At 35.6% G+C, this 72,089-nt stretch overlaps 1 protein-coding gene across 1 annotated transcript; it reads right to left on the bottom strand.

Annotated features, from left to right (window-relative positions):
• Window positions 1-48,496: 48,496 nt before the first annotated feature.
• On the bottom strand, window positions 48,497-49,396 carry LOC131041836 (receptor-like protein EIX2). Its single transcript, XM_057975056.2, has one exon. It carries the CDS (start codon window positions 49,394-49,396, stop codon window positions 48,497-48,499), a length of 900 nt encoding a protein of 299 aa, XP_057831039.2.
• Window positions 49,397-72,089: the final 22,693 nt, after the last annotated feature.

Genomic DNA, 72,089 nt, shown 5'->3' with positions numbered 1-72,089 from the left:
GTAGACCCCAAGCAGTTTGAAGATCTCAAGTGATACGAAGGACCAAAGCAGCAGAACACATATTTACCAGTCTTCATTTTGTCAAACCGGCAATCGGCATTTTGCTTGAACTGGTATTCTATATGAACCGATAATACTCTGTGATGAGTTACCAACTAACATTTTGTGATGAGTTACCATCCACTGATTGTTTGACGATGCTGACACTTTAATGGTGCTTCTTATATTGTGTTACTAGATACATCTAGATGCATTGAACCTAGGAAATTATATTGTAATCCTATTGCACCAACATGAAATCAGATTCCTTTATAAGGGCATCATGTCTAGGGTTTTAGGTTGTTCGTATTGTTGATATTGTTGCTAGAGTTTAAGGTTGTTGAGAAGTTAGAGAGAGTATGAATGTGTAGAAAACTAAAGTAATGCTAGAATGCATTAGGAACGAGCTATCAAGGATCTAACTAAGCAATCTATGTTATTTGCTAGATCACTCACTTGTTGATTACTCACATCTTCGACAAGTCTGTAGCCCTTAATCGGGTAGGCCCAAAAGCCTTTTGTAAATCCTCTAACAAGGTGGTTCACATCTGTGGATCTAAAATCCTCTAGCAAGGTAGTCTTTAACCGGACTTATCTCCTAACAGAGATTGAGATTCCTAAGAGGATCTATTTTGGTAAAGAGCATTGTAAGACCTTAACCGATCTGGTTCCTATTCTACAGATAGTTACTTGTGAGTTCCATCTCATCGTGGGTTTTCCCATTTGGGTTTCCATGTCAAAATATCTTGTGTTATGGTGTTTGTTCTTCTGTGGGTGAATGCATTATTTGTTATTTGGTTTGCATGTGTGTTAACCGGTTTGTCTGCTAAACTGCTTTACCGGTTTACTGTTAGTCTTGCAAAGTGTTTAAGTGCAAAGATTTTTGGCATACTAATGCAGCCCCCCCTCTTAGTATTCATCAGTTATAAGGGGTCACATGGTGTCCTAAGGGGTGATATGGTGTCCTATAACCCCTTAGGAAACCATATGACCCCTTAGGACACAAGATGGGGTTGTTAAGGGTCAGTGTTGTGAGGGGTTATATTGGGTCCTATGACCTCTTAGAGCACCATATGACCCCTTAGAACACAATTTGGTGTTGTTATGGGTCGTATTGTGTCGTAATGGGTCATATGGTGTCCTATGAACCCTTAGGACACCATATGACCCCTTAGGTGTCGTTAGGGATCATATTTTGTCTTAACGGGTCATATGGTGTGTTATGACCCCTTAAGATGCAATATGAGCCCTTAAGACACCTTATATTGTCATTATGAGTCATATGGTATCCTAAGGGGTCATATGCTCTCTTATGGGATCCTAAGACACCTAATGACAACTTAGGATACCATACAACCCATAATGACACCATATGGTGTCCTAAGGGGTCATAGGACACCATATGACCCGTTAAAACACAATGTGAACCCTAATGACATGTAAGTGGTTATATAATATCCTACGGTGTCATAGGACACTATATGATCCCTTAGGACACTATATGACCCATACTGACACCACATGGTGTTCTAAGGAGTCACATGGTCTCCTAAGGGGTCCTCTGGTGTCCTATGACCCCTTAGGACATAATATGGTGTTGTTATGGGTTGTATGGTGTCCTAAGGGGTCATATGGTGTCCCATGACCCCTTAGGACACCATATGACCCCTTATGACATAATATGGTGTCGTTATGGGTCGTATGGTGTCCTAAGGGGTCATATGGTGTCCTATGGGGTCATAGGACACCATATGACCCCTTAGGTGTTGTTATGGATCATATTGTGTCTTAATGGGTCATATGGTGTGTTATGACCCCTTAAGACACCATATGATCCCTTAGGACACCTTATGTTATCATTATGGGTTGTATGATGTCCTGAGGGGTCATATGGTGTCCTAAGGGATCATCGGACACCATAGGACTATACTAACACTATATGGTGTGCTATGGGGTCATAGGACACCATACAAACCATACTGACACAATATGGTGTACTAAGGGGTCATGTGGTGTCCTAAGGGGTCATAGGACACCATATGACCCCTTAGGACACAATATGACCCCTAACGACACCTAAGGGGTCATATGGTGTCGTTATGGGTTGTATGGTGTCCTATGACCACTTAGGACAACATATGCTATAATTATGGGTCCTATGGTAACCTAAGATGTCATATGGTCTCCTATGACCCCTTAGGACACCATATGACCCCTTAGGTGTCATTAGGGGTCATATTATGTCCTAAGGGGTCATAGTAGACCATATGACATCTTAGGTTACCATAGGACCCATAATTATAGCATATGGTGTCCTATGACCTATTAGGACCTAGAGAGAGGAGAGAGTGAGGAAGAAATTGAGGGAAAGAGGTGAGAGAGGGAATTAGATGGGTGTAAGGATGGAGAGGGAGATAGGTCGAGGGATAGGGGAATAAGGGAATTGTGAGAGGTAGAGAGGGGAGGGACAAAGAAGAGTATGTATCTATAAGAATGAAGAGCCCAAGAACAGGTAAGGGGAGAGAGAGAATATGAGATCTAATTCATAAAGAAAGATGGAACTACGAGGGAAGGGAGATAAATAAGGGAGAGGTGAGATGGGGGTTTCTATGTACACATTTGGCACTCTCCCTATTTGGCGTGTGCCAAATGTAGAATATTGATCACATTTGGTGTGCGCCAAATGGGAAAACCCATTCATCACATTTGGTGCACGCCAAATAGAGTGAGCGCCTTATTTGGTGAGCACCAAATGAACCTTTTTGGGAAACATCAAACCTATGGGTTGGATTTGCCTTGGGCATCCAATCCAAAGCTTTGGACAACCATTTTAGGCTAGAGACGTGTTTTTATTAGAACATTGAAAATTTTGACATATTTTTGGTCATGCTCTCTGTCAGGTTTGCACATGTTTCAATGAAGTTAAAAAAAAAATACCGTGGTAAACTTGAGCTCCCCCTTAGCTATCCAACAATGTAATTTATTTCAAATTTTGATTTCATTAAGTCTTTCATCTATAATTTTTTTTGTCAGTGTGTCCGTTTTTTGTCAAAAACCAACATGGACTATTTTGGGTATAGATTTTTACACGTTCATCAGATTTTGAAAAAAATCACATTTTTAGAAACTAGACTCCATTCTACACAATTTAAAAAAAAGAGGTTTGATTTTTTATTAGTTTTCAATGATTTTAGGGGGGGGGGGGGGGGGGCACGCTCAAATTTATGTTTTTCAGGATGTTTCAACTTCAAAAATTAGTAAAAAATCAAAATACTCATTAAAAAATTAGCTGACCAATTTGACATAAACTACAAGGTGTTAGCTAATTTCTCACTGAAGCGATTTAAAAAATTAAAAAAAAAAGTTAACATTTTAGGGGGGCCATAATAGACGCTATTTTATGTTTTTTGCATAAAAATAGGACCACTTTTTGTGGCCCCCCATTTTTGAAGCCCTTAATCTCCACCAATTTCAAAACAAATTAGTATTTTAGAAAGTAGACTCAAGCACTCCGACTCTTGTTCTTGCTGCATCTTCAAATTTGGAGTGTAATTAGGTTCAATTTGTCATCGAAGTTTAGACACTGATTTCAGAAAAAAAAAAAGAAAAAAAGTGGCATCTTAAGACCCCCTTTTGGTACCACAACTTGGTGCATATACCCAAAACTCAAAATATTTTCCAGCATCTAGCCAATGCCAAAGTATGAGAATTGGTTTCAGGTATGAACTTCCATCTGTTGGTATTTTGGATATGTTGATATGGTTTTGTCATTGATGCCAACACTTATCAACTTTGGCACTCGAAGAATTGGCAATGTTCATCGACAAGCAAGTGACTTTATGCACAGTCACTGATATCTAGTACACTGGCAGGATATATTGTTCACCGGCAATTGGAATGACATGGAAAATGCTTGGTTATGTCGAAGACATCATTTGGATACTTTGTCTTGGAGATTTGTTCACTGGTATATTCATGTTTGCATATTTGTTGTTATTGGCAAATAGGTCCACGATAAGCACCGACATGCTTATCTATTCCAGATCGGCATGACATGCTATGTAGATGATTTATTGTTGTTGTAAATGCATTAAGCCGACATGTTGAATCGGATATTGCATAGGTTATTGATTTACTTGTCAATTATTTTTATTGTTATATCTTTTGTAAAACCGACCTATACATTTTGGTCCTAGGCTTTGGTATATATGTAAGATCTTATTTGTAAAATCGATATGTGAATGTGAAGGAAGGAATATAATTCAGTATATGCAAGAATTAGCAGAGCTATACATGTAGACATCATTTGAAGGTTGAAGGAAGGTTTTTGTGAAGATAATCAGAACTACACTGGTACTGAATCCAACATATGAAGATGCTATTTTGAGCAGTACATCATTATTGGATTTAACCATCCAATTGTAGTCAATGTGACTCTTATTTGTGTTTGAGGAGTGAGCTCTAGGTGCTTGGCCTTTTTGCATGTGCAGACCCCCTATTGTATACACATACTATCTACAGTAGTATCATCTAATTGTGGGTAAGGATTCCCACCGTGGTTTTTCCCCTTACAGGGTTTCCACATACAAATATTGGTGTTATGTGTTGTGGATGTTATTGTCTTTCTATTTCATGCAGTAATCTTTACCAGTACTGCAATTAACTAATAAATACCGACATTAAAGTTTGGTTTATCGGTATTAAGCATTAATTTTCGTTAGGCTGATTTTGGTTTGAATTTATTTGACAACTGATTCACCCCCCCTCCCTCTCAGTTGTCTTTGGGATGTAACAATTGGTATCAGAGCTTATTCCTCTTTTTGCAGAAGTTTAACAACTTGAGGAGATCCAATGCCTTCTAACTATTTCAGGAAGGACAATCCTAAACTTGATGGAACCAACTATGGGATATGGAAGATCAGGCTGGAGATACATCTGAATTGCATTGGGAAGGATATCTGGGAAGTTACAAAGAATGGCTATACTGCTCCTACTTCCGGTCAACCCAATCCACCTACCTTAGGAAAATATGAAGAAAATGATTGCAAAGGAAGAGAAGCACTTTTGAGCGCATTATCAGATCAGCAAATCATGGGATTATTAGATAGATCTACTGCTAAAGCTATTTGGGACCATTTGGAAACATTGAATGAAGGAGATTCCACAGTCAAAATTGCAAAACTTGAAAGCTTCCGAGTCAAGTATGAAAATCTAAAAATGGAAGACAAGTCTTGTTATCTTGCTAATGAAGGAGTCACTGATAATTTTGATGAGGATCCGACAGACAATGGATGGGTCTTTGTTGCTATAACAGAAGATCATCCGGCACCTACTGTTCAACTGATAGAGCGGGCCCTAGCAGCTAAAATTGAAGTTAAGGATGAATGGATCATTGATTTAGGATGTTCACATTATATGACTGGTGATAAAAGTAAATTCGTGCCTTTTCAGGAATATAATGGAGGTCTAGTAAGATTTGGAGATGATAAAGCTTGTTTGATCAAAAGTAAAGGTACTATATCTCTTGATGGTAAGCACAATACTGACAATGTTTAATATGTTGAAGGTTTAAAGCATAATCTTTTGAGTTTTGGACAATTAGTTGAGAAAGGATTTCAGTTACAATTCTAGAATGGAAAATGCAAAATTATCAACAGAATTGGTTTGGAAATCGCAACTGGTAATCAAACTAGAGGTAACATCTTTCATTTGAATAACAATGAAAAGACATACTTGATTGCACATATTGATGAAAGTTGGCTATGGCATAAGAGACTCTGTCATGTAAATTTTGATTGCATTGTGAAAATCAGTACTACTAAGGCAGTTAGAGATTTACCTAAGATTGTTAAACCTCACAATCCGATATGTAAGGAATGCCAATTTGGAAAACAAGTTAGAGCATCTTTTAAAAGTATTCCAGAAAAATCCAATAATGCTATTGACTTAATTCATACAGATTTATGTGGTCCAGCTAGAACTAAAAGTTTACAAGGTGATAGATATTTCATGATAATCATTGATGACTATTCTAGAATGTGTTGGGTTACTTTGCTCAGAGAAAAATTAGAAGCACTTGGGAAATTCAAACTATTCAAGGTGATGGTAGAGAATGAAACCAATAAGAAAATCAAATGTCTGAGGTCAAATCAAGGAGGTAAATTCACATCTAAGGAATTTAATACATTCTGTGAAGTAAATGGAATTAGAAGACAATTATCAACACCCCGGACACCACAAAAGAATGGAGTTGTAAAAAGGAAAAATAGAACTATCTTGGATGTAGCTAGAAGCAAATCCACCACATGTATATTGGAGAGAGGCAGTAAGCACAACAGTCTACACATTCAACAAAGTTCACATCAAAGGTGAAACTGGTAAGACCCCTCATGAACTATGGTTTGGCTTTACTCCTACTCTTAAATATTTCATAATATTTGGACCTAAATGCTATATTAGGAGAGACGAGTATATTGACAAATTTGATCCTAGAAGTGATGAAGGAATATTTGTTGTTTATTCTTCTAAGAGAAAGGCATATGGATGTTTTAACAAGAGATTGCAGAAAAATGTTGAGAGTACAAATGTGAAAATTGATGAACAATTTAGAGGAACTTCAAGGTATATAGACTTTGAACCGGCAATAGAGATACTGACAAATGAACACACACTGGTACAGAATGAAGATCGAGTTACACTGGTATCATCTAAAAATTCCACTGTAACTAAAGAACAACAACAAACGAAGACACCTCGGTATGTAAGATTGAATCACTTTGAAGATCAGATAATTGGGAACAAGTATCAAGGAGTAATGACAAGAGGAAGACTGGCAAATGAAGAGGTATTTTGTATTTCGCAAATTGAACCATCATCAATTAATGAGGCATGTGAAGATAAACACTGGATTAAAGCTATGGAAGAAGAATTAGAATAAATTGAGAAGAATAACACATGGATATTAGTTCCCTGGCCTAAAGACAAAAATGTAATTGGAACAAAATGGGTACTTAGAAACAAACTCAATGAAGATGGTAAGGTAATCAGAAATAAAGCAAGACTAGTGTGTAAGGGATATTCACAGAAAGAAGGAATTTATTACAATGAAACCTTTGCACCGGTAGCTAGAATTGAGGCAGTCAAATTATTCTTGGCTTTTGCTGCACACAAGAACTACAAAGTATATCAAATGGATATTAAATGTGGATTTCTGAATGGAGATCTTGAAAAAGAAGTTTACATTGAGCAACCTGATGGATTTTCTTTGACAAATAACAAATATATGGTTTGCAGGTTAAGGAAAGCTTTGTATGGGTTGAAGCAAGCTCCAAGAGATTGGTATGCTAGATTGGATAAATGTCTTTTGAAGATTGTTTTTTCTAAAGGTAATGCTGACAACAACTTATACTATAAAGTGACTAATGATGACATTTTGGTTATAGAAGTTTTTGTTGATGATATAATCTTTGGAGGAGAAGATGGATTATGTAAAGACTTTTCTATTGAAATGCAGCAAGAATTTGAAATGTCTATGATTGGAGAGATAAAATTCTTTTTAGGATTACAGATTTCACAGACTGATAAAGGTATATTCTTTAGTCAATCTAGGTACTTGAAGGAGTTACTAAAGATATTTGGGATGGATAACTCTAAACTGGTAAGCACACCTATGACTACAAATGACAAATTATCACTAAGGGATGACTCTACACCTATTAATCTGACTAGGTACAAATCTATGATAGGAGGTTTACTGTATTTGACACAAACAAGACCTGATATTATGAATGCAGTATGTATTGTTTCAAGATTTCAGAGTAATCCTTAAGAAAATCATGAATTAGCAGTGAAAAGGATTTTTCGGTGCTTACAAGGCACTACAAATCTTGGCTTATGGTATCCTAGAGATGAAAACCTTGAATTATGTGCATACACAGATGCAAATTGGGCAGGAGATGTGGATGACAGAAAAAGCAACACTGGTGGAGCATTTTTTCTTGGAAGTAAATTAATTTCTTGGTTGAGTAAGAAACAAAGTTGCACATCTTTATCAATAGCTGAATCAGAATATGTTGCAGCAGTAACTAACTGTACACAGGTATTATGGCTTAAGCAAATGTTGAAGGACATAAAGGTAAAATGCAAGGAACCTATAACTATCTATTGTGATAATACAACAGCAATTGATATATCTAAGAATCTGGTTCTACATTCTAAAACTAAACATGTTTCTATCAAATTGAATTTTCTGAAAGAGAATGTGTTGAAGCAAAAGAAGTAAAACTGGTGTATATGAATACTAAAGAGCATATTGCATATATTTTAACTAAACCTTTGCCTAAGGAGACTTTTGAATATCTTAGAGATCAGCTTGGGGTCATACCCCCACTAGTAGAGACTTAGATAGTTGATGTTTGTCATCAACCGACAGAATTAATAGAGAAATCTTTTACTTTGGCTTTGATGTGGAGAGGTACTTCTTAGGGGAAGTAGTTGGTATACTAAATAAGTTGGTATTTTGTATTTGAACCTAGTTTTTGTATTGACTTTGGAAATTGATGTCAAAGGGGGAGAGATTGATATGGAAAAACACAAGAAAAACACATGTTACTCCTAGGGGGAGAGACTTTATCCTTTGGGGAGAGATTGTTATTTTGGGAGAGATTGATTACTCTCTGTATCTGAATTTTGATTTCTGGTTATAATCTCTTTTGGTAGATTGTTGGTTTTTGGTATTTGGCATTTTTGTTTTGGCACTTTGATGGTTTTTCCATCTTGTGTTGCCATCAATGCCAAAAGGGGAGATTGTTGGTATTTTGGATATGTTGATATTGTTTTGTCATTGATGTCAACACTTATCAACTCTGGCACTTGGAGAATTGGCAATGTTCATCGGCACACAAGTGACTTTATGCACAGTCATTGGTATCTAGTACACCGACAGGATATATTGTTCACCGGCAATTGGAATGACATGGAAAACACTTGGTTATGTCAAAGACATCATTTGGACACTTTGTCTTGGAGATTTGTTCACTGGTATATTTGTGTTTGCATATTTGTTGTTACCGGCAAATAGGTCTAGGATAAGCACCAGTAGACTTATCTATTCTAGATCAGCATGGCACACTATGGAGATGATTTATTGTTGTTGTAAGTGCATTAAGCCGACATGTTGAATCGGATATTGCATAGGTTATTGATTTACTTGTAAATTGTTTTTATTGTTATATCTTTTGTAAAGCCGACCTATACATTTTGGTCCTAAGCTTTGGTATATGTGTAAGATCTTATTTGTAAGATCGATATGCGAACGTGAAGGAAGGAATATAATTTGGTATATGCAAGAATAAGCAGAGCTATACACACAAACATCATTTGAAGGTTGAAGGAAAGTTTTTGTGAAGGCAATCAGAACTACATTGGTACTGAATCCAGCATATGAAATGCTATTTTGAGTAGTACATCATTATTGGATTTAACCATCCAGTTATAGTCAGTGTGACTCTTATTTGTGTTTGAGCAGTGAGTTCTAGGCGCTTGGCCTTTCTGCATGTGCTTACCCCCTATTGTATACACATACTATCTACAGTAGTATCATCTGATTGTGGGTAAGGTTTCTCACCGTGGTTTTTCCCCTTACAGGGTTTCCACGTACAAATATTGGTGTTATGTGTTGTGGATGTTATTGTCTTTTTGTTTCATGCATTAATCTTTACCGATACTGCAATTAACTGATAAACTGTCTACCGGCATTAAAGTTTGGTTTACCAGTATTAAGCATTAAGTTTGGTTAAGTTGTTTTTGGTTTGAATTTATTTGACAACTGATTCACCCCCCCCCCACCCCGCCTCTCAGTTGTCTCCGGAACCTAATACCATCAAAGCCATTTTTTTTACCGAATCCTCCACAGTTTTGAAATTGTTGTCAGTATCTATCGAAAAACAATAAAGGGCCGAAGTGATATTATTTGGATGCACTACATATAACATGGATGCAAAATATATAATACGTAGACATAATATGGGTGAACTCACAAAGCTGGTTCCCACTTTTGCCAACGAAGGAAATTGGTGAAAGTGGAAAATTTTGTTTACGGGGGGTTCGAGCGAAGTGGGGTGTTCGAACGGAATACCCTTTGGGGTTCGAGCGAAGACCCCACTTCGCTCGAACTCCATCTTTGGAGCGAAGCACGTTTAATGCCCGTTTATGTCATTTTTCAATTATAGTGTAGGGGTTCGATCGAACCCCCCTTCATTTGAACCCCCCTAAAAAGGGGGGGTTTGCTCGAACCCCCCTTCGTTCGAACCCCTTTTTTAACACTTCTCTGAAGATTTCTACTTTTTTTTGCAGATTTTTTGCCTTGAAACCTCTGGTTGAAGGCTCAAATGGAATGATCTTAACAACCCAAAATGTAATATTATAGTCCTCGAAGCAAGCTTTCTGATGAATATAATTTTATTACATATTGAGTTTATTATGAACTTGTTTTTTTAATTTTACCAAATATACGTTTTTCATCGAACATGAACTTCTTTGTTCAACACATTGGGAAAAATAGGAAACTAATTCAAAAAAATTCTGAAAAATATCTAAGCCTTGGGTATTGATGTCTTCTTTCTAACAAAAAAAATAAAATTCAGTTTTGATATATATAGAATAAGTTATGTGTTCAAACGTAAACCTATGTCTGAATTATGACTAGTCAGACTTCAAAACTTAATAAAATGAAAAATATTGAACATATCACTATCAAACCAACTGCAAGCCCTTGATATTGATGTTACAAACCAAAATTCGAAAGAATTGAGTTTTTATCATTTATAGAAAAAAAGTTATGCGTTTCAGGAGGCACGTCACTCTTAAAAAATGTAGTTTGTTGTAAAAAACTACTTTTCGAGGGAGATGGAAAAATTAAAAATTATCCTTCAAAAAAATTTGAAAAAAAAATATATAGAATCTGCAAACAAAATTCTACAAATCATTAATTTACATAATCTTCAAATTCTTAATAGTTTAAAAGTTATAGTTGTCGGAAGTTGAAGATTATTTTAAAATTATTCATCTGAGTGTCAAAAGTGGCAAAAAAGTGGGAACCATTATTGTGAGTTCACCCATATGTGAACTGTTTTACAAATATCAACATATGAAATGTATAGAAAATTGAACTATTGAAATGACTTTATAAATGTATAACCGATATGTAAAAAAATAAAACCCATCTCGCTGCCTATAATGATCTTTCAAATAGTACATAGACGTGACCCGTCAAAGAATAAGAGAGTTTTATCAGATCACAACTGCCTGCATCAACATACATGTAGATCATGGGATGTAGATTATATAGAAAAAAAAGATTGTTCAAATGTCTTGGAAATATTCTAATGATTGCAATCGGCTATTATAAAGCCAAGTTCAATAACATTTTTCCTATGCGCTACACGTTGAAAGCTATCATAAATAATCTATAAATCCATCAAGACAGTAATGAAAAATAATTTTGCAATTATATGCAAAAATGTGGGGAAACCGTAAACACATATACAAAGTATGGGAGCAGTTTCATCTAAAACACTCTGAACTAGAGTCGATATGTCATTTAGAAAGCGTGGTTTTCATGAAGTTTCTTTTCATAGCTTTTCACTGTGATTAACTATTTGGCATAGTTGGCAAAATTACCTTATGAGATCAAGATTGTGAACCATGAGAGACTGGATCATGGACAAGAGGCATTTAATATGGCTATTGTTTTCAAAAACTTCAAGGATGATTGAATTTCATGGATATCAAATATTATGAGAGCAGAATGAACTAGGATCGACCACCAAATTTTTGACCATTGAAGATAATCTAGACAAATTTGTTTGCAGATAGAAGTCTTGAATTTAGCAGCATATGCAGAGATCATATTTATTAAACAGAGACTCCCAAACAAATGCAGTTTACAGGTGCAAAACCTAATACAAATGAAAATTTATATGTGGATGCACATCAAATAAAATAAATCAAGCTGGAACCCTAAAGAAATTTCTCAATGGAAGAATTCCAATATAGATGCATTAATGTTCTCACTTTGGACTATTGTTCATAAGGCGAGCATTTATTAAAGATATGTTCTTTTATGGGAAATTCTTATCAGCATAACTTTGTACTATCGGGAATGAATTAAAAAGCCATTATGATAGTACATGTTACTCTGATGAACAAAGGATGGATGAATAAAATATTTTGCAACCAAGGCTTTGGGCCCACCACCACGCTTCAAAGCAGCAATATTGTGAGTGGAAGAAATACAAATCAGATTTTGACTGAAATGTGAAAATTATTTCACGAGGGAATGTCAAATCAAAGGAAGAATAAGGTGAAATTGGAAAATTCTCTTATAAAAGATAAATTTGCAGATTTTGTAGCCAAGGAACGAATCAATTTGGGTGAATAAAATATTAGACATTGAAATTATTTAACAGAAACAATAAAGATAATCTATTTTGAAACCATTAAAGTGTTACAAATACCCTTTTTTAATTAAAGACATCTCAGTGGAATGCAGAAAGAAGGGAAATTATTTTACAGAGTACATTATTATAAGGTATTTTCTCCAGGAAGGCAAAGATTTAAAATAAAGTAATTATCCAATGAAGAATCAATTTTTGGGGAACACATATTTACACAAGAAGGTGACAACAAAGAAATATTTTGGGAGGATTGTGTTTATGAAGCCTGAAGACTAAGGTGATTAAAATTAATCAATTGAAGACATTTGATTTAATGAAGAGACATGCCATTAAAGTAAAGGGATGTAACCTTAATAAGTAATACATATATGTAAAACATTAGAAATAAGAAAAGAGAGGAATTATCAATGGTAATATATATTAAAAGGGATGTAATATATCATCAGATATGAAGAAGTAAAATACAATCAATTCTCCTTCTTCTCTATTGTGTTGTAGTAAATTTCTCTTCAGATTAGTTCTCTATCATTACCATTTAAAGTAAGTGGTTGTTATCTGAAATCTTCGTGTGAAGATTTTATGTTATAGTTGCAAGTTAGAAAAATATAGAGTGCATCTGAGACAAAAGGGAGCTATTTGCATTTTATTTTGATTGGTCTTTCTCTGAGAGTTAAATTCAATCAAACTAACTATAATTGGAGATATCTAATTATAACATTGAGGGTTAGGCAATTGACATATCCATCCAAGGGAGGATTTAAAAATTGGCTTTCAAAGTTATACATAGGGTTTGCAAGTGAATGACTCTATTGCCAAAATAATTAAGGCACTGGTCTAGTGGCATATAAAACTCAATTCAAGATCAATCAAATCATTTTTTATTTTTATTTTTATGTTAGTAGGAAGCAAAAGTAGCTCGAATAGGAGTAAGAAGTAAAGATAGCAAAATCGGATCGAAGCAAGCATTAATCAAAATAGTAAGATAATTTATCCCAAAGATATATGCCACTTTGAGATAAACAACAAAGGTAGAAAGTGCAATATACATATCTTCTATAAAAAGCACTAAGTAAGAAGATCAGTTGGTGAGTAGGTACACCCGCCTAGGTTCTGCAGAGCCTGAAGTGAGGGAGTTAGTAACCTTGAAAGGTTCACTCTATTAGTTGGCCAAATCAATTGGAAGGTTTGAAGATAGGATCAGGCATAACCTTAGAACTTTTCCAGTCTATTGATTTTAGAACCAATAGAGTATTCTTCCTCCATTTCAGATGGTGATAGTGATGATGAGGATTCATATTCCTCTCATAGTCATCATTTAGAGGTTGATGATTCTCTCCTAGACTCTCCAACCTCAAAGCCTCTTTGGGTTTAACAAACATTTGAGTCAGTAGGAGATTGGATTAGTGATCCATTGGATACTAGAAGAATAAGGTGATAATTTTAGTAGGCTCTACATCTCTTCATTGCTTCAGCTTCTAATCCACAGACTTTTTGAGAAGCTTCACGTGTTCTCGAGTAGGATGCTGCAATGCAAGAAGAGTTTAATTTTTTGGAAAGGAATCACACATGGGATTTAGTTCCTCTTCCTAAGGGAAGGAAACCTGTTCGATGCAAGTGGATCTATTAAACAAAATTTGCAGCACATGGGTCAGTTGATAATTATAAGGCTCGCTTGGTAGAAAATGGATTTTCCCATGTTTTAGGGATTGATTACTCTCAGACTTCTCCAGTTGCTAGCATGAATTCCATTTGACTTGTCCTTGCTATAGCTACAACCAATCATTGGGAAGTTCATTAGATGGATGTGAAGAATGCATTTCTCCATGGTGACCTTCAGGAGGAAATCTAAATGGAGGAGTCACAAGGGTTTCTGTGTCACACTTTTATAAAGAAAATGGCGAATGTTGATTCAAGTTTTTAAATTGAATCAATAGAAAGTGAAATATATGTTTTGAATTTTGACATGATCTAAACTAATAAAATGTATAATTTTTGGTGTATTTTATGTTTGTAATTTTTTTAAAAATTAAAAAAATTATAATATACTTTCTTACGAAATAAACACTATAATTGAGTTGTTGATAAAATATTAAAATTGAAGTTACACTAGGCGCCACACTTTATATAGTAAATTTTACATTTTTTTCTTAATTATTTTTTGTCTATTGATAACTTGAAACTTTAGTGCAAATATATATTTTTAACATTTTTTTATGTATTTATATTTTTCAATAAATTTGAAAAGTTGTGTGTACTGAATTATAACTCTTTCCATTTGGCGTCACATTTTTTTTTTTAATTATTTATCCAAATTAGAAAAGAATTATATCATCTTGACATAGACTTTTTTCTCTAGAGCTTTTTTTTTTCAAAAATTTTCAATAAATTTGTACTTTTCCTTTAGATGATAATCAACCTTATTTTTTAGTGTTGATGACCTACTTTGAATAAAATAAAATAAAATATAAAATATAAAAAATAATTAAAATATTAAAAGATATATTCTGGAAAATTCACTTATAGATATATAAAAGGGTATTTTTTGCATTTCAAAAAATAAATTGTTTATAAGAGTTTGAGTTGTTGAAACATTGAGTTTTTCAAAAAATAAAATAAAATTGGTAATTAGACCCAAAGTGGTATAAAATATACATTTAGTAGACAATTCCAATGCAAAAGTTGTGGTCCATATATAAGATATAGCTATGATGAATCTCTATAGACCATATGTTTGACTAAAATTAATTTTTAGTTAGAAGTACTTAAATTCACTTGTGTTGATAAGTTGGCCTGGAATGTGACATAGTTTTGTGCCTTTACTTTAACTTGTGTGTCAACTTTATAAGCCTCTCTATGGCCTTAAATAAGCTCCATGATCTTGGTATGCCAAGATGGACTCATTCCTTCTGATAGTTGGTTTCACTTGATGCCATTCTGATCCAAACATATACATTCTATTGTAGGACTCACATTTCTAGTTATCTATGTTGATGACTTGTTGATCACAAGGAGTCACTCATCCACCATCAAGGCAGTAAAAACTTATTTACTTTATAGAATTCTGATGTTAGACTTTGGTCTTTTGCATCACTTCTTGGGGATTAAGATCACTTAGTCTTCTTCAAGTATCTTCCTTGGACAACCCATGTATGCACTTGATATGCTCTCAAGATTTTGCATGGTTGATTGTAAGCCTACACCTACTCCATTTTTATTAGGGGTCAAACTTGAAGCTAACTTTTTTTCACCCTTGGTTGATGGCACTTTATACTGACATCTTGTTGGGAGCCTTATCTACTTGACTCATACGAGACTCGACATTTCATATGTCTCGGCATGGTCTCTAGATTTATACAAGAGCCACATGAGTTGCATTGGAAAGCAACTAAGAGGATCCTCCACTACATTAAGGGTACTCACAATCATGGGATTCAGCATGTAGCAAGCATGGATATTGACTTGGTGGGATATATAGATTCAAATTGGGCAAGTGATTCTTATGATCACAAATCTACTTCAAGGTATTGCTTCTCACTTGTTTCCAGCCCAATTTGTTGATTAAGCAAGAAAAAGTCTGCAATTTCTCTTTCATCAACAAAGGCTGACTATTGAGGGGAAACCAATGCCACCACTAAGGCTATTTGGCTTTAGAATATTCTCATTGAGTTTGGTATTCCAATTAGAAAGCCTACCATCATCTTTTGTGATAATCAAAGTGCTATACAAATCTCAATAAATCCACTTTATCACCAGAGGATTAAACACATTGAGATACATATGCACTACATAAGAGAGTTGATTCAACAAGGCATCATTGTTCTTAAGTATTGTCCTACATTGGAGCATATTGTGGACATCTTCTCCTAACCCTTCACTGAAAGAAAGTTGTTTCATTTGCGATTTTTTCTTGGGATGTAGTAGGTGTCTACTTTAGGAGGGTTTCTTAGTCATTCATTCTTTCTCCCTCTATTTAAGCGACAATTATTCCTCTTATGGGGTGGCTTCTTCTTTTGGGGGGAATATCTATGTGCATGGGTACCTAACATGGCCTCATTTTTTGGGACCCATCTTTTCACCCACCTAAGCTACACTTAAGGGGGTGTTAGTGTAGGTTTTTTATTTTTCTTATGTTAGGGGGTATTTATTTTTCCTACACATATTATTTAAGCTTTCTTAGGTCATTAGGAGTAGTTAATATAAGGATATTTGGTAAAATACTTCATGTAGATGTGTAACTCTCCACCTCACATGGGTAGTTGAGTTACACACCCTCTTTTGGATTGTTGTGCCACCTCTCATAACCACTATTTTTGTCATTCCCTAAGTGGGTTATGGGTTAGTTGGGTTTCTCACCCTTTTTTGGCTTTATGTGCTACCTCTTATAACTCGTTTTTTGTTTTCATGTAATGAGGTTATGCCACATGTTTTGGCACTTACCAAGTAAGTAAAAACCTCCCATTTTTTATGGACATGGGAATTTATTGGATGTATATGCTACAATTTTTAGCACTATATTCTCACCTTCACTAGTTTAGTAATAGTTTGGTGAGAGCCTTCTCCAAATTATCTTTTGACTCTATTTTTTCCTCCCATATCAAATTGATCTTCTTTTAGCTATTTTGATCTTCAATCATCTGTTTCTTGGAGTTGCATGTGACCTATGACCTAGATCAGATCCTAGCTTGGTTCTTGCTTCTTACGGAATCTAACAAGACTAAGGCGCCACCAGCACCCTAGTCTTGTACTAGAGTGCCCAGTGCTCTAGTCCCCCTCTTTGGAGCCCATTTTTCAAGGAGGGGGTGAGACCCATCTCTCTAGCAAGAAATAAAGTTGATAGTTCAATATGACTATAGGAGGTTGGACTAATTAGTAAATTAACCTAGATTCTCATATATATAGGCATTTGATCAACTTGATTTCATAAATGAGCATTCTAAGTCTACACATTCAAGCAATCAAGCATTCAAGCATTAAAGTGTTCATCATCTAGCAATTTTAGAGTTCTTCAAGGTTGCCTATTCTTCATTCAACCATTGTGGAGAAAATTACAACATTCATATGCAAACATGTGTATGTAATTAGGGTTTTGTCATGTTCATGTGATTTCATACAACATAAGGGATTACATTAAAAAAGAAAACATCATTATCAGTCATTGCAAATTTATTGTATACCTTTACATTATTTATTTGAGTACTTGCAACATTTCATTCAGGGTTAATTCCTAAACTAGGGTTTTACTTAAACAAACCCCTATTTCCAACCTATTTCTCCTTTTTTGTGTGTGGAGGAAATAGGTACAGAGCTTTGATGTTTGAGATAAGCTTTATTTTCAGAGATGAATCGAACCCCTATCGGAGTGTGAAAATTTCAAAGGACCAGAACGACCGTCACACCAATCTTGACGAATCAGAAACTCCTTTTGAGAACAGGTCTGAATTCTCTTACAATCCTCACATCCAAGTTCGTGGCTCGATCTGACATTTGTAGCTCACTGTTTGCACATTTTTGCATCAATTTTAGTCCATTTAGCCTAATTTCAGCAAAGTCAACAAATCAATTCAATTCAAGGGAAAGAAGAGGCATTCAACACCCCTAGAATTAGATCAAAATTTAGACTTCATAGGTTTAGATCTATCTAATTCCTATCTTTTTCTAATTTAATGGTCTTCAAGACATAGAATTAGTGGTTTTCATACATCTAATGGTGGAAACCCTAATTTTTCACCATTATACTATGTTTATTATACATCAATGGAAATCTATTATAATGGATGGGAGTATATTAGGCAAGAATGCAATTTATTAGTCCTTGATTATGTATTCAATTAGATGAGCATGCAATATTGGAGTGAACTACATTTTTAGAGATCTGCTAATCCGCTTGCATACCCTTACTATGGTATTGTAGAGCAAACTAACAAAGTTTGGAAATTCGATTAAATGTCAAAAAATACATAGAATAATTACTGCATGATATCTATGACAGTAATGAAGTTATTGATTTGCTATGCTTTAAATTAAAAGAAATAAAATCTACATTAAATAAGAAATCACAAAGCATGTGTAATGATTCTATTTGATTTTAATATCAACACTATGTTCAACTATATAAAGGAAATAAGTTAGTGGGGAGATGTTAATATATCATATGTATTATGTATCTTCTACGTCTTGTCAATTTGAAATGATAAATCATGTTCGAGTGAACAATTTGATTTGTGATAGTTGTTTATGTTGTCCATGAGGTAATAGGAGATTTTAAACTCTATAGTCGATAGTAAGCTACTTTATAAATCAAGTTACCTTGAAGGTTGTTGATAATTGTTTTGTTATTTTTCTTGTAAATGTTGAACCAAAGGATTCTTTTGTTGGGTCAGATGAATTAGTGAGTCAATTGCACTGGAGAAACTATTTAATCCAAGTAAGGGTGATGAATATGGACAGTGCACATTATCAGGCTTGTTATAAGAAACCCTAGCCAAGGAGGCGTTGTAGTTGGCATGTGACCATCAATTCACATGAACCAAGCACACCACTAGTCAGATGGTCATACTAGTTAGGGCATACCTATAGTGTGTGATTGGCTAGTTCACGTATATTCAAAGAACCAGGCTTGAATAGCTAAATGGTAATTGATCTTTCCTTAGTCAGCTTTCCTCAAAAGGCATAGGAGACTTTTAAGTCTACGGTTGGGCAAAAAATCCCTTGATGATCTTCTCTCCCTCTCCTATATTATACCAAGGCATGTATCTACTATTAGTAGGATGCTTGTTGCATTGTAATCTCTAAACTCTCCTCTTTTTTAGTTGTAATGAATAACTAATTTTTAGTTGATAGTTTTCTCTTTCAAATGATAGTTAGTTAGTTTGCAGGTTAATGGTTTCTTTTTAGTTGAAATTAAATCTTAGTTGAAAAATCTTCTTAATGCCTTTATGTGTTATTGTTTTTCTTTGTTAAGTTTAGTGGTTGTTATATTTATATATATGACAAGGAGATGATTGCCATCATGCATGAACTAACAAAGTTCAAATAATATTTTAGCTTATAAAACATTTGTGATGAAAATATATCATAATAGTTTGCATTTCTTTTCTATTAGAAATATTTGAGTGATAAATGAGAAATGTAGTTAATTTATAAGCCCATAATTTTGATATTTAACATATTAAGGGGAAGAATGATGTTATGGCTAATGCATTACCTATGAATATTTATTTATGTTCCATGACTAATATATTTATTGATAGAAGAGCTTCTATAACAGATGAATATGACAAGAGAGCTTTTGTTATTGATATTTTAGATGAAAAGCTACAAGATAATCTAGGTATAGGGTGGTTGATGAGTTTATCCCCTTTACAGATCGAATGTGTCTTGTTTTAGAATCAAATATGATGGATAAAATCTTGAAGCCATGTCATGACACACCATTAGTTGGTTACCTAGTGTATTACAAGACATACAAGTAGCTAAGTGATCATTTTTCTTCGAAGGAACTTAAGGGTGATGTTCTAAAGCATGGTAAACAATATTTGTCTTGTCAACTAAAAAGGAAGAACATGTATTCTAGTTGGATTTTTGCACCCTTTACCTATTCCACATTATATATGGGAGAGCATATATATGAATATTATCATATGTATTCTAAGTGTATAAGGTAAGGATTTTATTTTAATTTTTTTAGATAGACTTACTCAGTATACTCATTTTTATACTATATCATGTAAGGATAAGGCTCCATAGGTGGCTAATTTATTTCTTGGAGATAAATATTAGGTACAACAAAGACTAGATATTTGAATACATTCAAAGAGAACTTATAGTAGTTTGAAAATAAAAGAAGGATGTGTGTCAACGACTATTATTTGGAGGGAACTTTTGACTTAGGAGACATGAATTTTTTGAAGTCACAACCATATAGGAAATCTTATCTAAAGAGGAGGTGTAGAAAATATTCAATCAGACTTTTATGGACCTTACAAGATCGTATAGAGGATATGTGGAATTGCATGACTTGAAACTACTAGCACACAATATAATTCAAAATGTTTTTTTATGTGTATGCTGCCACTTAATGAGAAACAAAATTGATCTTAGAGCTCAAGACTATCATTGACATAAGAGAGAGGTAGTTAAGAAACAATGTCATAGAAAAGTCATAAGAAGAAAAGTCATTTCAAAAATATTTTGTGAAATGAAATACTTTCATTTAAAGATTTTACATGAAAAGAGGTGAGATTCTTTTATTATCCAAATTTGAAATTGTTTTAAGACAAGCAGTTTAAGAAAGGGATCACCAATAATTATATTATTATTAATTACGTCGAAGGTGTATTACACTCACATATAGATGCAAAAACTTTCATCTTCAAAAACTACACGCATTTAATTTGACGTGTTTGTGACACTTAAAAACATGAAAAATAAAATAAAATTATTATTATTTTTTTAATTTAAATTTTTTTAAAAGTTAATAGTCTAAACACATCTCTCATGGTCACTCTCCACCTCGTGGTCGTCAACGGGGTCATAGCTATTTTGCCAAGCATTCTCAAACTCTCAATCCTAGGCTCCTCATCATCGTTTTGGTGGCTCTACTTGACATTGTTTTGCCTCTCCCCTACACAAAAGATTTGCCTCTGGGTGGGTCTCGGGATGGGCAGGGCCAGAAAATACTGGTGGGAGTGAATGGCCAGCTTCTAATGGTGGTAATGGCTGATTTGGTTCTTCCATTGGTTTTCCTCATTTGACCTTGGCGATTTCACCTGTTTGAGACTCTAAAGATAAAGGGGAAGAAGAAGTTGTTGTTGACAAGGGGCAATCAATTCCTAATTTCACTCTGGACTTCACTAATGTATGGGGCCAACAAGATGACGTTGACCCTCCTCTGCCATTGTCTAGGCTATCTCTCATCACTTAAGCAACTAATTTTATATGCTTTGTTGTTATATGTTTTTCTGGTATCTCGGCTATGCCCATAGACGTTTGATCTAGCCTTTTGGGTTTTGCCCATTTGAACTCTCGAGGGCAACCTTGTGTCCTTCTACCCATTTTTTTGTGGATATATGTACTATAATTTTTAATCAATTAATATAGACACATATATTGATTAAAAAAAATCTTTATTTTATTTATTTTCTCCTCTCGTTATTTCACATCTACATACCATTCACTCTGAGTTTAACCGATCAATCAATTCTATCTATTTCGATCATGCAATCAGTTATCTTCTTAATTATCTCAATCAAATACTATTAATTACAAGGGATTGAAAGTGTGCCTACACAAAATCTAGATTTTCCCCAAAGAACGGATATAAAATAAAAATATAGTGATAGTCAATATAATAAGAATGTAGTCTTTATAATATTTTGCTTTAATTAAGCGTTAAATAGAAATATAATAATATAATAATATAATAATTTTTTAAATGAAATAATAAACAAATATAATTTCTTTCCACATACATTATCTATATTTAAAAAAAAAAAATATGTAAGTTAAATATTAAAACTAATATTATATAATATAAGTTTGAAGTTTATATATACGACTGTGGGTAATAAATCAAGAGGTATAGTTACCAGCTCCAGGTTTTCAACAATTGTTGATTTTCAAATCTCAACAAGTCAGCAAGCAGCAACAGAAATCCCTTAACTAGCGCGCTTGAGGTTCGAATGGAAATCCACTCCTCAATCTCTTGGCAGTTCCACTCAGAACTCGCTGATGAACTAACCAGAGATTCTTATTTCAGGATTCAAATCCGGTGTAAATCAAGGCGAAGGCTCAGATTAGGTTGGGTGTGGAAGTATTAGAATCCTGAAGGATAGATCGCCCTTCTACATCAGAAGCGCATACACATCCAACGTATCTATCACTGCTTTAGAAGACATCAGAGAGCTGCCTATCATAAAACTGTGTCTTGAGGATGCAAATCACCATTAATACGCATTAAATTGAAAGATAAACAATAGCTGGGGTTCAGTTATCCAATAGCTGGATAACTGAAGTCTAATTCTGATCCTCACTTGTGACTGCGAATCTAATCGCTGAGCTGGATCAAGTCGTGCTTGTTGATAGGGTCGTATGTATTGATGGGAGGCGTCAATATTGTTGATAACTGATGTTGCTCTAGCATGCAGCTAGATTAATTTAGTTAATGGTTTTTTTGTTTATTCATGCAAATAAAGCATGTACTCCAACATGCATTAATCTTTAGGACTATTTTTAGTTTTGTTTTTTGCATTAGTTTGTTTTTAGTAAATAAAGCATGTTGTGCATGCACTTATTATATTCTTAATTTAGGGAATAGTTTGTTTTTCTTAGTTTGAGAGCCTTAGTAGCTTTCCATGCAATGCTAGGAATATATTTAGAACTGCAGTTATTATTAATTCTTTGAGGCTGCAAATTCTTTATATATACAGCCTCTATGTAATTTTTTAATTAAGCTTCAATAAAGAAATTGGTGTGTGCAATTCCAAAAAATAGGGCATTATGTTTTTTATTCTGAATTGTGATTTCTTTTTGCAATTTCTTTTTTTTTTGGTTATTGTTTGCTAGTTAGCTGGTTCAGAGAGGATAGGTCGGGTTCAAAATTCTACAAGTGGTATCAGAGCAGGTAAAATTGTTTTGGGTTAAAGTTTTATTGTTGGAATTTCGCCAAAGTTAATCATGTCAAATTCTACCAATATGCCTGTTCTAGAATTTGATGCGAATGATTATGATTATTGGTGCATTAAGATGTTGACCTTTTTTATTGGAAAAGATTAGTGGGAGATTATTGAATCAGGTTATGAAGAGCCAACTGATTGGAATGCCCTTACAGCCAATGACAGAATAGCAAGAAAGGAAGCAAGGAAAAATAATGCTCAAGCTTTGTTTCACATTCAGATAGCTCTTGATAAGAGCTTATTTCCAAGAATATCAGGAGCAACAACTGCCAAAGATGCCTGGAAGACTCTACAAGAAGCTTACCAGGGTAGTGATCAAGTTAAAGTGATCAAGCTTCAGACATTGAAGTGAGAATTCAAAAATTTGAAGATGCAAGAAGCTGAAAGTATAAGTGATTATTGTGTTAAATTCAAAGATGTGGTCAATAAAATGGCTACACTTAGGGAAATTGTAAGCAATGAAGTTTTGATTAAAAAGGTGTTGAGATCTTTGACACCCAGATGGAATCATGTAGCAACAATAATAGAAGAAAGCAAGGATTTGACAAAACTATAATTTGATCAACTGGTTGGATCCCTGATGTCTCATGAAGAAAGATTGAAAGATTCTTTTGAAGGTGTAGAGAAAGCGTTTTCCTCTAAATTGCTAATCACAAAAAAATGAAGATGCAAGCAGCAGTAGTGCCAAAATCAATCAAGGCCAAGGTAAAGGGCAAAACCAAAATTCTTCAAAAGGTAGAGGAAGAGGTGGCTCAAGAGGAAGTGGTGGTTTCAGAGGAAGAGGTAGAGGCAGATTTGATAAGAGAAATGTTCAATGTTACCATTGTAATAGGTATGGCCACTTTGAAAGAGAATGCAAATTGAAAGAAGGTAAAAGTGCTAACTATGATCAAGAAAGTAGTGAGAATCCTCCTGATCACTTATTTTTATCTTATGCCAAGGGTGAAAATACTAGTAAAGATGTTTGGTACCTAGATTCTGGATGCTCTAACCATATGATAGGGAATGAGAAGTTGTTCTCAACAAAGGATGGAAGTTTTAAATCCAAGATCCAGCTTGGTGATGATAAATCATTGGAGGTTGCTGCCAAAGGAGCTATGGAGGTCCAAACAAAAGAAGGTATAAAGAGTATTCATGATATTTATTATACTCCACAATTGAAGCACAATTTGCTAAGTTTTGGGCAACTATGTGAGAAAAATTATAAAGTAGTCTTTGAGAATAAGACTTGTACTATCTATGATAAGAATAAGGATAATAGGGTGATCATTGTTGTTCCTATGACAAGAAATAGAATGTTCCCCTTGAGGTTTGGTGAACATAAAAACAATTTGGCAAATATGGCTTATAAGGATTCAAGTTGGTTATGGCATCTCAGGTATGGGCATTTAAATTTTCATAGTTTGAAGTTTCTAACCTCGCATATATTAGTTTCTAGTTTGCCCAAGGTTGAGGAACACAAGGAGGTTTGTGAAGGTTGTGCTAAAGGAAAGCATGTAAGAGAAAAGTTTCCAAAGGGCAATGCATGGAGGGCTCATCACCCACTTTAGCTTGTTCATTCAGATATATGTGGTCCTATGCAAACTAAGAGTTTGGGTAAGTCGTCATATTTCATCACTTTTATTGATGATTACTCACGAAATTGTTGGGTATATTTTTTGAAGGCCAAAGATGAAGCCTTGGATACATTCAAGAAGTTTAAAACCCTTGTGGAAAATGAGAAAGGGTGCAAGATCAAATGTTTAAGGACTGATTGTGGAGGAGAGTTTTTCTCAAAGGCTTTTCAAAGTTATTGTGATTTTAATGGCATCAAGAGGCAACTTACTATTGCATACACACCTCAACAAAATGGGGTAGCTAAAAGAAAGAATTGTACTGTGGTCGAAATGACAAGGTGCATGTTACAAACCAAGGGATTGAGCAATTCTTATTGGGGAGATGCAGTTGCTATATCGGTATACATCCTCAACCGTAGGCCCACCAGTGAACTAGAAAAGATGACTCCTTATGAAGCTTGGTATGGAAAAAGACCTAATGTTAATCATTTCAAAGTTTTTGGTTGTTTAGCTTATGTGCATGTACCTGATCAAAATAGATAGAAGTTAGATGCAAAGAGTGAGTCATGTATTTTTATTAGGTATAGTGAAAAAAACAAGGCTTATAGATTGTATAATCCCCTCACTAACAAGCTTATTGTCTCAAGAGATGTGATTTTTGATGAAGGGGGAGTTTATGGTCATCAAAAAGGTCATGTTGAGAAGCCAAAATCTATTTTGAATGATGATATAATTGTCGATATTGATCATGAGCAACCAACTAATGTTTTTGTATCTAGTAGTTTAACTCCACCAAGCAATCCTTCATCAAGTTCTTTAGTACCAAGTTCAAGTCCAGCTTCTTCTCCAAGTTCTACAAGGAAGGTAGGAAGATTGAGCAATATCTACTAGAAGAATGGAAATCAAGTACATGAAGAAAACCCAATAGGTGAGATAGTGAATTTTGCTTTATTAGCCAAGGCTGATTTTGAACCATCATGTTTTGAAGATGAATGTACTAATGAGGTTTGGGTGAAAGCCATGGAAGAAGAGATGGATTCCATTCACAGTAATGACACTTGGGAGTTAACAGAACTTCCACATGACAAAAAAAGGATTGGCACCAAATGGGTCTACAAGACCAAGTTTAACAGTGATGGGAGTGTTGAAAGACACAAAGCAAGATTAGTTGCTAAAGGCTTCACACAAAAGTATGGAATTGATTATGAAGAGACATTTGCACCAGTAGCAAGACAAGAGACCATAAGAATGTTGATTTCATTAGCAACTCAGAAAAAGTTTAGCATACATCATATGGACGTGAAAAGGGCCTTCTTGAATGGGTACTTGGAAGAGGAAGTATATGTGGAGCAGCCATAAAGTTTTGAAGTGGAAGGAAAAGAGAATCTTGTTTATAGGTTGAAGAAGGCTTTGTATGGCCTCAAGCAAGCACCAAGAGCATGGTATGCTAGGATTGATGGATACTTTCAGGAGAATGACTTCCAGAGAAGTAAGAGTGATCCTACTCCTTACTACAAACAAGAAGGTATTGATATTCTCATCATAAGTTTGTATGTTGATGATCTTTTGTATATGGGTAGTAGTTCTAAGATGAAAGATGAACTCAAAGCTGCTATGATGAAAGAATTTGAGATGAAAGATCTTGGTCTGATGAAATATTTTCTAGGAATGGAGGTTTATCAAAGTAAGGATGACATTTTTAGTTGTCAAACAAAGTATGCAGAAGATATGCTGATTGTAACCCTACCTCCACTCTAAGTGCTCATGGAGTTTTGTTATGTCGAGATGATGGTGCTGATTTAGTTGATGAGACAACTTACAAAAGTATTGTGGGGAGCTTGATGTTTCTAATCCATACAAGGCCTGATATTGCCTATTTAGTTTCACTTGTTTCAAGGTATATGACAAATCCATTTGAAATACATATGAAGGTAGCCAAGAGGATTTTGAGGTATGTGAAAGGGAATTTAAGTTTTGGTACTCATTACTACTCTTCTGAAAAGTTCAATCTTGTAGGCTTTAGTGATTCAGATTGGGGAGGTAGTATGGATGACCATAAATCTACATTTGGAAATTATTTTTCTTTTGGTTCTAGTTTAATTACTTGGATCTCAAAAAAGCAAAGTATTGTTGCCCTCTCATCTATAGAAGAAGAGTATGTTGCAGTTACCTTAGCAGGTACACAAGCTCTTTGGCTTAGAAAAGTTTTGGAAGAAATTGAAGAAAAACTTTTCTGAGCCAAAGAGCTTGTGTACCTGCTGAGGTAACTGCAACATACTCCGCTTTTGTAGATGAGAGGGAAACAAAATACTTTTCTTTTTTGAGCTCCAAGTAATTAAACCAGAACCAAAAGAAAAAACAATTTCCAGATGTAGATTTACGGTCATCCATACTACCTCCCCAATCTGAATCACGAAAGCCTACAAATTCAGCCTACAGTAATTTATTGTGACAATGTGAGTGCCATCAAGTTAGCTAAGAATCCGATTCATCACAATAGAACAAAGCATTTTGATTTGAAATATCACTTCATACGATATTTGGTGCAGAAGAAGGATGTTGAATTGAAGCACATCAACACCCAAGATCAGCTAGCAGATATATTGACCAAAGCGGTTGCGAAAGCTCAGTTTATAGCACTACGACATAAGATTGTGAGCCCTCTTAGCATCAAGGGGGAGTATGTTGATAACTGATGCTGCTCTAGCATGCAACTAGATTAATTTAGTTAATAGTTTTTTTTTTTATTCATGCAAATAAAGCATGTACTCCAACATACATTAATCCTTAGGACTATTTTTAGTTTTGTTTTTTGCATGAGTTTGTTTTTATTAAATAAAGCATGTTGTGCATGCACTTATTGTATTCTTAATTTAGGGAGTAGTTTGTTTTTTTTAGTTTGAGAGCCTTAGTAGCTTTCCATGCAATGCTAGTAATATATTTAGAACTGCAATTATTATTAATTCTTCTAGGCTGCAAATTCTTTATATATACAGCCTCTATGTAATTTTTTAATTAAGATTCAATAAAGAAATTGGTGTGTGCAATTCCAAAAAATAGGGCACTATGTTTTTTATTCTGAATTATGATTTCCTTTTGCAATTTCTTCTTTTTGTTGTTATTGTTTGCTAATTAGCTGGTTCAGAGAGGATAGGTCGGGTTCAAAATTCTACAAATATCCTATCCACTTAGATAAATGGCCTTCATCCCTAGTGAGGTATCCTGAACATAATGGATCTGAAGTGAGACATTCACATCACATCATATTCCAGCATTTTGACTAGGGCTAATTTGAAGTTAAGCAATCACATCCTCTGTAATCACAGACCAATAGGAAGAACACATTCAAGGCTATACGTACAACTCAGTTATATCCAGTTGAGTTGAAATGCAGACGTCATTCATCTCTCTCTCTTAACTATGGAACAATGAGTTTCTTTGTTCCAGTTATGTTTGTATGAGACCTACATGTGTAACTTCCATTGTTTTTTATTGAAAAAAAAATAGAGTGTGAAGAGACCCCTATTTTTGTTTAAAAGGAACTAATTGACACAAAAGTCAGCCAATAGCAAAACTGGAGCCATGCTGCCACCCAACAAGAACAACCATGAAACAACACCTCACTCAAGGGCAAACAAAAGAACAGAGCCTAGTGCCCCAGGGGAACAATACCTTACACAACTGAAGGTTGTATATGTGTTACAACACAACAGGGAGAGCAAACACCAATAATAGAGTATATAATTAAAGAGGTCGCTACTGCAACAAAAAAATTTATTTATCTCAGTTAAAAGCATAAGTCTAGAGAAATCTTTAGATGTCTGTATTGTGAGATAAGATGAAAAACTACTTAGATGTTTATTTATAGGCAACAGCTTAGTGGAAGTGCATTTGCAATGATGTTTTATTCTGAAGTCGACAAACAGAGCAGTTTAAAAAGTTGCAATACACGGCAAGTTAAGGTAAACATAAATCAGATTATCTGCAGAGGCGGTCTTCACTAGTGATGGAGAGATCAGTCTTCAGCAAATGGTGGGAGAAATTATTGTTATTCCAACAGTGCCCCTTAATTTTGACTTTCGACTATATATGCTTTAGTAAAACAACAGTTACATCATACAAACCCCTATATTTTCTTTGTGAGTTTCAAACAGCTTCTTTGTCAAGGGTTTCTGTAAACACATCTAGAAATTGATCTACTGATCTGCAGAGCTTGACACACATTTTCAATATTGTTTATTAGTTCTTGAATGAAATCATATATATTATAAATATGTTTACTTTTCTTACATGAAACATGATTCCTTGATAATGCAATGGCAGATTTGTTGTAACAAAAAAATTGAGTTGGTTGTTCCTGTTCATGCAACAACTCGGGAAAAATTCTTCTCATCCACATAGTCTAACTGTTGTTGCAACATACTCTGCCTCAACAGATGGTAAAGTCACAATGACCTACTTCTTTGATGCCCATACTACTTCACCTGGTCCAAAATTGAACACATACCTTGATGTGCTCTTTCTATCATGGGTACTGCTTGCAAAATCACTACCACTATCAGTAAATCCAGTCAGTTTAAAATAAGACAAGCATTGCATTTCTAGTAGTAGTGATTTTAAGGTGACTATTTATACTGATAATGATAGTAATTTTGCAAGCAATGTCCATGGTAGAAGGAGCACATCAGGGTATGTGTTTTTTGGTATTCAGATTTTAAGCTGATTGGATATCACACTCTTAGCTGGTCTCTTGTTCAGGATATAAACTGAACAAATAACTTCTTTGTTAAGTTCTGATTCTAAATATAAAGAACTGATGCCAATAGCTAACAATATGAGAGTGGGGGTGAATCATACAAACTTAATCTTCCATAAAATCAACAGATTCAACCTCGATAACTTATACTTCAGTAATATAACCAAAAACTGCTAAACATATAAACTCATAAACACATAATCATCATAACACATATAACACCAGATTGAACGTGGAAACCCAAATAGGGAAAAACCACTATGGCATTTCGGACCCACTAAGAAATATACTCTTCTAGAGTATGCTCGGTTAAAAGCAAATCCTATTAAAGATTACAAAGACATTGCTAGATGTGACCCGGCTAAGGGATTTCCCTCAGATCTGTTAGGATCTTCACTTTGTTAGAAGTGACCTTGACAAAGGATTTCAAACACTCATTTATAATGTTACCTTGCTAGAGGGTTTACAAATAAGACTATTAAGTCCACTCGATTAAGAGATTTTTTGTCACTTACAAAATAAAAGTAATAAAAATATATCTGCAACTTCACATCTAAAATGCTAAAGCAGATTCTTATTTTCTCAAAACAATCTTGTCATAGGAATTATCTTGTCCCTCTACTAGGCTCTCTACTCTATTATTCAAAATAGGTCTTTAAGCTTCCATGCTCAGTAATCACTATGTAGCATCCCTGTGCTTACACTTGCTCGCAGACATTGTTTATCAACAATTCCTTATTTATAAACAATTTGCTAACCACTAAATCTCCTTGATCATATTTCCCATGATCAATCTTAGCCATCAGATCATCAATATTGACTAGGTTCAATGTATCCTTCGATCTGAAAATGTTTTACCTCACCTTGGGACTTGCATTCCTTTCTTGGAACTTGCACAAGGTTATTGCGGTTCAATCTGCGCTGTAGATCTTCCTCCTAATTTTCCATTGCCATAGATCCTTAACAAACTTCATGCACGACATACAAATCATTTATACATCTCCAGCTCATCATTGTCCTTCATTAAATAATGCTTTTATCCATCCAATGTGATCTGTCATCACTCGGTTGCAACTCGGTAAATACTAAACTTTACTCGGTAGACATTCCACCTTCATTAACCGATATCTATAACCTTAGGGTTTACCGACTAGGTTCCTTGCTCAGTGACATAGTATAGTATTAACCTTACAATCAACAACATATGTAGGATATCAAAACAATCTAAACATCATGATCTCATCATTGTCTAACTCGGTAATAGTTGTGCATTGAATATCTTATTCCTCCTCTTTCTTATCACATTCTTTCTATGTCTTTTACCAACATCTTAATTCTCTTCAAATCAATCTTCTCAAGATATGGCAACATCATACTGAATCAGAAAATCAATTTCTTGACATCAATGACAAAATAATATTATACAGATAGTTATCATCCTTCTTCAGTTATATCAATAATCTCCAACAACCTTCTCAATATCCTTAATGAATATCAATAATCTCCTTCTATTGAAATGCCAACAATCTCCCCCTTTGGCATTGATGGCAAAACCAATCAATTAAATGGTAATACCAACGATATTCAAATTGATTTAGATTCAGATTGTTGTTAGAATTCTCCTATTATCCTTGAGCTATTTAAAATCTTCTGAAGTCTTGTCCCCTTTTTCAGTAATCTTCTGAGCTGTTGTCTTGCATTTAGTCTTCTCCCTTTTGCAGTAATCTTCTCCCCTTGTCATTAGTCTTCTGTTATCTTCTTCATTTAGGGCTTTACCATTCAGTCAATCATTTATTCTTCTCCCCCTTTGACAACAATGCCAAAAAGTAAAAGAACTAAATTATGAACTCTTCTACTATGAAGTGCTTGCTTTGCTATGTATCATCTCAGCCTCGGTTAGAACAACTTGTCTCTATTCACTATTTCCTGCACACCTTTAGAAAACCTTCTAAAGTGCATAAATCAACATCAATCCACACATAATATTCTATAGATTCATCGAATTGATGCTTTCACTGAACTCTGTCAATGAGTAGAAGATAGGGGTAGGACCCCTAACTTTCTTCTGAGATACTCAAAAGTGTCCCTTGGCAGTGGCTTTGTGAAGATGTCTGCTAATTGCTCCTTTGAACTGATATATTCAAGCACAACTTTCTTCTCTTGAACTTCTTCTCTGAGATAATAATACTTGATAGAAATATGCTTTCTCTTAGAGTGCATTACCAGATTCTTTGAAATGTTAATGGCACTCGTATTATCACAGAATATAGTTACTGGCCCGGTAACTTTCTCATTTATACCTTCCAACAGTTGCTTGATCCATGCTATATTGGTACAATTCAATGCTACAACAACATATTCAGCTTCTGATGTTGACTATGAAATACATCCTTGTTTCTTGCTAAGCCAACTTACTAGTCTTTCTCCCAAAAAGAAAACTCCACCACTTGTACTTTTCTTGTCATCTATGTTGCCTGCCCAATCAGCATCAATATAAACTTTCAAATCAAAATCATTTATCTTTTCATATACTAACCCATAATCTTCAGTGCCTCTCAGGTATCTGAAAATTCTCTTGATTGTTGTCATATGGGTTTCCCTGGGATCTGCAGAGAATCTTGCAACAATACCTACTGCATGTGCTATATCCGGTCTATTGTGCACAACATATTGCAACTTCCCGATCATAGATCAGCAAAGTGTCTCATCAACAGATGTAGATTCATCATTCTTTGATAGTTTACAGTTAGTAGTCATAGGAGTACTTACAGGTTTAGAATCCTCCATTCCAAATTTCTTCAAGATTTCCTTTATGTACTTGGATTGAGTAATGAAAATCTCATCAAAAATTTGCAGTATTTGTAAACCTATAAAATACTTTATCTCACCGACTAATGACATTTCAAATTCTTTGCTCATTTCATTTCTAAAGTTTTTGCATAAGGAGTCATTACTACAAAAAATAATATCATCAACAAATATGGCTGAGATCAGTATTCCAGTGTCCTCATCATTCTTCATGTACATATTGTTGTTTTCACTTGTCCTTATAAAACCAATTTTGATTAAGTAAGAGTGTAGTCTCTCATACCATGCTCTAGATGCTTGTTTTAGACTATATAAAGCTTTGTTTAATTTACATACCTGATCTTTACTCCTATCTTCAACAAATCCTTTAGGTTGTTCAATGTAAACTTCTTCTTCTAGTACACCATTCAAAAATGCAGATTTAACATCCATTTGATATACCTTGAAATTTTTGAAAGCAGCATATGCCAACAATGTTCTTACTCCCTCAAGTCTAGCCACAGGTGGAAAAATCTCACCATAATCTATTCCTTCTTCTTGAGCATAACCTTTGCAAACTAGTCTTGGTTTGTTCTGAATGACTTCATCTTTTTCATTTAGCTTGTTTATGAAAATCCACTTTGTACCGATTACATTTTTGTCCTTCAGTCTTGGGATCAGTGTCCTTGTGTCATTCTTCTTGATTTGATCAATCTCTTTTGTCATAGCATTTACCCAATCTTCACTGTTAAATGCCTCTTTTATTATTCTCGGTTCAAATTCAAATATCAGACATGTGTTCTGTCTCAGTTTGTTCCTTGTCATCATTGGATCATCCTTATCTCCTATAATCTGACTTGATGCATGATGTCTTCTAACATATTTGGCTAATATAGGCTCGGTAGGTTCTGTAGGATCTTCTTCATCACTCGGTAACTAGACATTATCTTCATTTTCTTTAGCAGCTTTCTCTGTAGGACTTCTCAGTTGAACATAAACAAATTCTTCATAATCTTCTGGTTCTTTGAAATTTCCTTCATCATTTCTTTCTACAAATTCATCAATTTTCACATTTGCATTTTCTACTATTTTGTTAGATGATTTGATCAGGCATTTAAATGCTTTACTTCTAGAAGAATAACCAAGAAATGTTCCTTCTTCACTTTTCTGATCAAACTTTTCATTTTTGTTATCTTTGTGAACATAACATCTACTTCCAAAGATTTTAAAATAACTTACATTAGGTTTCTTGTCATACTAGATTTCATATGGTGTCTTCATAGTTCCTTTCTTCAGTTGAACTCGGTTCAGGGTGTAAAATACAGTGCTGATTGCTTCTCTCCAAAATGTTTGAGGTACCCTCTTTTCTATCATCAAGGTTCTAGCACAATCTACAATTGATCTGTTTCTTCTCTCGGCTATCCCATTTTGCTGAGTCTCGGTGCAGACACTTGCCTTTTTATACCATGATCATTGCAGAATAAGTTAAATTCATTAGAAGTGAATTCTCCTCCTCTATCAGATCTAAGACATTTCAGTTGTCTTCCTGTTTCATTTTCAACTCTTGCCTTGTACCATTTAAACATTTGAAAAGCTTCTAATTTTTCTTTTAAAAACATAACTGACATCATCCTTCAGTAATCATCCACAAATAATATGAAATACTTATCACCATAATAACTTTGAACTTTCATAGGACCACAAAGATCAGTGTGTACTATATCTAAAATTCCTTTAGAAGTGTAGGACTTACTTGTAAAGCTTGATCTTGTCATCTTACCCATCTGGCATCCTCGGCACATAGCATTCTCAGGTTTTTCCAGACTTGGTAGACCTCTTACTTGGTGCTTCTTGCTTATTTTGATCAGATTATCAAAATTTACATGACAAAACCCTTTATGCCATAACCAGATATCTTCTATCTTTGCATAAAGACACTTGTTCCAAGTTGAGTCAAGATGAAATGTATTACCTTTTGTTTGTGTCCCGGTAGTAGCTAACTTTCCAAGCTTGTCATGAACTTTGACACATCCTTTTTGAAATTATATTCGGTATCCTGTATTGTTTAGCTGTGCTACACTTAACAAATTGTATTTCAAACCTTCAACCCAGTATACATCATCACATTTAGTATTGTCAAGAAGTGTTATAGATCCTTTACCTTTCACCGGACATGGTGCATCATTACCAAATCTTACATAGCCTCCATCATAGTCTTCTAATTTAACAAACTTGTGTTTATCACCTCTCATGTGATGTGAGCATCCACTATCTATGATCCAAGAATCATTATTATTTATGTGAGATATTAGGGATTTTTCTTCATACCTTTCTTCATCAGATCCATCTTTAATAGCCACATAAACAACTTCCTCAGTATCAGTTTCACCATATTTATCATCGTTGGATTCCTCATCAGCTACTAGGCATGTCTTTCTGTCTTTCCTTCTGAAGTCTTAGTGTCCTCTATATTGGTTGTCTTTTTGCCTGTTATCTCGGTATTCTCTCTTTTTACTAGATTCTTTGTCAAGGCAATTAGAAGCCATATGTCCTATTTTATCACAATTGAAACATTTTAAAGGTAGCTTTCCTTTATACTTACCTTTGCCTCTTGGTAACCTTCTAGCTAATAATGCTTCAAACTCTTCTTGCTTCTTGATTTCCTCATACAGTTTGTGCACTTTTTCCATGTTCTTACGAAATATTTCACTTGCTCCACTGTGATTCCCTTCAGAGTACTTACTCATTCTATCATTGTAATCATCAGATTCACTAATATCGACTTTATTTACCGAAGACGCACTATTATCAAAATTACTTAACTCAAATGCATGTATTTTACCAATAGTAGCATCCAAAGAAATTGGCATATTAGGTACAGACCTCAATTCATTAATTGCAGAGACTCAAATGGCATAAGCAGGTAGAAGGGTTCTCAACAACTTACTTGTTACATCCTTTTCTTCAATAGTTCCTCCTGCTCCTTTAATTTGATTGACAGTCTCCTTTAATCTTGTACTGTACTGGGTTATGTTCTCACCTTCATTCATTCTCATGGATTCAACTTGTCCTCTTAGACTATCTACTTTTTCTCTTTGGATATGTTCATCGCCGCCATACATAGATATAAGGTTGGTCCACATTGCTTTTGCATCATTACAACCTTCTAGATCATTAAACTCAGAGTCAGTCAATGTTGATGTTATTTCAATCATAGCTTGAATATGTTCTTGCTTTGCCTTTATCTCTTCCAAGGTCATCGGGTTGGTGCTTGGTGGTATGTAATCATTCTCCAAATAATATGTTGCATATTCTCTAATTCCTGATAAATGCAGCTTCATCCTTTTCTGCCATATGGAGAAACTTGACTTGTTCAGCTTTGGTGCATCCCTTTTATACATCTTCGGATCTTTGCCTCAAATACCTTTCAACTTTTCTTCCAAAGTCCAAAGCTCTAATACCAATTGTTAAGTTCTGATACTAAATGTAAAGAACTGATGCCAATAGCTAACAAGATGAGAGGGGGGGGGTGAATCATACAAACTTAATCTTCCATAAAATCAACAGATTCAACCTCGGTAACTTATACTTCAGCAATATAACAAAAAAATACTAAACATGTAAACTCATAAACACATAATCATCATAACACATATAACACCAGATTTAACATGGAAACCTAAATAGGGAAAAACCACTGTGGCATTTCGGACCCACTAAGAAATATACTCTTCTAGAGTATGCTCGGTTAAAAGCAAATCCTGTTAAAGATTACAAACACATTGCTAGATGTGACCCGGTTAAGGGATTTCCCTCAGATCTGTTAGGATCTTCACTTTGTAAAAAGTGACCTTGTCAAAGGATTTCAAACACTCATTTAGAATGTTACCTTGCTAGAGGGTTTACAAATAAGACTGTTAACTCCACTCGATTAAGATATTTTATGTCACTTACAAAATAACAGTAATAAAAATATATCTGCAACTTCACATCTAAAATGCTAAAGCAGATTCTTATTTTCTCAAAACAATATTGTCATAGGACTTTTCTTGTCCCTCTGCTGGGCTCCCTACTCTATTATTCAAAATAGGTCTTCAAGCTTCTGTGCTCGGTAATCACTATGTAGCATCCATGTGCTTACACTTGCCCGCATACATTGTTTATTAACAATTCCTTATTTATAAACAATTTGCTAACCACTTAATCTCCTTGATCACATTTCCCATGATCAATCTTAGCCATCAGATCATCAATATTGACTAGGTTCAATGTATCCTTCGATCTGAAAACGTTTTACCTCGCCTTGGGACTTGCATTCCTTTCTTGAAACTTGCACAAGGTTATTGCAGTTTAATCTGCATTATAGATCTTCCTCCTGATTTTCCATTGCCATAGATCCTTAGTAAACTTCATGCGTGGCATACCAATCATTTATACATCTCCAGCTCATCATTGTCCTTCATTAAATAATGTTTTTATCCATCCAATGTGATCTGTCATAACTCGGTTGCAACTCTGTAAATACTAAACTTTACTCGGTAGACATTCTTCCTTCATTAATCGATATCAATAACCTTAGGGTTTACTGACTAGGTTCCTTGCTCGGTGACATAGTATAGTATTAACCTTACAATCAACAACATATGTAGGATATCAAAACAATCTAAACATCATGATCTCATCATTGTCTAACTCGGTAATAGTTGCCCATTGAATATCTTATTCCTCCTCTTTCTTATCACATTCTTTCTGTGTCTTTTACCGACATCTTAATTCTCTTCAAATCAATCTTCTGAAGATATGGCAAGATCATACTGAATGAGAAAGTCAATTTCTTGACATCAATGACAAAATAATGTTATACAGATAGTTATTATCCTTCTTCAGTTATATTAATAATCTCCAACAACCTTCTCAATATCCTTAATGAATATCAACAATCTCCTTCTATTGAAATACCAAAATGCTTCTCCTTAATATTCATTTGGTAGATGCCTCTCCTTCAGAATACTCTGAGCCACGTACATATGGTTTGATTTTTCCTTTCGGCCACTCCATTATGTTGTAGAGTAGAATGAGAAGTAAACGGTCTTTTAAACTCCATGAAATCATTTTTCATATAGTCACCTCATCTATCTGATTTAGAAGTTTAATATATTTTCCACTCTCCTTTACAACCATGGCCTTTAAACCTTTTGAATACAACAAATCTTGAGACTTTTGCTTTAGAAAATAAACCGAAGTATTCCAAATGTAATCATCAGTAAGAATTGAAAAATAAACATTACCAGTCAATGAATGTGATTGCATCGGTCCACAGTCACACTAATATGTGTGTACAATCTCCAATGGAGCTTTCACCCTATACGAAATAAAAACAAATTTCTCTATGTATGCACCTTTCACATGCGCTTGTTGGTTGATGAATATTGGACAACCCATTCACCCTTTTCTTCTGCCATAACCAGGATTCATCTAAACTCTTAGCTTTATAAGCATTCAGAGTCAAACAATTAGACAGTTCATTTCTTATTATAACTGGAAACATCTTATTCTTCTCTCGTCTGCTATTACCTACTTGATTGCTTATCAATGATTGTACGTAGCTTATTTTTAAAGAACACTCTACACATTTCCTCCATCAGTTGTCCAATGCTCAATAGATTGAATTTTTTACAATTACATAATGCATGCCATCTATTGTTCTTTCACCATATTTTGGTATACACAGCAATCACTGCTTTACTATTAACACTCACCTTATTATCATTACATAGCTTTACCTCAGATTGAACACTGGTGTCTACACTAGCAAACAACTCTTTGTTTCTAGTCATGGGATTGCTGCATCCATTGTCCAAAAACCAAACATCATTTGAACTTTCTTGGGTCACATTACAGGTCAGAAACACAAGTTTTTTATTATCTATAGACTCCTCTACGATGTGTACAAACTACAAACTGCTTGCCAACATCTAGCACTTGTTAGAAAAATGACCATACTTTTTTGCAATAATAGCACTGTACCACTACACCTTAGACTGATCATACATCTGGCTTCCTTGCTGCCACATTCTACTATCACTCTACCTTAAATTAGGAAAGTAATGCTGAGATTTCTCCTCAGATTACGAATCAATTCTGCCATCTCTTTGATTAACAATTATGCCTCCTCTTCCATTACTACTAGACCCTCTGCCTCTACCTCTAGTAATTTGCAGCTGAGTTTTGAAGGCATTCTCCAATGGATCATCATATCTGGTCATCCTGGAGTCATGTGCAAGCAGATAACCAATCAACTCATCAATTTACATTTGACTAATGTCTTTAAACTCTTGTTGGGTATAACTACAAATTTCTTTGGCAAGCTTCTAAGGACTTTCTCAATATCTCTCTTATCTGAGAGGTCATCTGCATATTGCCTCAACTAATTAACAGCATTCATGACCTGAGTCATAAAACTATCCTTCATTTTCAGATTCTCAAAGTCTCTTCTTAAGTTCTCTTCACCTCGGATAGCCCTCTTTGAAGACACCGTGCTTGACACCTTCAAAAGTGTCATTTAAGCCTTGCTGAATAAGGCCAATAAATTTGTTATTCTTCTTTCTGTTCTCCTTCACCATATTTCGCTTAGCATTCATTAGAGCCATATCTACTGCTTGTTTAGCAGGCTCTGGATATGCATCAATGACAAATCCCAAAGATTATGAGAACATAAAAAACCAAGAATCATAATTTTTTTAATCAAAATAGGAGCCTGCGACTAAGCTAGATTGCCATTTGATGTCATCTCAATTCAAATTTCAAATAGCTGTAATCTTTAGATGGAAGACAAGTGTGCTTTGTATCTCTTTAAACAACAATCTTGAAACTCTTCCATAATGAACATGTCTCTTCCTGAATCTCTCGGCTGTAATATTAATTTGAAGGTTGCAGGAGAGTTACAACGCAACAAAAAGAGAAAACAACAATAACATAGTATATAATAAAACAGGGTGCTACTGTGCAACAATAAACTTTATTGATCTCAGTACAAATACGTAACTGTAGAGAAAATTTTAGATGTTTATTGACAGGAAACAACTTACGGGTGGTGCCTTACAAAGATGGTTTATTCTTAAGCAGACAAATAGAAAAGTGTACAAACTTGCAATAGATGGCAAGTTAAGATAAATATAAATCGGATTATCACAGAGGCGACCTTCATTGGCAGTCGAGAGATCGGTCTTCGGCAAAGAGTGGGAGAAGTTATTGCTTATTCCAACAACACCAGTCACCCCACTTGGTCATGTGTCCACTAAAAGTACGTTTACCTGGAACATTTTGAAGATCTCTCTTCCTCTTTTGGACAAGACACTCCATTATCGAAAACCTTATATTGTGGAGACAGTAGAGCAGAAACCTAAATTGAAGCCATGGCCTGCTCCCCAAAACATGGAGAAGACTCTAGATGCGCAACGTCCACATATGTACAAGGAAACACCAATGTCCCTATTAGGAGACCTTAGATCAGAAGCAGACTTACCTGGGCTAGGAGAAGGCACCCTCCAAGTGGGGGTAGAAGGAAAGCATTAGAGCCAGAAGGTACCTACGCCGAAACTGCCCCCATGGGAGCTAGAGAAGCCATCGGGAAATCACAATCCTCTGAGTCATAAAAATCACCAACAATCAAGTGTTTAGAATGAGCATTCTGCCACTAAGTAGTTGAAGATCTATGTTGATAGCGGGGACAATGTGAAGGAAGATGACCTGTGGAGAAATGCCTTCTCCATTGAAAGAGAATACCCTTATAATCCAAAAGTTAAGTCCAAGGTCTACCCTCCACAATAAGAGCAATATCCCCCAGAAGAGCTTTGATACAAGAAATTAGTGACATTCGTGAAGGTATTTTTGCGCAATCATTATGATCTGTGTTATTTAATTATATAACTATATTGTAGAATTTTGAACCTGACCTATCCTCTCTGAACCAACTGATTAGCAAACAATAACAGCAAAAAGAAGAAAAACACCAATATCTTTATTGAAGCTTAATTAAAAAATTACATAGAGGCTGTATATATAAAGAATTTGCAGTCTAGAAGAATAAATAATAACTGCAGTTCTAAATATATTCCTCGCTTTGCATGGAAAGCTACTAAGGCTCTCAAACTAAAAAAAGCAAACTACTCCCTAAATTAAGAATACAATAAGTGCATGCACAACATGCTTTATTTACTAAAAACAAACTCATGCAAAAAGCAAAACTAAATAGTCCTAAGGATTCATGCATGCTAGAGTACATGCTTTATTTGCATGAATAAACAAAAAAAAACTATTAACTAAAAATAGCTTATGCATGGTGATGAATGGATAGCTTCATGTCCAAACTGGAGTTGCATGGAGCTGCATGCTAGAGCAGCATCACTTATCAACATACTTCCCCTTGATGCTGAGAGGGCTGACAATCTTATCTTGTAGTGCTATAAACTGAGCTTTCGCAACCGCTTTGGTGAATATATCTGCTAGCTGATCTTGGGTGTTGATGTGCTTCAATTCGACATCCTTCTTTTGCACCAGATCTCGTATGAAGTGATATTTCAAATCAAAATGCTTAGTTCTACTATGATGAACCGGATTCTTAGCTAACTTGATGGCACTCACATTGTCACAATAAATTACTGTAGGCTGAATTTGTTTTTCTCCAATTTCTTCCAAAAATTTTCTGAGCCAAAGAGCTTGTGTACTTGCTGAGGTAATTGCAACATATTCCGCTTCTGTAGATGAGAGGGCAAGAATACTTTATTTTTATGAGCTCCAGGTAATTAAACCAGAACCAAAAGAAAAAAAATTTCCAGATGTAGATTTACGGTCATCTATACTACCTCCCCAATCTGAATCACTAAAGCCTACAAGATTGAACTTTTCAGAAGAGTAGTAATGAATACCAAAACTTAAATTCCCTTTCACATACCTCAAAATCCTCTTGGCTGCCTTCATATGTATTTCAAATGGATTTGTCATATACCTTGAAACAAGTGAAACTGAATAAGCAATATCTGGCCTCGTGTGGGTTAGAAACATCAAGCTCCCCACAATACTTCTGTAAGTTGTCTCATCAACTAAATCAGCACCATCATCTCTACATAACAAATCTCCATGAGCACTTGGAGTGGAGGCAGGGTTACAATCAGTCATATTAAATTTCTTCAGCATATCCTGTGCATACTTTGTTTGACAAATGAAAATCTCATCCTTACTTTGATAAACCTCCATTCCTAGAAAATATTTCATTAGACCAAGATCTTTCATCTCAAATTCTTTCATCATAGCAGCTTTGAATTTATCTTTCATCTTAGAACTACTACCAATATACAAAAGATCATCAACATACAAACTTATGATGAGAATATCAGTACCTTCTTGTTTGTAGTATAGGGTAGGATCATTGTTACTTCTCTGGAAGCCATTCTCCTGAAAGTATCCATCAATCCTGGCATACCACGCTCTTGGTGCTTGCTTGAGACCATACAAAGCCTTCTTCAACTTGTAGACATAATTATCTTTTCCTTCCACTTCAAAACCTTGTGGCTGCTCCACATATACTTCCTCTTCTAAGTACCCATTCAAGAAGGCACTTTTCACGTCCATATGATGTATGCTTCACTTCTTCTGAGCTGCTAATGAAATCAGCATTAGTATGGTCTCTTGTCTTGCTACTGGTGCAAATGTCTCTTCATAGTCAATTCCATATTTCTGTGTGAAGCCTTTAGCAACTAATCTTGCCTTGTGTCTTTCAACACTCCCATCACTGTTAAATTTGGTCTTGTAGACCCATTTGGTGCCAATCCTTTTTTTGTCATGTGGAAGTTCTGTTAACTCCCAAGTGTCATTCCTGTGAATGGAATCCATCTCTTCTTCCATGGCTTTCACCCAAACTTCATTAGTACATGCATCTTCAAAACATGATGGTTCAAAATCAGCCTTGGCTAATAAAGCAAAATTCACTGTCTCACCTATTGGGTTTTCTTCATGTACTTGATTTCCACTCTTTTGGTAGATATCACTCAATCTCCTTACTTTCCTTGTAGAACTTGGAGAAGAAGCTGGACTTGAACTTGATACTAAAGTACTTGATGAAGGATTGCTTGGTGGAGTTAAACCACTGGATATAGAAACATTAGATGGCTGCTCATGATCAATATCAGCAATTATATCATCATTCAAAATAGATTTTGGCTTCTCAACATGGCCTTTTTTATGACCATAAACTCCCTCTTCATCAAAAATCACATCTCTTGAGACAATAAGCTTGTTAGTGAGGGGATTATACAATCTATAAGCCTTGTTTTTCTCACTATACCCAATAAAAATACATGACTCACTCTTTGCATCTAACTTCTGTCTATTCTGATCCGGTACATGCACATAAGCCAAACAACCAAAAACTTTGAAATGATTAACATTAGGCCTTTTACCATACCAAGCTTCATAAGGAGTCATCTTTTTTAGTGTACTGGTGGGGCTACGGTTGAGGATGTACACCGTTGTAGCAACTCCATCTCCCCAATAACAATTGCTCAATCCCTTGGTTTGTAACATGCACCTTGCCATTTCAACCATAGTACGATTCTTCCTTTCAGCTACTCCATTTTGTTGAGGTGTGTATGCAGTAGTAAGTTGCCTCTTGATGCCATTAAAATCACAATAATTTTGGAAAGCCTTTGAGCAAAATTCTCCTCCATGATCAGTCCTTAAACATTTGATCTTGCACCCTTTCTCATTTTCCACAAGGGCTTTAAACTTCTTGAATGTATCCAAGGCTTCATCTTTGGCCTTCAAAAAATATACCCAACAATTTCGTGAGTAATCATCAATAAAAGTGATGAAATATGATGACTTACCCAAACTCTTAGTCTGCATAGGACCACATATATCTGAATGAACAAGCTGAAGTGGGTGATGAGCCCTCCATGCATTGCCCTTTGGAAACTTTTCTCTTGCATGCTTTCCTTTAGCACAACCTTCGCAAACCTCCTTGTGTTCCTCAACCTTGGGCAAACCAAAAACTAATGCATGTGAGGCTAGAAACTTCAAACTATGAAAATTTAAATGCCCATACCTGAGATGCCATAACCAACTTGAATCCTCATAAGCCATATTTGCCAAACTATTGTTATGTTCACCAAACCTCAAGGGGAACATCCTATTTCTTGTCATAGGAACAACAATGATCACCCTATTATCCTTATTCTTATCATAGATAGTACAAGTCTTATTTTCAAAGACTACTTTATAATTTTTCTCACATAGCTGCCCAACACTTAACAAATTGTGCTTCAATTGTGGAGTATAATAAATATCATGAATACTCTTTATACCTTCTTTTGTTTGGACCTCTATAGCTCCTTTGGCAGCAACCTCCAATGATTTATCATCACCAAGCTGGATCTTGGATTTAAAACTTCCATCCTTTGTTGAGAACAACTTCTCATTCCCTGTCATATGGTTAGAGCATCCAGAATCTAGGTACCAAACATCTTTACTAGTATTTTCACCCTTGGCATAAGATAAAAATAAGTGATCAGGAGGATTGTCACTACTTTCTTGAGCATAGTTAGCACTTTTACCTTCTTTCAATCTGCATTCTCTTTCAAAGTGGCCATACCTATTAAAATGGTAACATTGAACATTTCTCTTATCAAATCTGCCTCTACCTCTTCCTCTGAAACCACCACTTCCTCTTGAGCCACCTCTTCCTCTACCTCTAGAAGAATTTTGGCTTTGCCCTTTACCTTGGCCTTGATTGATTTTGGCACTACTGCTGCTTGTATCTTCATCTTTTGTGATTAGCAATTTATAGGAAAACGCTTTCTCTACACCTTCAAAAGAATCTTTCAATCTTTCTTCATGAGACATCAGGGATCCAACCAGTTGATCAAACTGTAGTTTTGTCAAATCCTTGCTTTCTTCTATGATTATTGCTACATGATTCCATCTGGGTGTCAAAGATCTCAACACCTTTTTAATCAAAACTTCATTGCTTACAATTTCTCTAAGTGTATCCATTTTATTGACTACATCTTTGACTCTGACACAATAATCACTTATACTTTCAGCTTCTTGCATCTTCAAATTCTCAAACTCTCGCTTCAATGTCTAAAGCTTGACCACTTTAACTTGATCACTACCCTGGTAAGCTTCTTGTAGAGTCTTTCAGGCATCTTTGGTAGTTGTTGCTCCTAATATTCTTGGAAATAAGCTCTTATCAAGAGCTATCTGAATGTGAAACAAAGCTTGAGCATTCTTTTTCCTTGCTTCCTTTCTTGCTGTTCTTTCATTGGCTGTAAGGGCATTCCAATCAGTTGGCTCTTCATAACCTGATTCAATAATCTCCCACAAATATTTTCCAATCAAAAAGGTCAACATCTTAATGCACCAATAATCATAATCATTCCCATCAAATTCTGGAACGGGCATATGGTTAGAATTCGACATGATTAACTTTGGCGAAATTCCAACAATAAAACTTTAACCCAAAACAATTTTACCTGCTCTGATACCACTTGTAGAATTTTGAACCTGATTTATCCTCTCTGAACCAACTGATTAGCAAACAATAACAGCAAAAAGAAGAAAAACACCAATATCTTTATTGAAGCTTAATTAAAAAATTACATAGAGGCCGTATATATAAAGAATTTGCAGTCTAGAAGAATAAATAATAACTGCAGTTCTAAATATATTCCTAGCTTTGCATAGAAAGTTACTAAGGCTCTCAAACTAAAAAAAGCAATATACTCCCTAAATTAAGAATACAATAAGTGCATGCACAACATGCTTTATTTACTAAAAACAAACTCATGCAAAAAATAAAACTAAATAGTCCTAAGGATTCATGCATGCTGGAGTACATGCTTTATTTGCATGAATAAACAAAAAAAAACTATTAACTAAAAATAGCTTATACATGATGATGAATGGATAGCTTCATGTCCAAACTGGAGTTGCATGAAGCTGCATGCTAGAGCAGCATCACTTATCAACATGTATACTGGTACTCCTGTGTTCATTTTCTTGCACATCGAGAAACTTATGTTTGCGTTTTAATTACGAAAGTGGATATCTGTTTCTTTCCTGTGGACATTATTCTATACATATACATATTCTGTCATAGTTAGGCAGGGACACCAGTCTTATAACGTCCGGGTCACATGTGCTATTTTTACTTATGCAACAAATAAAGCAAGGAAATTGAACCTATAATCATTATCTATCTTTCAAAGGTTTGACCATCTGGTCTTGATTACACTATCTACCTTCCCAACAATTGTTGGTATATAAGCTGTCTTCCAGCTTTGCCATCTCCTCTTCAATAAAATGCATATGCTCATATGAAGTCCATTATCCCCTGTAAGTATATCCCCTTGGTTGTCAGTGATGTCACCATTCATAGTCCATACTTTGTTGCATGATGCACAAAGTCAGATGTTGCAATGGACAGAGATATGAAGTTTTTAGGTTTCAGTCATAAGAAATCTGTATCTTCTGAGCCAATACTAATACTTCCGGGTATCTCAACACAATGTGGTGATTGATAGATTTTGGAAGCTTTCAACATTAATAGAAAATATTGAAATGAACAGATTCGATTGAACTCATGTAATTTTTTTCATTTCTGATTTTTCAATTGTGTGAGATACTTTTCATCGTTACACACAGCTCAAAACCAAAAATAGAAAAATGAACAGATTCAATAAATTAGCAACTTCCTCATATGATTGTAGGGAGGAAAGTTAGTCCTGCTGCATCCTGGATGAGTCTTGGAAGGCCTGTTCAAGTGTCCAGGCGGTGGAAACCAATATCACTAGTTTTGTATCTACTGTTTTAGTTTTTCCTCCATCACTAGAGGTTTTGATGCTCACCGTCTATTTCTACTGAATTGATTCAGATTGTGTATCTTACTTGGTTAAAGAAAACAATTTTTTCACAGTTCATATTTTTGGATGCATCTATGTTTTTTTGTCATCAATGGTACATATATGTTAAAATTTATCTTAGTCACAAATGTCAGGGCCTGTACTTTTATCTTAGTTAGAAATGTCAGGGGGAGAGGATCTAGTAATTGAGTGCATTTCAATTGTTGTGATAGCACCTGTTGATTTAATGTCCAATTTTTTTGACAACATTGCACAAATAGTTAAGACTTTAATACCCAAAATTGAATAAAATGTACCCTTACATGTAAAAAGCAACCAATCATGTGATGCCACATCAGCTGCACAAGTATGGGGACCCCTTATGCATGACTATTGGTCTCACCTTTTTTTGGAGCTGTTTTGGACACCTTGGCAAAAGCATTCTGATGTGGCATCATACTCAATGATATGACCCTTTCTGTAAAAACTTGGGAGTGATTTGAAATTTTCAAATAAGATTTTAATAAGAGTGAAATTAGGACGCCCAACTACTAAATCCTCTCCCATATATTGTTATTAGATTTCAAATTGTAAATAAACTCGCATAAAAGATGACTAAGCAATAAACAATTATAATACCTAATGCTCATCTGTTAATGTTACTTTATATTGACTCTAGTTTCTACACAACTATCTTATATATTCTCTTACGGGTGTGACCACGTAGGTGAAAAGTTGCACCGCATGGATATTGCAGACTTCAAACATTTGTTAAATGTATGTGTAATTTTTTTTTCCCTCTCCAACGTCTTTGCCTTTCGCTAGAGACGTGAATATTCCAGGCTTGTTGACATAAGAATTTTCTTCTATCTTTACAGTAGAAAAGTGTTTTTGTTATATAACTTTTAAAAACTGAAAGTGCGCTCTATATGTACTTTAATCATGCATAAACTCACAATGCTAATCTTTCCATCACACCTCTTTTCCATTTGAAAGAATAATGCCAACTGTTTTTGAAAAAAGACAGTAGAAAGACATCACACCCCAACATCACTTGAAAACGCTAATCTAAAATAGATGGATGGATACACATCAACTAAGCATTAGAACATATAGCATTCCTTAAATGGGAGTCATTGCAATTTTGGTGTGAAGGTCCAAACCCGTCTTTATGCACAACTAGCACTTAACTTATGCACAGGCGCTTAATAAATAAACTGCCAAATTGATTTGCAATTAAGGTTGAATAAATGTTAGTTTTAGATGTATTGAACTTTTTCTGTATTTGAACCAAATGCTTTTAGAAGTTGTGTGTCATCCATGTATCATATCACTGAATTTCTGTAAAAGGAATACTCTAGGCTAGTTTGTAACAGTATTTAAAAGAGATCTAGAAACCACGAATTCTAATTTCTAGTTTGTAATTGCTTGATCAGGGGAGGCAAGTTGGTCTCAAAACAAACTGTCCAAACTAGCAGAGAAAGAAGATAATCACTGACTTCCCTAACTTATCCAACTACTCCAAATAATCATTCAGTGATTAGAAAATTACACACACATAAATATGGGTTGTAGAACATCATCAGTAGTTTGAATTGTTTAATCTAATTTTTTAATGTAGTTATGAAAAAGAGGAACTCAAGCCTTTCAGTAGGAGAGAGTCTAACATTATGCTGTTGAAATTTATTGTTTAGGCAACTGTATTCAATGTTGTGGGAGGGATTCAACATCTTGCATTCTTGGTTACCAGTTGAGTTATATATATGGGTTTTAGAACATCATCAGCAGTTTGAACGGTTTTATCTGATTTTTAAATTTAATTATGAAAAAGAGGAACTCAAGCCTTTCAGTAGGAGAGACTCTAACATTATGCTGTTGAAATTTACTGGTTAGGCAACTGTATTCAATATTGTGGGAGGGACTCAACATCTTGCATTCTTGGTTAGCGGTTGAGTTTCCCTGTCATATTTCTTGAGTCACTAAAGTTCTCTTCAATTATTGCATGAAGCACAACTAATATGTACACTTGTTCCTAGATTGACAAAGGTAATGTTGTTTTTGTAAAGGAAAAGATAATAAACGTCTACTTGATGTGATTTTCTTAAATTTAAATGCAACATTTTGATATGATATTATGTAAATTTTAAATTTCCATAAAATGGAAAGAATAAGCCTCACAGGTCATGGAAGAAATAGTATCTCTTTTATTTTTTATCAATTCCCAAAAAGTGAATTGAACACCACAAAAGACAGAAGGCCCTTCTTTGAAATGATTCCATATATGATAATGTTAAGCAAGACACACAACTGAGTTTGGTGAATAAAAACCCCTTCATAATCGCCTATTGTAGAAGAAAGGACACAAAAAGTTCACAGTCATGTCAACCCCCTTGAAAAACTTCTGTCTCCAACTCTTTCTCACCACAAGTAATAACAGTAAACCAGCAAAAACCACTCCATGTGAAAATCCCTGTCTAATCCCATACCATGGTATTTTCTTTCTCTTCTCTTTACTGTCATCTTCGTCATCAGTAATAGAAACAGGTGGAGCAAATTGTGGCCAAGAACAATTCTTCACAAGTGGACAGCCCCATAAATTTGGATTCCCTGAATGAGATGACTGGCCAAATGTCATCATCAATACTCCTTGCGGTATGCTTCCCGATAGGTGGTTGTTGGACAAATTTAAAGATCCCAAGTAGCATAGAGATTCAAGCTCCAAAGGGATATTTCCAGAAATGCCGTTTGAAGAAAGGTCCAGCACTGCTAGCTTACTTATTTCCCACAAAGTACTTGGAATAGTACCGTTGATATTGTTATTGGACAGATTAAGAAACTGCAAACCTTTAAGCTTGCCAAAATTAGAAGGAAGCTCTCCATTCAAATGATTTTTTGAGAGATCTATACCCTTGACATTCATATTAAATTTATCATATGTTAAGGTCATTGCTTTTAAATATAGAATGTTGTTCAGAATAAACCCTGATATCTGATTTGATGAAAGGTCGAGCATCTGAAGGTGTTTCAGGTTGCTAATTTCTGAAGGAATACTGCCTCTGAAATAATTACCCTTTACGACCAGCACCTGTAGGGCTGAAAGATTCTCAATTGTCTTTGGAATCGGACCTTTAAATGAGTTATGCCCAAAATCAATTATTTTTATAGATGTACAATCTGTTAATGAAGGAAAAAGACCACTTAGCTTATTGTTCTTAATTATGAAGGATTCCATGGGCAGCTTACCAAACTCATGGGGTATGCTTCCATCGAAACTATTATCCTTCAAATTTAGTACTGCAAGCCCCTCACAATGTTGGCAATATGAAGGAATTGATTATGTGTTGCATTGATGTTTTGTCATTGATGTCAACACTAGCTATTATGATTGGTTACCGGCAGACATATTTTGGTTACCTGTACAAGAACCAGTGTTACCGGCAGAAGGGACTATCAGTTGGATACTACCGACATGTTTGGATCAATGGAATATGTTTGGTTTGATGTGTTGCATGTTTCTGGAGTATATTTTGGTCAGTTGGTATTGACTTGTTGATCGGATGCCATCATACACTCTAATAAGCCTATACCGATAAGGTTTTAGGGTTTTATCGACAGAGCTTTTACTGAGAATCTTTGACAGGATGCCTAAGTGGTGTTGGTGCGGCATCTAGATGGAATTCGGGATGTAGAAGGTGATCTTTGTTCATGCCTCGACTGATTGGAGACATCGCTTTGGTGTGGTGGATCTATTTGCGTCCAGGTTATAGATCGGTATCATGTTACGTGTTCTCTACATGAAACTGGGATGATTTATGGATTGGTTAATGTTGTTTTGGTCTAAAACTGACATGTTATATCATTGAAATGTGGTTGAATGCAATGATCTTATTGTAATATCTTTTAGGTGGCCGACCTAATTGGTTTAGGCCTTAGGGTTTGTATAAATTGATGTAAGATCTCATTGTAGATTGTGGTGGTAATGGTCATAGAATGAAATATCATATGCGAAGGAGATTTGGTCGATCATAGGTGATCAAATTGGGTTTATGTAAGAGATCAAAGGCCTCCGGTATTGAGCTTAACCGAGACTATAATCAGACATGGTAGATGCTATCATTGGCAGTTCATTCTTTTGGATTGTTGTCCAATTATATTGAGGTGGTTATAGCCTCTTTATAGGCAGTGAGACTCCTTTGTAATGAGCAGTACGCTCTAGGCAGTGTGCCTTCCTACATGTGCAGGCCCCTTATTGTATCACATACTTTCCAAGCAGAAGTATTATCTGACTGTGGGTAGGCTTCCCACCGTGGTTTTTCCCTTTATCAGGTTTTCCACGTAAAAATCATGGTGTTATGTGGTATGGTTACTTTGTGTTGATTCTCTGTTTTACTCTTAAGTTTTATTCCTTACCGGTATCTGATTCTGCTATTCCGGTATTTAATGTTTATGTGCTCTGATTAAAGGTTATAAAGTGGTTTGATTAATAGAATCTACTGACAACTGATTCACCCCTCCCTCTCAGTTGTCCATCGGTTATTCTAACACACAATTGGTAAAGCTAACAGGAATAATCCCATCCAATTTATTGTTTGCTAGATTTAGTTCTTGTAGCCAAGACATATTGCACAAGCTTGGAGGAATATTGCCAAGCAGTGAATTGTCATTGACCATCAGTACTTCAAGAATAGTAGGCAAGAAAAGTGGTATATATCCACTCAATGCATTTCTAAACATGTCCAACTCAGATATCCTAGTTGAAATATTGGCAAGAAGATGACCTTGCAGATGGTTTCCAGAGGGATTCAGGGATAACATGAAAGAAAGTGTTATTTCATAGTGTTGTGACCTTTTCACACATCTCCCCATTGCTAACAGGGACCCCCTTTTTTCTGGCTTTCTACGTTGTTAGGTTAGGGTTTTGGCTGCTTAGTGGGCAATTTTGTGTTTCCCGTGCCTGAGTCTTAGAGTTTTGATCATGCCTAGTGTCGTCTAGGGTTTTTGAAGTGTTAGGATCAAGTTGCAAACATTGATATTTTAATGATCGTAAGTTTTGTCTAAGTGTTTGACCTTTTGAGCGTTAACATGTTTTTAATCACGTGCATTAGTGATTTTAAAGTGCCAAGGTATTCATAGACCTTTTGGAGTTGTTTTCTCATTCCTAAGGTATTATTTAAATTGATTTTGTACTTTATTCCAATATTTTCCTAGCATGTTGCTCATATTTTGGAAAATTTGCCTAAGTCTAGTCTAAATTTAAATTTTCTAAGTGATTTTGAGTGATTAAAATGTCAAATTCCTAAGGGAATCCATTTTCCAAGGGTTAGAGGGTCAACATCCATGCTAGAAGTTCTTTTCCCCTCATATTCTAGACTACCCAACCCATTCCCCTACTCAAAATCCACACTATACATGGGTTTCCCTTGGAATCGATACTGGCTACTATTTTCCCCACTATTTATCCATACTTGGATCGATTTTCCCCTAGGAGTGCTAAAATTTGGCTAAGTGTTAGGATTTATCTAGACTGCCATCGATTTTCCACTAGGAGTGCGGATTGGAGTGCGGACTGTAGTGCGGACAACATTAAGGATGATTCCATGCCTGGGTCGATTTTCCACTAGGACGTTTTGTGACAAGTGACTATGGATTTTTGCTCGGATTTTCATCTAGACAGAGGTCGATTTTCCACTGGGTGCATTTTGATGAGTTTTGAGTCCGGATTTTCATCCAGATTGAGGTCGATTTTCCACCAGGGAGTATTTTTCCAAGTAAAGTGAGTATTTTTCAATCCAGACTGCCATCAATTTTCCCCTGGGGAGTTTTGTGTGCATTTTTGATAAATTTATTTATGGATTTTTGTCCAAGCTAGGATCGATTTTCCCTTATGGGGAATTTTTGACAATTTTAATGATTTTTAAAGGGATTTTTCAATCGCAACCCAAGTCGATTTTCCCTAGGAGGCTTAATTTTGGATTTAAATTGCAATAATTAATAAATGAGCCCCATTTTTTCTTTTAAATAATTATTAATGATTATTTAAAATTTTAAAAGCAAAATTAAATAACTTGCAATAATCATTTAATATTTTGAACCTTCTAGAAGCAAGTTAGGTTTTTACCAAGCAAGTATTTGAGCAAGTGTTTTATCCCACATTGCTTGTGTGGTGAAAGTAAGAGGTAAAAGAAAGTATAAGAGAGGAGCCTTAGCATTATTTTATTATTAAATCTGTCAGGTGTCTCCATGAAAGGCGATTTTTCTCCAAGTTGGGTGAATTTTAGCAAGTGATTGAAGTGAAGTGTTGGGTTGAGGATCCTTTCCTCTCTTTTTTCTAGCTTGCTAATCTAGTCCCCTTTGCTGCCATTAAAGACCAGTTCCAGAATTTTTATTTTTGCTAAGTTTGGCGATTCTTCCAAATTTGGTGATTTTTGGTGAAAAGTGGCGATTTTGTGTTTGGAGACTTGGGCAATATTTTCCTCCATTTTTTTCTTGTTGTTCAAGACCTCCATTGTCGCAGATCCAGGCTGCCATTTATGACATTTTCAAAATTTTAGTATGGCACCATAGCTAGGAAAATTTTGATTTTAGTTTGGGAGTGATTTGGTGCCAAATTTTGGTGATTTTCATGCATTCTTGGTGGTTGTCATCATTTCAGCTTGCTGATTAACTTTAGATTTGAGGTTTGCTTCAGATTTGACAGCCATTAATGGTTGCCATTAATTTTCAAATTTCAAATTTTCTTGCCCAGCCAATTCCAACTTTCGCGATTTGCATTTGGAGGTATTTTGTGGATTTTTCTATGTATTTTCAGAATCATCTTATCACTATTGTAGGTCTACAAACTCCATTGTTAGGTAGTTGTCATAAAAAAATTTCATTTCCAACCACCTAACCACTTTGGCGATTTTGCTTCGAGCTAATTCCTTAGATATTTCCTATCACTTTCAGGGATTTTTAACTATTTTGGAAGGTGCTGGTAAGTCTGAAATAATTAATTTTCAGACTTGTCCTCAGAAATTTAATTTTTACCAGTCACACTTACATTCCTAAATATGATTGTTTTCATCATTAAAACTGATTTTTATCGAGTTTATGCACATTTTTGAAGACTACAAAATGTTTGAAAAGTCTGTTTTTCAAGTTGTCTTCAGAATTGTTGATCTCCATTGTTGACTGTGGAAGGTGTCTTCAGACATTCATTGTGTGAAAACACAACCTTTCACACCTTTCCTTAGTCATCATTTATCCGGTATACTCCTTTGCATTTTATCTTGCATATTTTCTAGCCATAAGGAGGTATTCGTGATTTTTATGAAAGGTTTCCATGCCTTAGTGTTGTCATACTTTGAATTTAATTGTTAAAATTAGCCAGGTGTATGGATTATTTTCTTGACTCCATGCTCTAAATTAGCTAAAATATTTAGAAAGTCATGAATTTTATTAAGAGCATTATTTATTTTCCTAAGTCAAATTTCGAGCTTCGTACAGGTGCTATGTCAAGGTCTGGATATAAGGAGAGGAAAAAACTATTGAAGATGCTGGAGACTGGATTTTATTCAGAACTTAAGATTTCATCGAGATGGAAGGAAATCACTGATACAAACATGCATTTACTAGACTTTGACCAAATGCAGCGGCATATGTTCGGAGTCGGAGATCAAGTTCCTTCCCTAGCATATGCGAACATTATGAAGAGTGGCATTTTCCATGCTACTAGATTTCCACAGTCCATACAGTGTAGTGAGCTTATCCTGGAGTGTGAACGATATTATGATCTGCTCACAAGAATGATCAAAACTCCTAAGGGTGTTGTCATCACCTACCTTGTTGAGGGTGCTATTGCTTAGGTGTTTGGGATTTCATGTTGAACAAACATGAAGGATGTGGCCAAGGAGGAATATGCAGAAAGATACACAAAGAAGATGGGTTTATGCAAGAATTTAATTAACAAAGAGTGGATGAATGAGCCTAGTTCTCATCATTCCAAGGCTCCCAAGACACATGTGCATATATTTTAAGGAGGAGTATAGTGATTTGATATTCCTACTCAACAGAGTGATGGGGATGCCGCAAGGAGAAATCTTTGATGGATGGATGTTCTACTTCATCCAGGATTGTCTTAAAGGAACACTAGTAAATTGGTCCATGATTATAAGTGACAACCTAGATTTTTCAGCTGAGGAATGTAGATTGGTCCAATTCATTCGCCATGACTTCCTACCTGGTGTACCTTCTTGCACAATTTGTTTCATACAAAGGATTAATATGAAAAGGTGAAATTGGGAATGGGCAAGGACAATTCTGGAGTCATGAGTGCTACCCCCAACTAAGCATGTATAGAAATGAAGAGAGTGAATGATGCATTCACTATGTACATCACATAGATGTTGCAAGGCGGAATCCACAGAAGATTGTCCAAGGAGGCAACAGAGTTAATAGAAAAATATGGATCATGGTATATACAGTTTCCCACTTTCACATGCCTCGGGATTCCTGGGTTTCAATCTGAACCCTATAGACTTCCTAGGTATCCAACCGATAGAATGATATTGTTGGAAGTAGTGAGACATCTTCTAAAGTTTGATGTTATTGAGAGAGAGAAGCATAGAACAGGCATGACATTCCCTATTTGAGGTGGGAAGACATCAGAGGTTCGCCAGTCTGACATAGCCGCTAGCACTCCAAGTGAGGAGCTTGCATTCTATCGATTTGCTACATACAAGAGAAGAGAAATATTCAATCCAGACAAGAAGGTCAGAAGGATCAGGGGAGAAAAGTTCATTCACAAAGCTAACATAGAAGATTATTGGGCCAACCTGATGGATGAGCAAGCAGTGAAGAGAAGAATGTGGTCCAGAATATCAGTGGATTTCATGAGGAAGTGTGGACTTTTCCTCATTCCCGATCAGGTGTTAGATGACAAAGATCATACACATCCACAGTATGAGAATAAAATGAAGAAGGCAATCGTATTTCCAAATTTGTTAGAGTCAGAAGAGGTTGACCTGAATATATTGATGAGAGAGGTTTTGAATTTCTTTCATGCATGGGTGGATATACAGATAAAAAAATTAATTGACATGGGTGTTCCCTTCACTTATGAAAGGATGAAGCTGGAAGAGTCTACTTTTGAGGATGATGAAAGGACTATCAGTGATGTCAGGATTCATGCAGATGAAGAGAGTCAATCTCCCAAGAGAAGAAAGAACACATAAGGAGATGTCAAGGCTAGAGGGAAGAATATTGAGGAGGTGAAGAAGAAACATAAAACTATCATTCCTCCACTTATCATTCCTTCACCCCCTCCGAACATCTCATCAATCGAAGTGATTGAAGTATTAGAACTGAACAAGGAGACTCAACAATGTTCCAACACAGTAATACTACCAAAGAATATCTAGGAGTTCAATGCCACATCAACATCTGCACCTTCGAATGATAATAATGATCAGTTGGAATCCCCTACTATCCTTTTGGAAGTTAGTTTGGGAAATGAGGTATATGATTGGACCAAGAATAGTCTTGATGATAATGATGATGTTATCTCGGTATTAGGAGGACTTGATCGAGAAATGTGTCTCGATGATGGTATGGAGATGGCCGCTATTCTGGAATGGCTGATGAGAAGTATGGAGAAAAGTAAACAAATGATAGAGGTGCAGTCTATTGATGATATTGATGACTACCTAGCTAGGATTGCTAAGGAGAAAGAGCCCAAGAGAGAAGAGATTTCGTCCCACATAGCTAGAGATGAGACAAGATTGCAGATTGCATAGATTGTTGTTCCTATTGCAGGCATGAAAACATACATGGCTACCCCTATTGATTTCCAGATCACTTCAATTGACCTTGGTCCTACATCCAGAAAAAAAGAATTTCAAGAATTTGGTGAAAACCTCCAGGCAATTGATGTAAGGTTAGGCAAAGAGGTTGCAGAGAAACAAAGGTACAAAGAAGAGAATATTAGACTGAAAGACTATATTGCAGGGACAAGGCATGGAAATCCCTCCCTTATTTCCCCTGTTGAAGTTGACCATGGAATGCATTCACAGTGTGAGGCAGCAAGAGGTACACTTTGGGAGGTGGAAAAGTGGATTGAGAGCACAAGAAAGAAGGCATATGATTTCCTTACTCAGTTTGTGCATGCATATGATAGGACAACAAGGCTCGTATTCATAATTTAATATTTGGAGGGAGTTTGGGAAGAATTTCAGCCTATCCAAGACAAGACTATTCCACGCCTCTAGGCTTTGAAGAAGATTCCTAATTCCACCTTGGTCAGTGAGAACATTGTGCACAATGGAGATAGATATGATTTCCATGGTTGGTATTGTTCATTAGCTGTGAAGAAATCAACTTATGAGAACTCCCATTTGAGTTATATGGAGATAGAGGGATTGATTCAGGATATTTAGATGAAGATCCTTGCCTCGATTGAGGAATTATTGGGTGTTGATGTTAGTGATGCTAGTGGTTTACACTTAGCCAAATTAAGAGACAAGATGAAATTTATGTATTTTTGCCAGTTGGAATTTTTTAAGAAGAGTCAGATAGATGACTTGGTCTCTTTGTTTATTCATGTTCATAGTTCATAGAAACTCATGCCAGAATGGGAGAACACTTTGGATGCTTGCTCGGATTCACTAGATGCGATTGATTTACAACAGGATACCTTGCCTAGCATTTCCATGGAGGAGTTAGAATCAATATTGGCTAGATTCTTGGAGTATGCTAGGAGAGAGAGAGAGAGATGTAGGGAGGAATCTTCTAGAAGATTCTCTATATGATGACTAGGTATCTTTTCATTGGGCCATATGTTGGTGGCACCTTTTTTTATGTAACCCTAATTAGGGAAATTCTAGTGTTTTTTTGGCATGATCTCAGTCGTTGATCTTGGATCAATCTTGGCCATCCATTTTGTAAGAGACTCTATATAGGCCTCCTTGTCTCTTATTTGTAAGAGAGTTTTGGTAGAATTGTTGGTATATTCTAGAGCTACTTGAATCCTAATCATTGTTCAATTGTTGGTGATTTTTCTCTTCAAATGTTGTCTTTGCATTCATGGTTCTCAATTCCTCCAAGTTAGATTAGATTTTATTTTCATGTATGTTAGATTGAGTGAAAGATTTGTTGAATTCATTTGTGTGGAATCCTTAATCCATACCACTAGCCTCTTGCTGCTAGTAAGTGTGCCTTGTGTGGTCAACTAGAATTTAAGTAAGCTTAACTTCAAGTATTACGCGTCCCTTGACAAGAATCAACTTGGATGGTGTCAACATTTGATGGTGATAGCTTGAAAATCTTTAAGTATACCTTAGATGATTACACTAAGCTTGTGTCAATACCTGGTTGTGAGACCTTGCTTGGTTTGATTCCACTAGATCTATTCATTATTTTCTATATTCCTAGGCTTAGAATAGACTTCCTAAACCCTATTCCTTTTGCCCTTTCTTTAGTAAGAAGTAAATCTAGAGCCACATTGATAAATCCTAAGTTGTCAGCACACCTATTCCGCATCATTCATGATAATCCAAACATTTACGTAAGTCCCCAAGTGAAACACAACAATTCACATCGACCATTGAGTTACCCACTCATCAAGGCCTGACATGTAGAAACCTTGGAATCATTTTAGTTGATCTCATTCTTAGCATCCGAGGTAATTTTGTTCAAGAGAGGGTAAATTACCTTGGTTGTTTATTTTGAAATGTTTTGTGCATAAAAAACACATCAACATTCTTTTGGCACTAGAAGGAGGGCTTGAACGCAATGAATGCATAAATAGTTAGACTTCAAATTTTATCAATTTATGTTTCTAGTAGTTTTCATGCTCAACATTCTTTGCAATCATTTAAAGATTATGTTTTGGAATGGTGCTGCCTAAAGAATAACTTATCCAAGGTGAACAAAGAGATATCATTTCACAATTCAACACTCTTGCTTGGAGAAACCAAAGTAGTCACACTAAATTTAGACAAGTGAGAAAAGTGATAGACAAAGAAGAGCGGCTGGGAAACTTTCCTCTGATTAGCATTGTTTCCGGAGCAGTTCATTGTGAGAACTAGTCTACCAATTAGCCTGGAAGAAATTGAACCTATTGAAGATTTCAGGTTAGTATGAAATACAATGGTGTTGCCTGATCCTGATAGAATGAATGAGCTTGAATTGGACAAACTTGAGTTCACGCAACCGAACTTGGGAGACAAAAGAGAGTTTATATCCAGTTTGAACAGCTTTGCCTTGGAAGTGAAAACAAGTACACCACAATACATCAAAGTTTCTCTTGTCTTAGATGAAGAAGAAGAAAAGGTTGAACAAATAGATGAAAAAATTGAGGAGAAGATTGAAAGAGATATACTTTCTCAAATATTACAACAAGTTTGGATTGATCCTAGATAGATCACATTAGATCGCATCAATTCCTTCTCACCCGAGAAACTTTAGAGAATTCTAAGATCTACTCCTGGAGATTGAAGACATTATGAGTTGAGGACTCCTTGGAGATTACTTGGAAGGTGGGAAGCTTCATCGAGTTCAGATATAGTAGATAGAGATAGATTATTTAATCAAAGAGGCATGCTGAGAGAAGACAATACTTTTCTAGATCCTCCAGATCCAAATAAAGAGGAAGCTCAGTAGTTTCAACATGAAGACCAAGAGATGGCTCAGAATCAAGGACCACCCCAAATGGTGCTACCTAGTTGGTTACCAACCCGTCACCACTTGCTTTCGATGACATTCATGAGATGCCAAAGAATCCTAAGAATATATATTCAAAGTACAATGCTAGTGACTCAAGCCGGATGACGGAATATCACATCAAGATGTTTGAAGACCATTTAAGAAATAGACCAATTGAGTATGGAGATGTGGCTTGCAGACTCTTTTCCTATTCCTTCAGAGAAGAGGCATATCATTGGTTCATCCATTTACCTGCAGGATCCATCACCTCGTGGGAGGAATTGAAAGAGACATTCATTGGAAAGTTTGGAATCCAAATTTCCCCATCAGAGTTGCATAGATAGTTTGTTGAATGTAAAAGACAAGAGAATGAACCTATCAATTCATTCAACAATCGATTCCAGAAAGCTTATACAAGGTTGCAGACTCCTTATCTCATTCCAAATTCTCGAGAGATATTATCATGCTTTAGATCCAGTTACAGCTATGTTTGTGCGAACTCATCCCTCTCCAGCAACTTTGAACGAAGCATATGCGAAGGCGATAGAATTTATTAAAATACTGCTTCCGAATCCCCCACTTATTAATCAGCTTGCTAGCTCGCTCGAGTTGGGCCCAAGATTTGACTATACTAAGGTTTCGATAGATCCGATGTTTACAATAACATAGGTCTTAAACAACTGCCTATGCCTTTTCTACGGGGTTAACTGCTGCATCTTCCTATATTGTAGCTTCCACTCGACCCTTTAGAATAAGCAATGAGAAGGAAGTAACTCTTGGACAGGGCAATAAATAATGGCAATAAATAATGAAAAGTAGAAATTATAACTAAGTTACCTTACTGCCCAGGACTTGGTAATGTTGAGTGGACCTTTGCTCAATTTGGGGTCGCCCGCAACCACCAATCAAATTTAGAATTTAAGCCAAGATTTGGTGTATCATATGCTGATAATGAATCAAGTTCCACAACCAATGTATCTAGTTGCTCAGTTATCAAATCAATTGGTACTCCATCCTGGAGCACCCATTTCTCAAGCTCCGCAAACACATCCAGTGTACGTGCAAAATGCTGTGACATCCACGAGGACACAGGAGGAGAAAGAAGAAATGAAATAGTTAATAGACGAAGTAAAGAAATTATCTACAGAGGTTACTAATTTGAGGAACCAGAACAATGAACTCTACAATATGCATAGAATTTATCAAGGCAGTAATCAAAACAACAATCAAGGTTACCAAAGTAACAATCAAAATTATTAGAACAATAGTGAGAATAACTAAGGATACCAGGGCAATAATCAGAATTACCAGAAGAGAACATGGAATATTGTACCCAACAATGGAAATGTACTGTCACCCCTTGACAATCTGCCAGTTTCGGAAAGTCAACCGGTTGATAGAGTCTTCCTCACGGAGGATGCCTTATCAAATTGGTGCAGATTACACAACACTAGTCAGCATTCAGAGTTGCATTGTCCCAAATTCAAGGTTGCTGCTGACATTTTCCAGTAGGAAGTGCAAAATAATGAAGCTTCAAAAAAATTCCCAACCATCGGGTATGAAATTGTTCCAACAACAAGATATGACCAAGCATTAATCATTGAGGATTTCAAGTTTCCTCTAGTTTATGAAGAAAGTTTAATGTGCGAACAAGCACCTGGAAGATTTCCTCCAAAATTGGCGAATGGACCTATGGTTCCGCCTAATTCTTAGTTCCCACCCGCTTCATCCAATGGACCTATCGAAGATCCAAACTACTATTTCCCACCATTGACTAACAATGTTTTAGTTGAAGGAATTAAAGAAGTGTTTCATCAGTCATCAGGAAACACTGGACCAAGAGTTTATTAGAGGAATCAGAGGAATCAAGAGCCTTTAACTACTTCCATTCCTCTGAACAATTTCACTATGCCACCAAATCCAACTACTAGCAATACACCAAGCTATCCACAAGATTCCCCTGAGTATAGATAGAAGAATATTCCCTCTCTACGAGAGGAGTTGAAGCGGCTGGGTCTATACGTGTTAGAAGAATTCAAGAAAGTCAAGGTAAGCCTACTATTGCTCGAACTAAGGAAGGTACCAGATATCAGAGATACATTAATGAATGGACTAAATGAGAATACTGCTGGGAGAGAAACAACTCATACCAGTTCCAACATTCAGAGAGGTACAAACATTCCTCAAATGAGCTTAAATGTGGTTCAAGATGAACCAAATATTCAACAGTCATCAGAAGAGGCATGTATGGTTCAAGATTCCTCTAATATACCCAACAAAGAACAATTAGTAAAGACGGTGAATGTGCCAAAGAAAGAAGATATGCTAGAAGGAAAAGATTTTCTCACAAAAAATAATGTAAAGAGGGTTAAGGATTCACTAGTCGTGACTGAAAATCCTACCAAGGGTGAAATCCCTCCTAAGAGTGAGATTTCTTCTGTTGAAAGTGCAATTCAAAAAGATGAAGTTTCCAAAGAAAGTGTGAAAAAATAAGAGAGCTTGCAAGTCCATAGGGATAATGCAGTAGTGAATTATCAAGATGAGCCAGCCCCATTCTTGCTTTCAATAAGGATATTCAGAAAGCTTTTGCATAATTGTCTGGTGGATTCTGGAGATTCAAGTAATGTAATGCCAAAGGCTATATGCAAGAAATTGGGTCTCATTCCCATATAGACCAGTAAAAGATTTACACAATTAGGTAAGACAGAGGTACTTGTGATTGGAGAGTTAAACAATATCCATATGTAGTTGGTTGTGGATCCAAGAGTCTAGCACTTCATAGATATATCAGTTGTGGATATTCCAAATGGATATGGCATGCCTCTGAGTCGAGATTGTTCACGAAGATTGAATGGTTACTTTTCAACCAATTTCTCTCACATGTGGCTACCATGGAGAGGTGTACCAAACCAGATCAAGATAGATAGTACCCCAAGATTAAGATTGATGATAACAGAATATGGGGAAAACAATGAAATTCTTTTCCTAGAAACACATCTAGGAAGTTACAGACCAAAAGTTGCAGAGGTTTTCATGCTTCAAAACCTGTTGAAAAGATAGAAGAAAATCATGAGATTGTGAATTCCATAGAAATTGCAGTAGAAAGTGATCACGATATAGATGATGAAGTTGATATGTTTGAAATTTTTAGAGGATTTGTATTCAAGAATATCTAGCAGGAAGTTGAGTTAGGCAATTAAGCTCGCATTCAAAATTTATTGTTGCCTAATTGGTGCCGAATCCATGATACTGCTCATTCTGAATTCTCTTGTGCGATGTGCAAGGTAGCTTTGAATCAGATACACAAGAGAATTCCTAAAATTATGACACTTGAAGAAATTAGAGAGTCCTCTCCTAGGACAGATGAAGAAATTACAGATAAAACCAAAGAAGAAATACATGACGAAGATCAAGTTTGGACATTGAGATTTGATTGTTCAAAGTCAAAGAAAGGATCAGGAGCCAGATTTGAATTGATAAGTCCCTCTGGGGAAACTTATTTGGCCTCCCATAGATTGAATTTTCCATGTACAAACAATGTTGCTAAGTATGAATCCTTAGTTCATGGATTGCTATTGGCCATTCAAAAGAAAGTGAAGATTTTACGTGTATTTGGAGATTCAGATATTGTAGTAAGACAAGTGTGGAAGTAGTATGTCTGCCACGACAAAAGATTGACAAAATACCACAACATGATATGGGATCTCATTGAGAGCTTTGATGCTTTTAATATCAAGTCAATATATAGATCACCCATTGCCATGGAAGGATTGAAGAAGTTTACAGTGGAACTCGCATTAGTTCCATCCGTACCAGATTATGTCACCAATTTCCAAGTTTTTAAAGATGATAAACATATATTGGATTTTCTGACAAATATAGATATTTTCCTAAGTCAGGTTATTGATGAAAAGGAAGCCGAAGAAGCAGAATATGATTCAGATGGCATCCTAGATTTGAAGACAAATTTCATTCCTAAGAAAATGATAGAGCTAGAAAGAAGATTTGATAGAGATAAAATGAAGATTGAGAGATTGCATGACTCAAGTGGAAGTGCCTATGAAATGGTGAATTTGGGGAATGACAACGAAGTTAAGAATGTATTAAAGAACATGAAAGATTTTCCCGTGAAAGGGAAGGCATATTAAAGAACATGAAAGATTTTCCCTATGTGATTGCATGGGGATATGATGATTTGAAGACAAATGATACATCAATCATTACACATACTATTCCTTTGAAACAAGACAGTAAGCCATTTAGGTATAGACAGAGGCTAGTGAACCCTTTGCTGGAGCCTCTTATATATCAAGAAGTGAAGAAATTATTATCAGGATGGATTATCTTTCTTGTGCGACACTCAACGTGGGTCGCCAATTTGGTCCCAGTTAGGAAGAAGAGTGGAGAGATAAGGCTTTGTGTTGATTTCAGAAATTTGAATAAAGCATCAGAAAAAGATAACTACCTGCTTCCATCATTGGATGAGGTTTTATAGATTGTGAATGGATCGCAGATGATGTCCTTTTTGGACGGATATTTAGGATACAATCAGGTGATGGTAGAAAATGAAGATAGATTAAAGACCACCTTCACCACAAAGTGGGGTATATTTGCATACAGAACGATGCCATTTGGCTTAATCAATGTTGGAGCCACATTCCAGAGAGCTATGGGCATTGCATTTCAAGATTTAATTAGAAAATACATCATTATTTAGATGGATGATATTACAATTTTCTCAAGGAAAAGAGAAGATCATATTGAAGATTTGAGAAAGGAATTTCAAAGATGCAGAAAGTACAGGATATCCCTTAATCCCAAGAAATGCATATTTGGGGTTACAGAAGGTAAATTGTTAGGACATATTATCTTAGAGAAAGGAATCTCCATTGATCCAGAAAGAGTTGAGGCTATATCTAAGATAAACCTCCCAAACAGTAAGAAAGAACTGAAGTCCTTCTTTGGTAAGATTAATTTTGTGAGGAAATTTATCTGTGGATTTGCTGAGATAATATGACCACTAAATGAAATGTTGAAGAAAGATGCTAAGATGGATTGGATGACAGAAGCAAAGAAAGCATTTGAAGAAATCAAGTCCACCATCATTGAGGCTCCTATTTTGGTCAGTCCTAATTACGCCAGACCTTTTTCTATGTATTCATTCTCCTCTGAACATACTTGTGTTGCAGTCCTTACACAAAAGAATGAAGATAAAGATGAACATCCCATAGCATTTATGAGCACACCGTTGAAAGACACAAAGCTGAGATATCCGAATGTAGAAAAACAAGCTTATTCTTTGGTGAAAGCAACAAAGAAATTCAGACATTACATTTTGAGGACAAAAGTTCATGGCATTGTCCCAGATGCAGTAGTTAAGATGCTCCTTATGTAGAATGAATTAGGAGAAAGAAGAGGAAAGTGGGTTGCCACTATCTAGGAGTATGACATTGAGATCCAACCTATGAGACTTGTTCGAGGTCAAGCCTTAGCACATACTCTAGTAGTTGATGGACCCGAATTAGTCCAACAAGTCTATGCAATTGAAGATGTCACTCTTGATGAATGGTATAAGGATATTATTTACTATTTATTAAACTAGAGGTGCCCCGTGCATATGAGCCCAGCTTAGAAGAGAGCATTAAAATTGAAGTGTCAACATTTTATGTTACAAGGCTTGGTTTTATACCGAAGAAATCATGAAGGAATATATTTGAGATGTGTTGGAAAGAATGAAGCCAAACAGATTGTGGAACATTTTCACAACAAATTTGGGACAGGTCATAGTGCAAGCTTGGCTACTGAGCACAAAATTTTGAGGGCAGGATGTTACTGGCCTACCTTGTTTCGAGATACTCATAAACATGTGAAGATGTGTCACACATGCCAGGTTGTTGTCATTTGAGAAAAGAATCTAGCCATGCCGCTGCAGCCCGTGATCAAGTCCAGACCTTTCGCTATGTGGGGTATCGACCTCATTGGTATGATCAATCCACCTTCCTCTATGCAACACAGGTACATTCTAACCGTGACTGATTACTGTACTCGGTGGTCAGAAGCTCAAGCTTTAAAGTTATGCACAACTGATGCTGTGATTAAATTTTTAGAGGAGAACATCATTACCAGGTTTGGTTGTCCACATGCTATTGTTTGTGATAATGGTTCTGCCTTTACATCATTATAATTTTCAAATTGGGATTTTGAATATGGTATAACCCTTAAGTTTTCATTGCATTATTATCGTCAGGCTAATGGGTTAGCTGAATCAACGAATAAGAATTTGTTGAGTGTGATTAAGAAATTGTTAGAGAAAAATCTGAAAGATTGGAACACACAATTGAGATTCACGCTTTGCGCGGATAGAACGAGAGTTAAGAATTCATTGGGGACATCCCCATATTTTCTGGTATATGGCCAAGAGCATGTCTTCCCCGTACAACTGATAATTCCTGCATTGAGATTCATACAAGATTATATGGAGGGCAAAGACAGAGTGCAAACAAGACTGACACAATTGATGAATTTAGAAGAAAAGAGAGATAAAGCATTAGATAATTTTGCCAAACATCAGGGCATAGTTAAGAGATGGTTTGACAGAAAAGCATGGGTAAAAGCCTTTAGGATTTCTAACCTAGTGCTATATTGGGATAAAGCCCATGAAAGAAGGGGAGACCATGACAAATTTGACAAACTATGGAAGGGCCCCTATCAGATTACTGAGATACTAGGAGAGAATGCATTCAAGCTAAGAACCTTAACTGGTGAGGATGTTCCGTTGCCCTTCAATGGACAATTCCTTAGGCATTACTTCCAACCTTAGGTTTCTTTTGAAGCCTACCCCTTGTATCATAGTTAGAATAGGTTTGCTTTCATTTTCCTTGTTTAGTTTTGTTTTCGATTCTACTTTAGGTTTTAGTTCCAAGGGATATCCAATTGTGATGTGGGAGTTGTTGTCAAGATACACTCTGCATTTCACCAGGTTTTGTTTAGTCCATTTCTTGAGCAATACCTCATGAAGTTCTTTGAATTAGAGATTGTTTTTGTATAGTGTATCATAGGTTGAATATGTATTTGACAGGATTGGAAAACTTTTATTGTATTTTGATGCTGACATCATTTGATTATTATATTTTACACATATTAATTTATCTGAGCTATTATAAATTCTCAAGTGAAGCTGCGACTAGTGAAAAATCTTATATCCTGCTTCAGTGCCATTATAATTCTCGAACCCAAGTAAGTTTATTACTTACGAGCCAAATGGATTGACAAAATTTGAAAGTATGCAAAAGCAAAGAGTCAAAAGGAAGAAAAGAAAGAAATGCAAAGAAATGAAATATCTAAATTGGCTAGTGGGAATATGCGGGTAACTCCACCGAGGCTATAGACGCCTAGCCGACAGTGGAGCAATACTCATGAGGTTATAATTGGCCGCTTGCAAAGTATGGACATCTTACGTAGCTAGTCTCACTGGATCCTTTTACTTTACAATATTCTCGTGAAGGTAATGAATGCAATTTCACACACTTGGACAATCAATGACTAAGTAACTTGATACAATTCTTGGATTTCATCTTTTTAAATGTGTTTTCTGACCTTTGCTATGTGATGCAGGGATTAATTGAAGATTTTAAGTGTCAGATTGAGTTTTTGTTCTTGAAATGTTCTGGAACATTTCATCAATGGAGTCGCCAGATGTTGTGACCTTTTCACACATTGCCCCATTGCTAATGGGGACCCCCTCTTTTCCAGCTTTTTCTATTGTTAGGTTAGGGTTTTGGCTGCTTAGTGGGCAATTTGCATTTCCCATGCCCGAGTCTTAGAGTTTTGATCATGCGCAGTGCCGTCTAGGGTTTTTGAAGTGTTAGGGTCAATTTGGAAATGTTGATATTTTAATTATCCTAAGGGTGGGTGCAAGAAGTTGGGTCCCAATTCCATGGAAGTCTATGAGCAAGAAAGTTTGCCGCTAGAAACGAGTGCCCATTTTTAAAGAAACGGGCACTTGTTTAGCTTCGGAGCTCCGACCCATAAAAATAAAATGGGTGCCCGATTAAGATCGGACCACCGTAGAGAAACGGGCGCACGAATTTCAGAAACGGGCACCTATTTCTAAAAACGGGCACACATTTATTAAAGTACTATAGATTTCAAAATGGGTGCCCGTTTTTTGAATTTTAAATAATGGGTGCTCGTTTCATAAAAGATGGAGTGAGAAACACACCCATGCCTCGATTTTGGCTTTGGGTAACCAAGCCTATGCTTGGACCTCCAAAAAAATGGCTAAGGCACTGGAATACCAGATTTATGCCTTGCCATAATTTTTTGAAGGTCTTCTTGATCGTAGTTTTTGATGAAACAAAAACCCATTAGAGTTCTCACTGTCCTAATTTCAAAAATATAAATTTCATAGTGATATGATTAATTTTACTATTTTTTCATTATTTATTACTCAAAAGTGGTACCTAAATGTAAAATAGTGAGGTTTAGTAAAACTTTAATAACTTTTTTTGTTTTTAGGTTTTTTTGAAAATAAATTATATGACATCAATCTATATACAATTATTTTGAAGATTTAAAAAAAAAAAATTATGAAATTTTCATCAAATTATGGTGGTCATACACCAAATGTTTTGAAAATGTACTTTATAGTCACTCAAAAATTAATTAAAAAATATATATTCAATAAAAATAAAAATAAAAAAATTCTCATCAATATTTGGTGTATTAGGTATCTTTTCCCAGAAGGATTTGTAAACATTCTTTTATTTACGTCAAAATATGGTGGTCGTACACATGTGTGGTATGGTCCTAAAATAGGTATTTTAAAAAAGTGGTTTTTAAATATGCCTACTAAAAAGCAATTTCTACCATCTGGGTATTGAAATAAATTACATATTTGTAAATTAGACTCCGAGCACTACATTTTCTATTACTAAAGTTTTTTCAGATTCAAACTCTAAGTACCTCAAATTTTGACATCAATCGACAAAAAAATTGAAAAATAGGAAAAACACTTCCACTTTTTGCCCAAAAGTGGGACTCAACTTCTTGCACCACCCCTAAGTTTTGTCTAAGTGTTTGACCTTTTGAGCTATAACGTGTTTTTAAACATGTGCATCAATGATTTTAAAGTGCCAAGGTATTCACAGCTTTTTTGGAGTTGTTTTCTCGCTTCTAAGGTATTATTTAAATTGATTTTGCACTTTATTCCAATATTTTCTTAGCGTTTCGCTCATATTTTGGAAACTTTGTCTAAGTCCAGTCTAAATTTAAAGTTTCTAAGTGATTTTGAGTGATTAAAATGTCAAATTCTTAAGGGGAATCCATTTTCCAAAGGTTAGAGGGTCAAAATCCATGCTAGAGGTGGTTTTCCCCTCATATTCCAAACCACCCAACCCATTCCCCACTCAAAATCCACACTATATATGGGTTTCCCCTGGAATCCATACTGGTTACTATTTTCCCCCACTCTTTATCCATACCTGGATTGATATCCTCTGGGAGTGCTAAAATTTGGTTAAGTGTAAGGATTTATCCAAACTACCATTCGTTTTCTACTAGGAGTGTGGACTGGAGCGTGGACTATAGTGCAGACAACGTTAAGGATGATTCCATGCCTGGGTCGATTTTCTACTAGGATGTTTTGTGACAAGTGACTGTAGATTTTTGTCCGGATTTTCATCCAGACAAAGGTCGATTTTCCATTGGGTGCATTTTGATGAGTTTTGAGTCCGGATTTTCATCCAAACTGAGGTCGATTTTCCACCAAGGAGTATTTTTCCAAGTAAAGTGAGTTTGGAGTGTGGATTTTTCAATCCAGACTGCCATTAATTTTCCCTTGGGGAGTTTTGTGTGCTTTTTTGATGAAGTTATGCATGGATTTTTGTCCAAGCTAGGATTGATTTTCCCTTATGGGGAATTTTTGACAATTTTAATGACTTTTAAAGGGATTTTTCAATCGCAACCCAAGTCAATTTTCCCTAGGAGGCTTAATTTTGGATTTAAATTGCAATAATTAATAAATGAGTTCCATTTTTTGCTTTTAAATAATTATTAATGATTATTTAAAATTTAAAAGCAAAATTAAATAACTTGCAATAATCATTTAATATTTTGAACATTCTAGAAGCAAGTTAGGTTTTTACCAAGCAAGTATTTAAGCAAGTGTTTTATCCCACATTGCTTGTGTGGTGAAAGTAAGAGATAAAAGCAAGTATAAGAGAGGAGTCTTAGCATTATTTTATTATTAAATCTGCCAGGTGTCTCCATGAAAGATGATTTTTCTCCAAGCTGGGTGAATTTTAGCAAGTGATTGAAGTGAAGTATTGGGTTGAGGATTCTTTCCTCCTATATGTTTTCCAGCTTGCTGATCTATTCCCCTTTGCTACCATTAAAGAATAGTTCCAGATTTTTGGATTTCAGATTCTCTTGCCCCTCCAATTCCAACTTAGGCGATTTGCATTTCGAGATATTTTCTGGAGTTTTCTGTGCATTTTCAGAACCATCTTATTGCTGTTGCAAATCTGAAAACTCCATTGTTAGGCAGTTTTCTCTAGAAATTTTCATTTCCAGCCACCTAACCACTTTGGCGATTTCACTTGGAGCTGATTCCTTAGCTATTTCCTATCATTTTCGGGGATTTTTAGCTACTTTGCAAGGTGTTGGTAAGTCGGAAGTAATTAATTTTCAGACTTGTCCTCATAAATTTAATTATTACCAGCCACACTTACATTCCTGAATATGATTGTTTTCATCATTAAAACTAATTTTTATCGAGTTTGTGCACTTTTTTTAAGATTGCAACATGTTTTTAAAGTCTGATTTTTAGGTTGTCTTTAGAATTGTTGACCTCCATTGTTGATTGCGGAAGGTGTCTTTAGATATTCATTGTGTGAAAACACAACCTTTCACACCTTTCCTTACTCATCATTTATCCGGTATACTCCTTTGCATTTTAACTTGCATATTTTCTAGGCATAAGGAGGTATTCATGAATTTTATGAAAGGTTTCCATGCCTTAGTGTTGTCACACTTTGAACTTAATTGTTAAGATTAGCCAAGTGTATAGATTATTTTCCTGACTCCATGCTCTAAATTAGCTAAAATATTTAGAAAGTCAAAATTTTTATTAAGAGCATTATTTATTTTCCTAAGTCTAACTTCGAGCTTCATACAGGTGTGATGTCAAAGTTTGTATATAAGGAGAGGAAAGAACTATTGAAGATGTTGGAGATTGGATTTTATCCAGAACTCAATATTTCATCGAGATGGAAGGAAATCACTGATACAAACATGCATTTCCTACACTTCGACCAAATGCAGCGACGAATGTTCAAAGTTAGAGATCAAGTTCATTCTCTAGCATATGCGAACATTATGAAGAGTGGCATTTTCCATGCTACTGGATTTCCAGTATCCATATAGTGCAGTGAGCTTATCCTGGAGTGTGCACGATGTTACAATCTGCTCACAAGAATGATCAAAACTCCTAAGGGCGTTGTGATCGCCTACCTTGTAGAGGATGCTATTGAAGAGGTGTTGAGGATTCCACATGGAACAAACATGAAGGATGTGACCAAGGAGGAATATGCAGAAAGATACACAAAGAAGATGGGTGTATGCAAGAATATAATTAACAAATAGTGGATGAATGAGCCTAGGTCTCATTATTTCAAGGCTCCAAAGACACTCATGTGCATATATTCTAAGGAGGAGTATAGTGATTTGATATTCCTACTCAACAGAGTGATGGGGATGCCACAGGGAGCAATATTTGATGGATGGATTTCTACTTCATCCAGAATTGTCTTAGAGGAACACTAGTAAATTGGTCCAAGATTATAAGTGACAACCTGGATTTTTAGCTAAGGAATGTAGAGTTGTCCAAGTCATTCGCCATGACTTCCTACCTGGTGTACCTGCTTGCACGATTTATTTCATACAAAGGATTAATATGCAAAGGTGAAATTAGGAATGGACAAGGACAATTCCGAAGTCATGAGAGCTACCCCCAGATGAGCATGTGTAGAATTGAAGACTATAAGAGAGTGAATGATACATTCACTATGTACATCACACAGATGCTACAAGGTGAAATCCAAGATGATTGTCCAAGGAGGCAAAAGAGTTAATAAAAAAATATGCATCATGTTATATACAGTTTCCCACTTTCACATACCTTAGGATTCATGGGTTTCAATCTGAACCCTATAGACTTCCTAGGTATCCAACCGACATAATCATATTATTGGAAGTGGTGAGGAAGCTTCTAGAGTTTGTTGTTATTTAGAGAGAGAAGCATAGGATAGGCATGAAATTCCCTATTTCAGTTGGAAAGACATCAAAGGTTTTCCAGTCTGCCAAAGCCGCCAACACTGCGAGTGAGGAGCTTGCATTCTATCGATTTGCTACATACAAGATAAGAGAAAGATTTGATCTAGACAAGAAGGTCAGATGGATCAGGGGTTAAAAGTTCGTTCAACAAGTTGACATAAGATTGTTTGGCCAACCAAATGGATGAGAAAGCAATGAAGAGAATGTGGTCCATAATGTCAGTGGATTTCATGAGGAAGTCTAGACTTCTCTTCATTCCTGATCAGGTGTTAGATGAAAAAGATCATACACATCCCCATCAAGAGAATGAAATGAAGAAGGCAATCCTATTGCCAAATTGGTCAGAGTCAAAAGAGGTTGACTAAATTAGTTGACATGGGTGTTCCCTTCACTTATGAAAGGATGAAGCCGAAAGAGTCTACTTCCGAGGATGATCAGAGGACTATTAGTGATGTCAAGATTCATGCAGACAAAGAGTGTCAAGCTCCCAAGAGAAGGAAGAACACGTCAGGAGAAGTCAAGGCCAGAGGGAAGAAGATTGAGGAGGTGAAGAGTAAACATAAAACTATCATTCTTCCACTTATCATTCCTTCACCCCCTCCCAGCATCTCATCAATCGAAGTGATTGAAGTAACATAATAGAACAAGGAAACTCAATAGTGTTCCAACATAGTAATACTACAAAAGAATATCTAGGAGTTTCATGCCACAACAACATCTGCACCTTTGAATGATAATAATGATTAGTCAGAATCCCCTACTATCCTTTTGGAAGTTAGTTTGGGAAATGAGGTATATAATTGGACCAAGAATAGTCTTGATGATAATGATGATGTTATCTCGGTATTGAGAGGACTTGATCGAGAAATGTGTCTCAATGATGGTATGGAGATGGCCATTATTCCTGAATGGTT

Source organism: Cryptomeria japonica, chromosome 11, assembly GCF_030272615.1.
Source record: "Cryptomeria japonica chromosome 11, Sugi_1.0, whole genome shotgun sequence".
In the NCBI taxonomy this organism is placed as follows: Eukaryota; Viridiplantae; Streptophyta; class Pinopsida; order Cupressales; family Cupressaceae; genus Cryptomeria; species Cryptomeria japonica.
The sequence above is the reverse complement of the archived record's forward strand: the minus strand, read 5'-3'. Positions and strand labels throughout refer to the sequence as shown.

Coding starts and splice junctions, on each gene's coding strand:
- LOC131041836 (XM_057975056.2), bottom strand. CDS start 49,396: ATGGAATCCTTCATAATTAAGAACAATAAGCTAAGTGGTCTTTTTCCT.